Source organism: Pinus tabuliformis, chromosome 3_1, assembly GCF_031772625.1.
Source record: "Pinus tabuliformis cultivar Carrire ecotype Pingquan chromosome 3_1, CPIR1, whole genome shotgun sequence".
In the NCBI taxonomy this organism is placed as follows: Eukaryota; Viridiplantae; Streptophyta; class Pinopsida; order Pinales; family Pinaceae; genus Pinus; species Pinus tabuliformis.
Window position 1 is genome coordinate 415,369,360 of NC_142301.1, and position 72,089 is coordinate 415,441,448.

A 72,089-nucleotide genomic window follows, 5' to 3' on the forward strand; every position below is an offset into this window, starting at 1 on the left:
TTATGCTAGAAGAATTCATGTTTCTTAGGTGGCTCATCATGATCTTGGAAGAACCATAATTATGAAAGCTTCTTGGGAAAAGCACTATGACAAGGTTAGTAGACATTCCATGTAATGTGGAATGAATACTAGTAAAGGGATGAAACAATGCAATAGGTCAGGATACAGGCTCTTTGTGAGACATATGATGATTAGATGAAAGCATAGGAATGCATGCTAGATATAAAACTTTGGATAATATTCATATGTACAAGAATATTGTGGAAGAAAGTTTGTTATAAAATCACGCTTGAGTATTTATGATGCTGGAAAAATATTAAAATTTGACTTACTTAAGTATGTATAAGAGATTAAGACTTTCTCTAGAATATAGACAATGATGATTAACATCTAGTATAGTCTCCGGAAGAAAATTTGTAACTTGGTAATCAAGTTTGATCCTTGGGCACTCTGATGCATGAAGGAAAATTCATATGGAGATGGACCATGAGGATGTTGATGGAACGAGAAGGTCATCATGATGAGGTAAGTCTGATTTTTCATTATTGTTGGTTATCTGGTTAACATAGTATTTTTCTACCTAGAAGAATGTTGTAGGAATATATGATGGTAGTTGAATCATGTTCAGTTTTATGAATGAATATTATTGAGGGAAGCTCAATATCTAGTACCTAGCAATTGTAAAAGACAAGATATGAACATCTTGGGATTAAAAGGTAGTAGTGCGAGAATATAACTTGAAGGTAAAAGGAATATCACTTTCAAGAAGAAGCTATGATCAACTTGAAGTTTGGAAATGATCAATTTAATACCTTCAAATCGAGCAAGAAAGTGATGAGCAAGAAGATTGGCCTGGAACCTGTCACAAGATTGAAAAGAGAAGGTGGCTTCATGATACCTTGAAAGAAAGAAAGCTCGATGATGCAGAGAAAAGAGGGAGCCAGGCAGTTATGAAGAACTAGTAGCTGGTACTCTTATGAAGATAAGTTGTAAGGCTTGTGATAATAACTTCCCAAATAGAAAGGAAGTATAGATCTCCTCTGATTTTGAGAGGGAGTAAAAGGAGTTTCCTTAAATAGGAGCAAGGTTCTATTCTCAAGATTAAAGGAGAATAAATATGTCCTCTTTGGTTGAGAGGGAGTGATGTTGGACATCCCATGTACATTCTCTTCTTCAGGTGATGAAGAGAGAATGACAGGGGATTAGATAAGCATATGTGGTTTCCTTGAGGATAAAACATCTAAGAAAGGAAAGGTACCGACACTCTTTGAGGATGTGATAGGTATCCAAGAGAAGAGTGGTTGAAGAGGACCGATATTCTTTGAGGACTTAGGATTGGAGATCCAAGATAAGAATAGTCTTAAAAGGACATACCTTGTAGACATCCATATGGGGTATGAAACTTGTAGAGGTAGTACGGTATCACACATAAAGCCTCCCAACACAATGCTCCTAATTAAAGAATAACTTGTCTAATTAGGCCTCAGAGACAATGTTGGTCATGATGATGATGCTTACAGTATGGCTGGTCAATTTGACTCTTCTTGTGAGAGCTCTTTAGTTTGAGATATGATGTTGTATTGGTTGTACAATTATGAATACCTCCCTAGTTAAGAGGTATTGTTGAGAAAGGTAACTAGTTTTGGTCTTCATAATCATTGCACTGATTTCAATATGTATCCTATGTAACAAACAAGAAAAGGAAAAGGAAAAGTTATTATTATTAAGGCATGTGTTTCATGTTCATTATTGATGTTCTTATAGGTAAAAGCATGTTCTTCGTGCTTCTAGGGTTTGTTAGGTCTTAGGATTTATTATCATGAGTCAAATAAGTCAACATCATGTTTATAAGACCCTTCCAGGAAGAATATATTTATAAAACTAAATATTTTTTAGTCTAGAAAGTCTTGGAAACTCCAAAAGTACAAATTGGCCTTGAGAACATCAAGTCAACCTAAAGGAGGTAATTCAACCCCTTGAAAAGGCTATATAAAGGAGTAGTTCGACTTCATTTGGGACACATTCACTCCACAAGTTCGATCTGTAGTTGGGAGAAGAAGAAAAGGATAGCGAAGGTCTAGGAGAAGGAAGATGGACAAAATATATTATTTCTGGGCTCTATCTCTCTCACATGTGCATAGATCTAGGGTTTTTGGTGTTTGCAGAAGGAGGCCAAAATTGCAGGTCCAATTTGCAGTAGGACGAAGTGCATAATATTTTAGCTAGAAGGGAGAAAACCCTATATTGAACTCATTGACCTTGGGAGAGTTGTCTTGCTCTAGGAAGGTCTTAGGAGGAGGCTTGATTAGGATTTCTAGAGAGGCCAAAATTGCAGGGTCAAAGTTGTAGGACGAGCTGCGGTATTGAAGCTCATAGATCGAAGTTGCAATATTGATGCTGGTTGATGCAGAATCAAGGAAGGGATAGAAGAAGGGCCGACTTGGTACTAGGAGAAGGACTTGGTCTAGGGTTTGGGTCTTTGTATCTCATTTGAAGTAGACTCTAAGAAGAGAAGAGTTTTTGTTTTTTCCCCTTGGGGGGGTTTTGCCCTGGATGAGAGCCTAATATCTTTGTCATCTATTGTTGGTGTCACTGTTCTTGATATTGTTTGATGAAAAGTTCTAACTAAAGAACATAAAAAAGATAATTAAGATTCACATGCAAATATCAAGGTTAAGGAAAATAAGATTAATCACTGCCACTATCCATTTTCCAACACCCCTTACCCTCCCACGTGCAGAACCTAGCTGAGGAAAAAAATCATAAAAAATAGCTAAATTATAACTTTATTTTAAATTATTATTTTCATTATTAATTACAAAAATAATTAATATATATATTAAACATATATGCATTTAAAAAAACATGTAACAAGATTCTTAAGCATGGGGATTCATCTTCACTTTACCATAGAGATTCTTCCTCTATAAATAAGCATTGTTATAATACCATGGGTCATGCCATGGCTTATTAATGCCACATGTTTTAATGACTAGCTAGGGGGGCATGTTGCCACATCCCTCGGTCAAATGACTAGGTGGGACAATGGCAACTTGGCCCCCACCCTCTTGTGTGTAAAACATCTCATTTAGGAAAAAAAAAAACATAAAAATGAACTAAATTATGACTTTATTTTAAATTATCATTTATTTATTAATTACAAAAATAATTAATATATGAATTAAATATTATACATTTAAAAAAACATATAACAAGATTCTTAAGCACGGGGAATCATCTTCACATTACCATAAAGATTCTTAAGTTATGATGATGATGATGATGATGGTTACCGTCCACTGAGACCAAATTGGTCTATCGGACCTATAATTTTGTCTGGCTCCTCGTCTTTCTTGGCGAGATTGGTGTTGTAGCTTTCTTTTTTTTCTCTACGGTCTTCCAACTTTCTTTATCTTGCATCTCCTTCATCTCTTCTGATTCTTGGGACATTGGTGTCTTAGCTTCACGATCTATTGTGTTTGTCCTTTTGAAGATAGTCGGAGAAGAAGTTTGGTCTAGGAGATCTGCTTTGCCGTTAAATGGAGATTTATTTTGTGCGGTATTCGAACCCTCATAACTTGAGGGGTTGTCGAGTTCACTCTTTTGTTGTTGGGTGGGGCTTTCCCTTCCTTGTCTTGAGAGTTGTTTATTTCTTGTCTTTATATGTTATAAATAGACTTTGTTATAATACCATGAGTCATACTCTAGCTTATTAATACTATATACTAAAAAAACATAACTCATATTTATATGATTTTTTTAATTAATCAATTTAATTAAAATAACAAAAATAACATAATTATTTTTAAAATAAATCTCAAACTTTAATTTATAACTATATTAAAATATTCTAAAATATTTAAAAATAAATAAATTTATATAACTATATTAAAATATTCTAAAATATTTAAAAATAAATAAATTTATATCATTCATATAGTATAACTATTATTAAAAATATTCTTTGAAAATTAAATTTATAACTTTTACTTAAAATAAAATTCTTAAATTCTAAAAAGGCGTAAATTTTAAAAACCCTCCTATGAAATAATGACAAAGACGTAATTAAGTTTTTAATTTATTTAGATTTTTTAATACATAATATGCATACTCAATTAATAGTTGACCACGCAATATTTAAAATTGAAGTCTCATTTGTAAATAAAATTTATTTATTTACACATGTAAGAATTATGGTTAATGTGTATATTAAATTAAGATGTTAAGTTGTTGTTATGTAGGGATCTTTTGTGGGCGTGTAAGATTGAATCCCGTTTTTAAATAAAATTCGTTTGTTAGATACATTTGCTGTGCATATTAAATTAAGATGTTAAGTTTGTTGGATTATGTAGGGATTTTTAGTGGGCGTTTAAGGTTGAATCCCATTTTTAAATATAATTAGTTTATATATATATATATATATATATATATATATTTTTTTTTTTTTTTTAAATTTTTAAATTATATTATTTAAATATATTTTATTTTATTTAAGTTAAGTATGAATATATAATGTAAGTATAGTATAATTTTAAAAATAAATTATATCAAAATTGTTATGAAAGAAATATATAAAAAAGATATTAAAAAAATATTCATAAATTAATTAAAAATGATGTAACTTAATTAATAGTAGAATTGGGCAATATAATTTATAGTAAATTATGATTTTTTGTTGTTTAAAATGCATTTTTAAATGCACAATGGATTCATCGTCCTAAAATACCCTCAAGGTTCTCAAACTTTGCAAATTAAATTTAAAGTTATGATTCTTAAAAATCTCTACTGGATTTTGGACAAATTTGTTGGAAATACTAAGGGGCAGAGGGGGGGGGGGGGGGTGGTGGGTGAATCAATATTTCATTATTTTTAACTATTTTTATCTTTTAAAACATTTGATGCACATAAATCATGAAACACAGATCTTTACATAAGAAACACTTATACAATTTTTCTTTGTAAATATTTTGTAAACTTCCTTGTACAAAGTAAGCACCAACTTACAACTTTCGTAGGCACCAACCTACAGGAGATTTCATTCCCCTAGTTGAGCACCAACTTAGAAAATGTAGGCACCAACCTATAGGAGACACCAATCCCCCAACTAAGCACCAACTCAACAAACTGTAGGCACCAACCTATGTCTTCAAGTTGTTCCTTGGATTTGTCATCAATAATTCTTGGTCGTCAAAAGATTCTTTAGTGAGTTTCATCTAACCATGCAACCCTTGGGTTTGTGCCTTCAAGATTGATCACAGACACATGACCTATACAACTTCTCTTCAACTAGGTTTCTTAACTTGGCTCTTTAGACTTGATCTCCTACATGTCAATTCTTTGTATTTGATCAAAAAGAGGTTTGCCCATCTCACACTTTAACTTTCTTAATTCTTGTTATTCTTAGTTCAACTATCACTACTTAGGTTTATTATATATTCAAGGAGAAGGTCTGCCCACTTGGAAACTTGTACTCATCATTATAGATTATTTCTACTACATAGGACTTTTCAACACAATGGGAACCAAAAATGCCTTTACAACCTTGAAGACTTGCTTCATTTGGCCTATCAACCTTTGCACTAAACACTCATCTTATGTAACCCACGGGCCTACCACAAAAATTGTCCACAGTAGTTGTATTCTCACCACACCTCTGTCCATAATAGTGCTTGTCCCTATCATCATCCTAGCATCACAAGTACTTCAACTAATAACTCCGTTAACACTGCCTTAGCTAACTAGGATCACCCTCTAAATATACTTACAAGAATTATCTAATAGAGCTCGACCACCTCAAAAAATAGGTTAGAACTTGGTCTATAATAGGACCCCATCTTTAGCCACAAACTGGACTTGAACTTAGCCTTCAAAACACCAAAAAAAAACCTTCAAACCAGACCTAAACTCGACCTTCAATGCACCAAAACTTGGCCCTCAAATTAGACCTGAATTCGGCCTTCAAAACTCCAGTGCTCAACCTTCAAACTAGGCCTGAACTCAACCTTCAAACTAGGCTTGAACTCGACCTTCAAACACGAAAAAATTTGACCCCCAGGGAAAGACATGAAACTCGACCTCAACATGATTGAAGTTTGATCCTCAATAGGGCTAAAAATTGCCTTCAACAGGGCTAAAACTCAACTTATAACTCTACAACTCGTCTTCTAACCAGGACCAAAAACCTTCCCAAAGAGTGCCAAAAAACCTTCCCATAGAAAACCTCTTCAACTCAACTTCACTTCACTTGGTTCATGAAGTATGAACCTCATAATTGCTCCTTCGCTTGCTTAGACATATCCAAATTGGCATGATCGAGTGAGTCCTAGGTTCTTCCACATAATGCCTATATATAGTGCAATTGAACCCTAAAAGTAGGGCCAACTTTGCCACTAGTTGGGTTGACTCTGCATACTGTATAATGAATATTCAAAAATTCATTTCTCCTCAACCGTGAGGAGTTAGAGGGAGTGTTATACACCATTGGAAAAGTCTCGGAATAAGCTTTCCAACCATGTATATTATGCTCCCATTTGAGCTACGTAATTATAATACATACAAATATAGGGTATCTAAATGTGGCATTAAAAATACAAAAATAATATTTCTAGAAGGCATGCCATATACTCTTGGAAAGGTCTTGAAATATGTTATTTGACTATGTAACTTTTTCTTTCATTTGGACAACCTTTGACATCAATAACAACCATTTTCAATAATCACCCCCTTTGTTATTGATGGAAACACTTTGATATAAACTTCTTATGGTTGCTCCCCCTATCTACATTCTCTTTATACTTCTTGTTAGTTACCCCCCTGTTTGCATCCTCTTCCCCTTTGACATCAGTAACAAAGGGTGCTCCCTCCATTTGCATTTTTCAACACCTCCTGACAAATGTTCCTCTTTTTCTGTCACTAAGGACTGCTCCCCCTTAGTTTGTGCTCCAATCTTCATTTTTTTTCAAGAATTTTCAACCAAAGTCAAATATGGACATCTTGCTCCATAGCTACGAACATTATGTGTATATAAATTATGTCTATTGTAGTTGTGCTCAATCTAGTCAACCGTTATATGTATCTTTAGAGTGTCTTCAAGATCTCACAAGCCTAACTCCACCACGTAGAAAGTATGATATCCCTTCAAATCTACAAAGAAAAATATACTGAGGTGGAACATTTTCTGTAAAGTGGAACCTTGTAAGCATGTCTAACTTCGAAAGTGAGTAAAGCCTAATACTATAGTCTTTCCATAGTTCAACAACTACAAATTCACTTTGATTATGATTATCACTAGCAAGATTTAAGTCAAGGCAAGATACATAAAACTCAATTTCCAAATGTTTCATCTGTACCAGTGATTCCTCTCCAATTTCTAAGTAGACTAGATGACCCCCTCCAGTGATTAATAATATCTAAACGGTTTGGTCATGTACATAATAGTGAAAAATCATGTGTGAATATACATGGAAAAACCTTATAATTATGTTTCTTCTAGCTCATTCTTTGGGTTCATTGAAAATACACGTATCTCAACAAGGCTCACAAAGAAGAATCTTATTTATGAGATATTCCTTTTTGAACTAGCAGAAAAAAACTTGACTTTGCTTATAAATTTACTGACTTGGTCCTCTTCCATATCATATTCAAGAGGATCAAAATGGATTAATCTTCTGTGGTCATTGGTAGTAGCATATTCTCATCATTTTGGTTTCTCTCCTCAATTGTCTCCTCATCATATTTATATAGAACCTTTATTCTCTACTTCATATCAACATCATCCCCATCATAGTCTATATACTTCTGACTTTTCATTTACACAATCTCTTTCCTGCTTGCATCCCATGATCCACAAATTCATTATTAAATCCATTTGTTATTTTCTTTACTTCCATGAAAGGGGAAATTGAACCAATCTTTCCATGAGGTTGTTTGCTCCCAAATGATTTAAAAACATTACCAGTTGCCATTTTAGTCTTGATAGGTTGTATGGTTGCAAATGAGTTCATAGGTTTCTCAACAATATACCTGCTCTCAATGTTGAAGTCTTTTTCTAGATTGTTAAGACTATGGTTTATATCCTCCAATAACCCATCATGAGGGTCATTCAATCCCATCAAAATATGGTTCTTAAGCCATTTATTCTCTTAAATATAAGTTTTAAGTCCAATTGTCCTTTAGAAAACATCATGGAGTGTTTGAATAGAAAGATTATCCAAACAAATCTCACCAATAATAATATTTGAAACGGGCTTTGTAATGATTTTTGTTTGAAGGTTATTTTGAGGAGCTATTTTTTTTTTAATTCTTCATTATTATGTTTCACTCCCACTACTTCATTGTCAATATTGTGGGGATTCTGTTGCTTTTACCTATTCCAGTCACTATTCCAGTCACTTTTCAAAGTCTTCATAACTATACACATCGAGCTTCTCTTTTTGATAACATGACCTCATCCTGCATATAGTTCACTAATAGAATTGACAACTTCATCTTCTTTAGAGTTGCAACAATAGGATTCAACCAATTCATTGCCTCTTGTACAAGTCACATAACCCTATTTATTCAACTCAATATCTTCACTTGCATGTGTGCCTTGGATTTCCAGCCTCAATGGTTGTAACTTCTTTCTTTTGCAACTTAATGTTGCCTCACTATTATTTCTTTTGAATTTTTAGCTATAACTTGGTTGCATGATAGAGTGCAATACCCTTGAGTTGTGAAAAATAATCTTTTGTAAGCCAAAGTGGAGTTCCAAATGTAGAGGGTAGCATATCCATATATTTGTCAACATCTCCTTCTTCAAATGGATTTTCATATTCTAGCCCTAAATAAGGATCTTATTGTGCTCTCATTAGAGTGATAGCCAAACTAAATGGAGCCATAATAAGTATAACTCTACAACCATCAATTTTGAAATATAAACCAAAATAAGTTACATGATATAATTTTGCAACCTCGTAGTTGGACTCCATTAACATGCAACCATTATACAAAATTTGTCCAAACTTCCATTTTTTCAACTACCTCACAACATTCAACCTTGCATGTGCTTGAAGAAGCTTTCATCAACAATTCAGACCAATGTCTTGAGCATTCAGATCCATCTTTGGCACTTCTTGTTTCTTATCCTCTTTTGTTTCATCAATTTTATGACTCTTTCTCTTCAAGGATTTGCAACTACTCTTTAAGCCTTATATTTTGTTTTCTGAGCCTGACTATTTGCTCTTGAGAAGCCACAAATTATGCTTTAAAATCAATGGTGTAAAATTCTTCTAGATCTAAATATATCTTTTAATTGTCTTCATCTTAGTTAAAATATTTTGTATTCATGACTTTGGAGGAGACTTCTTCTAGGAGTTTATAGTCACGCCTTCTTGACTTTGCCATCTGTTAGTGTCAGTGTCTTCACACTGCCATCAGTGATCAAAATTTACTCTTTTGCATTTCATACTAGGAGTCCCATTCTGATGAGTTGCATTCCATTAGGTCATGGATCTACTGATGGTAGGGTTCATTTCAGTTTTTCCCTCATGATATGTACTTGCTGACCTCCTTTCATACCTTTTTGTCATGATTCATGCTCATTTTCAGTTCATTTCATCAATTACATAGGGTTTCAGTCTCATTAGGTCTTAGGGTTTTCACCATGGTCAAATTTCAGTGATTATTGTTAATAATGGTTAGCAGAGAACATGAGGAGGTCAAATAATCATCAGAAGGTCATAATTTCTTAATTTGTAAGCTTAATGAAATTCTCACCTCAAAACTAGTTTTGAGGTGAAAACAGAGCATTTGTATTTCATATTTAAATTTGATGTAATTTTATTGTTCTCATATGTAATAAATGGTTCCATGCTGCTTCTGGTCACCCGGTGATGTTGCCAAAGTACTGCCACTGCAAAAAGTCAAAGAGTTTGAGCATCAGTCCACCTATCAAAGCAAGAAGACCAAGCATAAAAAACAGAGTATTTGGAAAAAGCAAATAGACATTATGAAAGTGGGTTTTCTACATCAAAAATAAAAAAGTTGAAAAGCTATATAAAGACCATCCCTCTATTAATCATTTCATTGTTAGAGTTGAAGTTCAAGTGCTAAAAGGAGAGCCAAGAAGCGATTTTTAAGTGTCATTGAGCAAAGGAGTGCAGTTGCTACGTTTTTGAAGAAATTTTGATTGGCGATGCACATCTGGGAGGTGCTGCGCATCTGGGAGGCACTGCGCACCTGGCAAGGTTTTCCAGTGTAAAATTGCACATGCGCTGTGCATCTGGGAGGCGTTGCGCACCTGTGTGAGGCGCTGCGCATCTGCCCAACCAAGCTCCAGATCGCTCAAAACTCTCTACACTTGCCAAATTTACCTCAAAGTCATCAATTCACTTTCTTGCAAGTAAGTAAAATCATCATATCATATGATCTAGGATTTTGATTGCTAAGCTTGGTATTTAGCATTTTTTAAAATTAAAACCCTAGCTTCTAGGGTGAAACCCTAGTTTTCCTCATCTCTCCATTGTTACCCCATTCTTTCCATTATTCCCTAAACTAAACCCCATTCCCATTTATATATTTCCTAAATCTCACTCCCCTCCTACATTTTCCACATTCCCACTTACACTCTCCCCAAACCCTACAAACCCTATTCACATCACCAAACCCTACCCATTCTCCCTAAAACCCTACTCATCCCTAAAAATCTCTTCATACTCATCTTCATTCCATTCCTCCACCTTGTTTCACTATATTATTCACTAATATAACCACAAGGGTTCATAGCCACAAAAAGCAATGGAAAGAGACAGTGAGTATGAGTTTGAAGAAGACACCCTTAGTGATAGTTCCAGGGAGAGAAACATACAACAAAGGAAGCCTCATAAAGGAGGAAGGATTATCAGAGAGGAGCCCACTAGTTTGAGGGAGTTGCAAGCCTATCCACTTGCCATTTCTTGCTTTAAACACTAGGCATGTTTTGATTTTTGTGAGATGATAGAAAGAGTCAAATTTCATCATGAGTTGGCTAGGCTATTTCTAACACATTTGTAGAATAATGAAGTAACCCTTGTCAGAATAACATTCACCATATCACCAGCTGTCATCTTAGAGGCTACAGGTATTCTAGATGTGGGTGAAAATTGGAACAAAGGTCAAGATATTGATGAGGAGTACTATGAGCCTTACATCAAGGCTAGATACAAAGACAAAATGAAGAGAGTATTCCCCTTCAAGTTTTTGGAAGACAGGTTTGCTCCATTGATGAAAATCATTATCAAGTACTTCACTTGTGAAGGTAGGTTCTCTCGGTTGTATGCCTACCACATTAGACTTCTCATGCATTTCACTAGAGTAAAGATGATGAATATCCCTTACTTCATGTTCAGAAACATTGAGAAGATGGCACATATTGTAAAGAGGAAGCCATACCCCCAACAGTTGAATAGCATTTACCATTACTCTTTGATTAAAATCATTGTTCTACATCAGCTGAACCTTCTTAACATGCCATGGGAGACTTTCATTTCTCATGAGATGTTCAAAGGCCCACAAATATTTTCATCAGTACATCATGAAGAAGGTGGACCTTCAAGCCATGAAAAAGTCAAGGAGACTGAAACTATTGGAGTGCCAGTGTTTGTGACATATAAGAGGGGTACTAGGAAACTTTTTGCAATTGCTAGGCGAGTATTATCTCCACAAGGTGTGGAAGGGGTCTCGCTTTCATCATTAGGCCACAGGAAAATACTATCTCCACAAGGTGTGGAAGGGGCTTTGCCTTCTTCTTCAGCAAAACGGCTACCAGGTTAAGCATGGTTTGTGGTTACCCTGGAATTGCCTCCCTTCAACTTGAGGTCAATCTAGGTGATAACATAGTGGTGACCATACTGGGGAACGTAGTTTTATGTTCCTCAGCAAAATGTATCAAGTTTAGATCTGATTGTTGATGGTGGAAAATGATCAGACACCGGAAGGCTGAAATCATTCACTGGGTGACTCCAAATCAGTTTCGAGATCAGATCCAAGGACTCCACTGGAGGATGAACCTGACCAGCAGAAACATGAAAGGACAATATGGAAAGATCAGGTATTCAAGTTGCAATTTCATCCAAGACATTATGTTCTTTGTTATAAATTATTTCTTCTCTTTTCCCGAGAATGTCAAGAAGGCTTTACGAAATATACTGTATTTGAGACAAGATCCTAGACCTGTATTTGATTCTTTCCCTTTTGCGAATACCAAATATTCACATGCCTTTGATCTTGATCAAGACCCTTCTTTTGAATCTTATGATGACCGTCTTCAAACTGATGAGCCTCAAGAGATGAAGACTGATTCTACACCTTCTGTATATACTCCTATACCTTGTAAAATTCCGGATAGATATAAGCCTCTAATTTTACCTCCTATATCCCATGCTTTCCCTAAAAATCATTACCTATATCTACCAAGATTTGATGATGAATGTGACAACATCACCGCTGAGAGACATGTACTGAATTTTGAGTCTTTTCTTGACCTTTATGAGGTTGATGAAGAAGATGTCAGTGTTAGGCTTTTTGCTCTTTCTTTGCAAGGCAAAGTCAAGAGTTGGTTCAAAACCCTGCCTGATGTGAGCATCTCAGATTTCCAGCAGTTCGTCAAAGTGTTCCTTGACAAGTGGGTGGTCAGACAGAACCCTTTCTTGATTTTAGAAGAGTATAACCAGCTGAAAAGACTGCTAGGGGAGACAGTGCAACAATTTTCTACCAGGTTTAACCAAGTCTATTTTTTGATGCCTGTTAATATAAGACCTCCTCCTGGATCTGTTCTCTTACACTACTCGGATGCCTTTGATCCGGAAATGGAGTTTCAGCTGAGAGAAAGGAACCTTGCAACACTTGAAGAGATGCAAAATAGTGCAGTAGATGTAGAGGCTAATCTGTTGATCAGAAGGGCAAAGTTGAAGGAAGAAGAGATGAAGAACATAGATCTAGAGGAATCGACATATTTAGAGGTAAAGCTCGACATTTTGGTAAGTGTAGTGGAAGAGATGATGCAAAATATCACCACAAGGAATGAGTATGATGTTCAAGACCATGGCTCGCTGATTGAAGAAGAACAAGTGGCTAATCCAAAACATTTTCTTTCTTATCCCAGTTGTCATAGATCTGATAATGATTGTTTTATAGATCGGCTTGTAGAAGAGAGATCTGTTGATATGACATGTATGCTTGATGATGTGTTTTATACTGATGATTTGCCTCAGTTTGATCAATATGATGATGATTATGTTCTCCAAACAGAAGCTAGTCTTGCAGACAAATCAACAGCTGGTTTGTGGAAGGAGGAAGTTCACTTTCAACAGCTCGAATATAGTGATCAACCATTACATATCAGCTATGGAAGTGAGGAGGAAAGTGTAGAAAATTTTGAAGTAAGTGAAGGATCTTTGCCTTTTTGTTTTACTTCGTTTCAGTTCATCAGAGACAACTTTCATGCAATTAGAAATCAACCGTCGATAAGTTTTGATCTTGACCATCTAGAGGGAAATGAAATCCTTGTTCAAGACTTCTCATATATAGATTTGCAGCTCTCGAATGCCATTGATTGTCAAGTTGCAAATCAAGACTTGGAAGCTAGAACATATGATCAAATGATGCAAGATGATTTCGTACCATTCTGTTTTGAATCATTTCAGTTTTTGAAGGGAAATTTGCATAGTACATCTTCAAATGAGCAGCGTGTCGAAAATCATGCAATCTCATCGGAACCAATAGAAAGTGGGTTGCAACAGTATTTTCAAGTTTTTCATGATCCAATAGCTAATGTGTTGGATGATATCTGCAGTCAAAGTCCTTCTCCATTAGCTAACTATGAGCTTGGAAAAAGTATTGATACAAAATTCATCCAGCAGCCGGTTTCTTTGTCATTATCAGCAAGAGTCTCGTCATAAAGCTCAGATGAAAGTTTGCATTCATGGTACGAGGAGAAGAAAAGTAATCCATTGGATGAGCTAAGCCCCAGTGTACATGAATTTCAAGATCCTTATGCAGTGTTTTGGAGTTAGATAGAGCATCCATATTATTCAGTGGACCTGTTTACAAGTTTTCATGGGAGTTGCCTTTCAGTAGTTCTCTCTTGTTGTTCATAAGAAATCACTTGCGAAGGATTCAAATAGAAGCCAACATGCTTACTTGGTTTCATTTCACTTGATTAGGTGATGAATGGAACAATTAGAGTAGGTTTTATTGAATAAGCTCCATTTTGAGTATCTTTTCTAGTTTGTTAGTTGTGTTTTAGTATCGAGTCAGTTTTTAGTTGAGTAAAAGTCAGTTTGTGTCATCAAGTCGTCAGTTTTCAGTCATGCATTTCAGTTTGAGTTTTTGACTCCATGCCCAATGGATAAGGCTACTAGGTCTACGGTGTTCTTGGCACCTCCAAGGAGCTACCATCCCCATTGGAGCCAATGTTAGTGTCAGTGTCTTCACACTGCCATCAGTGATCAAAATCTGCTCTTTTGCATTTCATAGTAGGAGTCCCATACTGATGAGTTTGTATTCCATTAGGTCATGGATTCACTGATGGTAGGGTTTTCTTCAAATTTTTCCTTCATGATCTGTACTTTCTAATCCTCTTTCATATATTTCAGTCATGCCTCATGTTCACTTTGCAATTCGTTTCATTAGGTCTTAGGGTTTGGTCTCATTAGGTTTTAGGGTCCCACCATGGTCAAATCCAATAATTACATGCCAATAACGACCAGCAAGGACATGAGGAGGCCAATAATGATTAGCAAAGCCATAATTTATCATTTTGAAAGCATAATGTAGTTCTCACCTCAAAACTTGTCTTGAGGTGAAAACAGGGTATTTTGTTTTTATCTCCATTAATGATGTAATTTTATGTTTTCATATGTAATATTGGTTCCCAGCTACTCCTAAACATAATGTGATGTTGCCAAGCACCTGCCACTGCAAAAATCAAGTCATCATGAGCACCAATTCACCTACAAAAGCAAAAGAGAAACAAGCACTAAAACCCTAATTTCCTCTCCCACTGAGCTAGGGTTCGCTATGGGATCAGAGATATCTAATCAGAGGAGGCATAAGGGATATTAGAAGGTATAAGGCCATTTCATATCATCAAACATCAGGTCTCCATCATTTTTCGAGAAGTCATTGCAAGGAACAAGCCATTCACCATAGATAAGGGACGATTTTTCTTCAAACTATGTTTCTGAGCAAGAAAAGATGAATTTGACAAAAGTGAGAGAGGTTTTTGTCCATCATATACCCAATAATAAAAACCTCCTTCAGTTTGTACACGGTGTCATGGTTGTAGAGAAATGTCAAATATACAGTTGCCTCAAGAGAGTTGATGCACTTCTAGAGTGACCTTCGGGAAATCAATATTTCTCCTAGAGAGGGTGAAAAAATGACTTGCTTGATGAGTCAAATGATAACTAGACACAAAGAGATTTCAAGTAAGCTATCATGAGCTCAATTTGGAGTTCAGGAAGACCTCCAAACATTGACTAAAACAACACTTTTCATTTTGGCAGCCTCATTCTGCACATTTTAACCAGTCTTGGGAGATTGGATGTTTGACACAGAAAAATGAAGTCCAAATTGAAAAATGCAAGATGTTATGGAAACTAGACTCGACAAGCTTTCCAACAAGCTATCCCACACTCAATTTGGACATTGGGAAGGCCTCCAAAAGTGGTCTGAAAAAAGGCGCTGCGCTTTGAGAGGGTGGCACTGCGCTTTTGGCAGGAGAGCCAGAAAGGCCTCAAAACTTCAAGAAACCTCAAGATTGTCCTCTCTTCCCTTCAATGCAAGTAAGTTAACATCCCTTACTACATTTTTGGTTTGCATTTCAAACTTTTTAGCATCATTCCCCATGGCAAGTGTGAAACCCTAAAAATCTCCCTTGGTTATGCCTAAACCCTAAAACCCCCATTGTTCCTCCTATCACCTATCACTACAGCTCTAAACTTTTTCCCTATCCCTTTATCCCTTTATCCCTATTCCATATCATCCCTATCCCTTTATCCCTCTTCCCAAAGGGCAATTTCTCAAACAAGCCAAGCCCTCCCTCTCATTTTATGATTCCTACTCCCTCATTCATTTTCTAGCCCATAAGCTCATCTCCCATCCCCTCATTCCTAAAAAAACTTTCACTCATTCCCTTAATACACCTCAACCTTGCAAACATGGACCAAGAAGACCGAGACTATAAGGAGGAGGAAAACACAGGTAGTGACACCTCAACAGGCAGAGCTAGGCAACAAAGAAAACCACACAAGGGAGGAAGATAGACTCAAAATATTGGCTGAAGCTTCTTTGGCCAACCAAAGCACTTGATGGTGGTGCTCCATGCCAAATTTGGGCAAATTTTGAGAACTTTTTGCATTTTTGAAATTTTGAAATTCACAACGCAGAAAATTTGCCCAGAAGCGCAGTGCCACCGGCGCTGTGCTTTTTCCTGGGGCATCCAATGGAGAAAAGGTTGAAATTTTTGGATTCAAAATGATGAGGACATGCACCCTAGAAATTTTCAGAATTTTTGGAGCAGATCTGGTCCACCAAAAGGTCCAAAAACTACCAAAAAATGACCTTTCTGCCTCTTTTTGGACACATAGAAGCAGTCTTGGGAGATTCAAGTTTTGATGGGGCAAATGACCTCCAAATTCAAAAATTTTAGGTGTTCTAGAAACTAGACTTGAATACCTTTCCAATGAGCTATCATGGGCTCAATTTTTCTAAGGGGAAGGCCTCCAAAAGTGTGTTGAAAGTGGTGCTGCGCTTTGAGCCATTTTGCTTAGGAAAATTGAAATTCTCCTGTTTTGACTGTGAATTTGATTTCTCTCTACTCATGGATGATTTCATTGATGTAAGTGATGACATGGAATGTAAATGTAATGGTAAAACAATGTTAGAGGGTATATTCATTAGTTAGAGGTGGTTTTGAGTCAAATGAATCAGTTTCCCCTCTTTTAGAGGCAAGTTGTTTAACTGCCTATATTCCAGTTCTTTGTTGGGAAATGGTTGAAACAACCCCTCTTCTCATGGATTCGACCCCTGAAGGTCAGGATGAGTTGTTTGATGCCTATATTATGTATTTTCTTAGTCATTTGTAGGGGTTGGATTCACCTGGATGCTCTGAACAATATTGTACATCATTGTAAGCAGTTTGGCAAATAAATTAATAGGAGTTGCAACTATTTTTATGGGATACCTGTAGTATGGTGCTTTTGCATAGTTTATTATTTTTTTATCAGTTGTTTACATGTTTTATGTGTGACATCATCTATTTCACTGCTTCTAACTAAATGATATCAAGATAGATAGGTAGAATTCATTGTTTGCAGTGCTCTACCTTGGGAAACCATTCAATATTCTATGTTTTCTGCTGTTTGAGAAGGATACATGATCTTTACATGCCCTCCTCAGCTCCTCATCAGTCTTAGACATCTTACCTCACTCAATTTCAAGTGCCAAAGCCTATACCTACCTTGCCCCATAGAACACCCTGCATTCTGACCTAATTTCCGAGACCCAAATTGCCCAGCTCCATCTGATCCAGAAAACACCAACAAATTCAATCAAAACCCCTGAGCTACTATACCTAGCATAAAATATTGTCCCTGATTCAGTCATTTTGATTGAGATCCATAAAGAAAGAGCCCTCTCTCGACCCGGTAGGGCTAGCTACTAGATTAAGCATGGTTTGTGGTTACCCTGAAATTTCCTCCCTTCAGCCTGAGGTCATTCTAGGTGATAACACCATCTATGTTTTTGAGGTCTATCTTCCAGCTGTTAAGTTGTGTCTGAAGGAACTCACTTTAATAATAATTGTTGAAAAAATTGAGGGTGGGGGGGAAGGTGAATCAGTATTTCAATATTTTCAACTATTTTTATCTTTTAAAACATTTGATGCACAAAAATCATGAAACATAGATATTTACATAAGAAACACTTACACATATTTTCTTTGTAAATATTTTGTAAACTTCCTTGTACAAAGTAAGCACCAACTTACAAATTTTGTAGGCATCAATCTACAAAATATTTCATTCCCCTAACTAAGCACCAACTCATCGAATGTAGGCACCAACCTACAAGAGACAACAATCACCCAACCGAGCACCAACTCAACAAATTGTGGTCACCAACCTTCGTCTTCAAGTTGTTCCTTATATTTATCATCAATAAATTCTATTCCTCAACAAATTCTTCAGTGAGTTGTCATATAACCATGCACCCCTTAGGTTTTCGTCTTCAATATTGATCACATCCACGTGAACTATACACTTTAATTTTCTGGTCTTCAACTGGGCTTCTTGAATTGGCTCTTTAGACTTGATCTCCTATATGCCAATTCTCTATATTTGAACATAAATGGGTATGCCCATTTGGCACTTCAACTTCCTCAACTCTTGTTGTTCATTATTCAACTATCACTGCTTAGGCTTATTATATGTTCAAAGAGAAGGTCTACCGACTTGACAACTTGTACTCATCATTGTAGATTTATTTTTGCTACATAGGGATTTTCAATACATTTGGAACCAAACATGGATTCCCAAACTAGAAGGTTTTCTTCTTTCATCTTGTCAACCTTTGCACTAAACACTGACCTTATGTATCCCATAGGCCTATGACAAAAAATTTCCATGATAGCTTTGTTCTTACTGCACCTCTGTCCAAATTAGGGCTCAACCTTATCGTCACCTTAACATCGCAACAACTTTAGCTAACAACTCCCTTAACATTATCTTAGCTAACCAAACTTGGCCTCCAAATATCCCTCCAAGATTTCTCCAACAGAGCTCGACCACCTTAAAAATCATACCAAAACTTGGTCTATACTAAGACTGCAACTTCAACCATAAACCAAACTTGAAATTGACCTTCAAAACAATGGAAACTTGCCTTCAAACCAAACCTGAAATTGGTCTTCAATGCACCAAAACTTGGCCCTCAAACCAAACCTTAAATCAACCTTCAATGCACCAAAACTTGGCCCTCAAACCAGACTTGAATTTGTCCCTAAAAACTCTAGGACTCGGTCTTCAAACTAGGCTTAAACTCTGCCTTCAAACACTAGAATTTGGCCCTCGAGACAAATCTGAAACTTAGCCTCAACGGGACTGAAGTTAAATCTTCAACAAGGTTAAAAATCACCTTCAATAGGGCTTAAAACCAACCTCTAGAAGTTAAATCTTCAACAAGGTTAAAAATCACCTTCAATAAGGCTTAAAACCAACCTCTAGAAAAACTATGCATCTTGCCTTCTAACCAGGTCCAAAAACCTTCCCAAAAGGTGCCAGAAACCCTTCCCATAGAAAACCTCCCGAAATCTATTTCACTTCACTTGGTTCATGAGCTATGAACCTCAAATTTATCTTTTGCTTGCTTAGACAACCCAAATTGGCTTGAGTGAGTGAGTCGTAGGTCCTCCACATAATTCCTATATATAACATGGTTGACCCCCAAAAGCAGGGCCAACTTGCCCATTTGATAGGTTTACTTGTGCATTGGTTGTGTTGATTTAGTAGATTGTATAATGCATATTCAAAAAAGAATTTCTTCTCTACCATGAGCAGTTACTGAGTGCCATATATTGCTGGAAAGGTCTCAAAATAAGCTTTCCAAACATATATATTATGCTCCCATTTGAGCTAGATAATTGGATTAAATATGCATTCAAAGATAGGGTATCTAAATGGGACATAAAAAATAAAAAAACTATATTTCTAGAAGGCGTGCCATATATTGTTGGAAAGGTCTCAAAATATGGTATTTGACTATGTAAATTTCCCTCTCATTTGGACAACCACTAACATCAATAACAACCATTTTCAACAAAATTGACCAAAACAAATGCTAGAAAAAGGCCATTTCATCTATTACTTAGACTACGTTATTAAAAAAAAAAAAAGATAACACATTAAATCCCTTGTGTCCATAACATAAAATCATAATCTATGCAAACATGTCTTATGGGAGAAGGCGTCACAAGAAGTCTTTGGATTTAACCAAAGTTATTATTTCTAGTATAGATGTGTTTCTAGTTAACTTTTTGCTTATGTTTTGTAACATTACCGAGAATGATGTTTGCAAAAAAATAGAGTGTTATTGAAAGAGCTATATCAAAATGTTAAAAAATTTAATGTGAATTTCCTCATTCTCATCCCATATGAAAAATAAACCTTGAAGGCAGATAAGTATCATGCAATTTCTCTTCTTAATACATTTTCAAGATGGTAGTTTTTAGATGTAGTCAGTATATCTTGAAAATGTATTTATTCCTCTTGTATGAAAACACAAAGAGGTGCGATCATGAAAGTTGAGATGTCTAAGGCATATGGTCAATTGAATTGGGCTTTGAAAGCTTTCAAGTTTAATGGCTCTTGGATTTCTTTGGTGGCAACCCACTTTGTAATGCATTTTTCTTCCCCCCTATAAAATTGTCCTCCTTTGGATATCTTTCACCTATCTAAAAGGATTTGACAAGGGTGTAATCCCCCATCCCACCCCCCACCCCAAATTTACACGCTTTTAAAAGCTCCTCATGGCAATTGTGGATGATAAGGCCAATACCTAATAAGGCTGCATGTACCCGCTTTTACAAGCTCTTCAGGCCAATCTACAACATGGTGTCAGGCCAATATTGACATGCATGCATAACAATCACACCTAGCCCATCCAACTTAAGTGTTTAAACTTGGAAGTTCTGATACCACGCTGTAACCACCCACCCCACATTTACCCACTTTGACAATATCTTAAGGGTAAATGTGAGTTGGGTGCTGCTATAACATGAGCCGATCTCCAAGTTCCAGTGATGGAAGTGGGGCCTACAAATTGTAATCTTCTTGATATCCCTTAGGGACCAAAAACCACTCAGGAGCTAGATAACCACCCCAAGTGATCAATCCCTAAGCTAGAACCCTTTTTCACTGACCTAACTCCATAACCACACCCTTAACACACCCTGCATGTAGTTATGAGGCTATAACCACACTCATAAGCCTCCTTTCATGCGGTTATGACCTAAATACCTCAGTTTTGTGCCAGCAGTTCCGAGATCTAAGCCACTTTTCTAGGCTAGCCTCTCGACCATTGCCCATAATTGCTTGAAACTTTCCAGAATCATGATTAAGGTGATAACAATGCCAAACTTGAATCAAGAACTTGACCTAGACTGCCTAGTACACATTAGATATTTCATCAAACATATGGTAAACATATAAGTTATAGGTCATGAATGCATATCTGATCATAAATATCTGAACTTCATCTGAGAATCACCAAGAAGGTCTAATTCCCTCTCAAGTAGTTGAAATAAAACTTGTTAGCCCATGCATTCATTAACCATTCAAATACTTATCAAATCATGAATAAGAGCCATAACTAGAGCACATCATAGAACCATGCTTATAACCAACATATAACCAGAATATTAACCATGACAAATCAGCCATCAAATCAACATAATAATAAGTGCAAATTTTCATAGATTACAATAGGAAATAAATCTTATTAACTTATGCAAAATCCAACCAAGTCAGGGACTTCCACGTACTACCCAACCATAGATTGGGATGAACTAAATTTTTCTTTCAACCGATCACCTCCGTGCCATATTCCAAGCATGAATGTGGGATCTCATGGGAATAACCAAGGCAAAATCAAATAAGGAATCCAGAGGTCAAACCACCTCGACCCTCAAGCTACCATGATCTCACATAAACCAGTCCCGAGATCACAAAGCCAAACCAAGCTTGGATGCCTCAGAATTCTTTCACCATACCTTAAGGAATTTTCTTGTCTCCACCCACCTGTCAAGGGCTTCCAAGAGAAACCATCTCAATCCCCAACCCTTGGGGAATTTTCCTGAGACCACCTCACTCGGTTCTAAAACCTTGCATCAATCTAAAGCTCAACCAAGAATGAATCCCATCACACCATGGCTATCCAGGAAATGACATGGAAAGGCTGAAACCACTATCAAACTAGGAAAAACCCATGCCAATGACAACAAATGAACCAAATAAAAAAATTCATGTACCATGCATTCATACCTTAGCTAGGAAATCATACATGCAACCTGTTACCTGCAAAATCCTCCTACTGAAGTTACCAATCCAACATTTCCTTGTGCTCCCTTGCTTTCATTTTCTTTCCTTTGCTTTTCTTTGCTTTCCTTCTCCAAATCTAAGTGAGTGTTAGAGTGATCTAAGAATTATCTATGAACTATTTCTCTTAAGCATTTTTATTATGGATGTCTCTTTTTTCTTCATTTTCCCTCTAATTTCCTTAGCATGCAAATCTGTGTCTCTTCACCTTCCTTTTCTCCTATTTCCCTTTATTTATCATAATTAAATACCAATTAATGCTTATTTTCCTTTTCTAATGCCTTTGCCAATTTCCATAGCCATAAATAAATCAAAAGTGATGCCCACTATAATATTTTGTCAACATTCAGTTTGGAATACGTGTGCCATGACCTTGGTCTTATTTTGCATTTATTATCCTTTATTACATGTAACTTTAACCTAGGGATGTTACAAAGGGGATCCTTTAATGTCATATATTGTCATAACTATGGATAAAAAATGCATTCCTACAAGACAACACTACAACCATAACCCTTAGTTTCAACCCTGGTTTCAATACAAATAGAAAACACAATATTGTTTTATTACATATATGTTATTAATTAGGTTAAAAATGGTGTTAAGGATTCATTAAGTAATATAGGTTAAAATTTTTATTGAACACAAAACAAAAAAGGTAAATCTTAGTCTTTAGCTCAAGGAAGATATTAGTCCTATTCATAGATAAAATCTTGATTCCAAGCTTAGTTCCTATTATTGAGCTTGCAAGGTCCTAATCATAGGTTTGTTGGGTTGTGTTATATTATTTCCATGACTAACCCACGTGCGGGGGGGGTTTGTAAGCCCCCCTGCACGGGGTTCGGGGTAGCGCCCCAAGAATTTTTTCCTTGGACCATATATTAAGTGGGTGGACCTACCTATGGTTTTGTGCATGGATTTCGCACATGGTTTTGGGCATGATGGTGTTCAGTCCATGGTATTTTTTAGATCTGTTCAAGGGAACTACGATTATGTTCTAATCCAGGGTTAATTAATTGGGGTTTATGGATGCTTCGACATGTATATGTATGTATTGTAACATTGAAATGAATATAATGAAAAATCAATCTCGTAGTCCCAGTTTTGGGATCCAGGGGGAAATCTCTGTGTATATCTATTTTATGTTTTATTCTCTTGCCATTATTTATTTTCCGTGTTTAGAACTCATATGCAAGTAATTTCTGTATGGGGTTAAAACCTACAAGGTTTGATCCTAGTATTGATATTAGGTCTTTCTCTTGAGCTTAGTTGATCTTGATCTTGAGCTCAAGTCCCAATATTGAAATCAAAACTTGTTGTACAAATAAAAAAGGAACATGAACTCTATTGAATGATTATCAAGATGAAGTATATATCTAGAGAGGGGTTGGAGTTTTCTTGGGTCATAGGTGTGTGAATTTTGGTCCTGACATCAAGTTTTCCTTTTGAGGGTTATGTAGTGTCTGACTCTCAATTCTAGGCTTAGGTATGTTTTCCCAAGTGGTGTTCGAAAATATTTTGTTAGCTCCTGTTAATCCATGTTTGATCCATGGTTGCTAGAAGGTGACACATCACAAATGGATGGCGTGGAGGTCAATTTGGTATATTTTGCATTAATTCCTAATAAAAGGAAAGATTTTTGGGCCCAAACAGATTACTTCCATGAAAAGTTTCTAAATGGAACTTAGGATTTCGTACAAGCATATGGTGCTCCATATTTCAATGACAAGTTCAAGGTCCTTGGCTCCCCTATGATGGTTTTTCAGTGGCATTCAGTGATGGTGGTTTGTTCGAGCCCCCAACCACATAAGTCCCTCTTCCTCTTCCCTCTCCATCCACACCAATACATCCTTTTCCTCCTCTCTAATCCATTTCTTTGGATCATTTGGGAGCTGAAGGAGGGTTTTCTTCCTAATTCCAAGTCTATACCAATTGGTGTAGTGGGAGCAAGGGTAAAGATTCAAAAGAAGTGTGTGCAACTTCACCCTAGTTTTGTTCACATGTTGGTGGGTAAAGATATAATGATGTATGATGTCATAAATTGCAATGGAAAAATGCTTGTTGGATGCTTTTGTGACAAGTCGATAAAAGAATCATCCCTAGCCTGTTGGTTAAAACAAATGTGGAAGCTAGTGACAGGTTATGTGCATGTTTTTCATGTTCTAGTAAGATGTTGGATTTGTATTAATTTTCAGCTGGGGGATGATTATAATGTAATTATTGGGAAAATATAGAGTTTGGCACCTACAGGGTTGGTTCTCTATGTGTGGTTTGTTAATTTTGATATGGCACATGAGTTAGTGGCAATGGTAAAAGTGTGGGAAATTCTTCCAGGCATCCCACTAATCTTCTGGAATAAGGATGTCCTGGTTGCAATTGCGAAAAAAATTAACATTTTTGTTGATATTGAGTCAAATTAGGATTCCAAAGCTAACAAAAGGTGGGATTGGATTCAAATTGAAGTAGATATGGGATTTTGGATGGTTGGTAATTTAGATATTGTTTTTAGTGAGTGTAAATGGCATCATAAGGTGTATTACCGAAGGTTACCCTTTCGTTGCTATCCTTTTCATGAGATAGTCATTTGTAGGCTTATTGTAGTTGATCCTGTTATCACTCGGGTTGTCCTTAAAGCTCCTTAAAGGATACGGCCGAGGTAACCACAAACCAATCTTTGGACTGCAGGTCCTAGCCAACCTGCAATCAGAGAGGGCTCTCTCTTTATAATTTAGCTTTGTTTTGGGTTGATTTTAGGCTAGCTATGATTTTCTTGGGTTTTGTTTTGATTTTGGTGGGATGGAGGGTTCTTTCAAACAGAGTTGGGATGCATAGTGTGAGAAGTTCAAACCATTGGGCATGGAGTCGTGGATTAGGCTTGCTGTTGCGTTTTCTTGGTCACAAGAGGAATACAGAGCAGGATAGCTACACATAAAACAATATCAAGCTAGAATAAATATGGAACGAAGGTCAGTGAATGAAAGGCAACTAAGTAGCTCTCATTATGCTAATAGAGGGAAGGTGAATGAACATCATATAGGAGCAATCAAGGATTCCTAAACAACATTCATATATGAAGGAACTAGTGTAAATATGAGCAAATCAGTATTCATATTTAGGACTAATTCAGAGGAAAACATAGATAAATCACAGAAATTGAGAACAGAATACAACTAAGTGAGCTCTTAACTATTCTTTCTTTCTGCTATTTAGATATTGAAACAATGATGGCATAAACACATATAAACTGTAAATAGAGATAAGAAACACTTATTGGGCTATGTAGAAGCGTTAGGATTCCATAGTCACTCTTCAGTCATTAAAACACAACAGTCAGTTCATCTCCCAAACATTCCAACGATCTTTGATTATAGAGACTCTCAGAAAATACAGTGCAAGTCTAGAGAGGAAGTTATCGACCAACCAACCCTTTTTTCATAATAGAGGGTGGTTTAAATAGAACAAATATCTACAAACAACAGATCTGAGACAGATCTCATCAAATAAATGCCTTTAACCTAATTTGTACAGAAGTAAATGGCAGAAATATCTATCTAACAGCTGCGCTAGGGCAACTGGCATCTCAAAAATATCTATTACAGCAGATCTTAGGCAAATCTGAGGAAAATGAGTGCCTTAATCTATTTTATCTTGAAGTAAATGCTTAAAACATTTATCTAAGTGCTGCGCTGGGGCAGCTGCCTCAAAAATGGATCAAAATCTGTCCTTATGGCTCTGTGCTGGCTCTTTTAGCCATAAGTGTGCTTTAAATTCATTCATCTGCGCCTGCAAGTGGTTCTGCTGCCTTAAATGGCCAAAACTGTGAGTCGGTGAGCCTTTATGGCTCAGAGCTGCTTTATTGACTTTGCTGGGAGGCTCTTTAATGATTTCCTACTTCGGGTTCAAAGTTTCCATTGAACACCTTCACTGATACACTTTGCCGCATCCTGATACACTTTGGCACTGAATCTGGGCCTTTTCTCACCGCTGATACTCTTTAAACTGTCCCATCGCCCCCTTCTGCCTTTTAATGCAAAATAACTGCTGCAAATGCTTCCGTGGCCTTTGGGATGTCATCGGCGCTAGCTGATTCCAAACTGACTTCAAACTGATAAAATTGCTGTAGAAAACGCTGAAAAAGGGGCGCCAGCAGACCGCCGAGGAGAAACCATGCATTTCGGATGTATTATGGGCCTGAAGCGATTTCAAAATAGCCAAGGAAAGCATCATTCCTTTGCAGTTGTGGCGGGTGGGAGCGCTGTACACAAAACTTAAAAAATTGCCCTTTTATTACAATACAAAAATGCTTTCAAAACTGTGCAAATTCATGAAATTTGGGCGCTTTAGCGGACACTGTAGCAAACATTAAATCCTGGCCGTTGGATCCAGCGCGGGCCAATCCAACGGCTGGCGCTAAATCACATATCGGCGGATCCCAAACATAAAACCTCCGAATAGCGATGAACCTGGCGGACCCGAAATGCTTATAGGCCCTTTCTTTGTGGAGATCGGGTCCGGCCCATCGGCGAACCCAACTCGGCGGATTTTAATAAAAATGATAAGCGGACCCGAAATGCTTATAGGCTCTTTCTTTATGGAGATCGGGTCCAGCCCATCGGCGAACCCAACTCGGCGGATTTGGTAAAAATGGGTAAGCGGACCCGATATACTATATGCTGCACTTTAATTTATTTCGGCTCCGTCAGTAGGACATGGGGAGAGCCGCGAACAAATCATGACCGTTGATCTGGGAGGGCGATGGATGGCAGAGATTACGTCGGCAATTCGCTATTGGCGGGGTCATGGGGTTGCCACATAGAAACGCCGAAACCCATCGGACCCGATATGCCTTTATGCCGCGCTTTATTACTTTTCGGCTCCGCTGGTCGGAGCCATATAGGAGTGATGCGATTAAATATGGGCCGTTGATCTCTGGGCCTGAATGGGCGGCTGAGATTAACTCGGCGTTTCGCGTCGGAGGAGAGCATGGGGTGTGCTTTATTATTGTGCGATCGCCGAAATGGGGCGATCGCCGACAAGATCTGGGCCGTCGGATGGGCGGGGCGATCAGACGGCAGCGATTTAATCGCTATATCGCAATCGGGGAAACCCGGGGGCGGGGCCTTATATGTATAATGTGATGCGATATGAGATAAAGCGGGGTTTATGTTATAACTAAGTTTTATGAAAAACTTTAGTTTAATACGATAAAGCGGGTTTTTTACAAAAATGCGGAGATATATATATATATATATATATATATATATATATATATATATATATATATATATATATAAGGGAAATATGATGGGGGCACCTCCCGACAGCGATATTGCTTTGGAGGGGGATCCAAAGGGATCGGAAGAATGTATATGTAATCGGACAAGGGACATTGCGATCGGGGGAAAGCCTCTCCGATCGGAGGAGGGTTTTTGCCTTGAAAAAGGTAACAACAAGGTTAATGAAGGGATTTTTACATCGGAGGAAGGGTTTTTATGCAATGGAAGAAGTCCAAATGCATTTAGAAGATGGTTTGGGGGGGCAATGAGGGTTCTTGCTAAGTTTCAGGTAAACTTAGCAATTCCCAAGCGAACTTATGGTTATTTTTCAACCAGAGGGAGGGGATAAGTATATAGGGGAGTTATATACATAGTTTTAGTAGGGGAGGGGTAAAGAGATAGGGAGTTACATAATAAAGTTAGTAGTTAATATGATAATGATGAGAAAAAGCGCTAAGAATGATGTCTTAGGCTATCAATGGGGGAAATGACTGATAGAAGAAGTGTGAACATTCCTTGAGTGAAGCAGATCTTCACCAAGGCAAATGATATGGAGAATGATGAAATTAAGAGGTATCAAGCAGATCTTGACCTCTTTTAGGGGAAATTAATGAGTGATTTGGGGAAAGAGGAAGAAGGGGAAGTTAGACATGCCTCACTTGAAGTCCTCCAACTGAACAACTGCCTTCAACTTGTGATATGATAGATATAACACTTGACAATATGAAATGGATCACAAGCCATGATTCTGCAACCACAAAGCTACCTACCCGACCTACTTGCCTAGCATTTTCTCTTCTTTTTGGTTTGGGTGCACTTGAACTAGCATACCCAACTTTTTGTTCTTTTCTTCTTGCTGTCCTCCTATCTACAACTACACTTATTGCATCCAGGGGCTCAGATTAAGCTGTTGAGCACCCTTGTTTCTCTACCTATCTACAAATCTGCCAAGATTAAGCTGTTTGGACAGATATTCATTCTCTATATTCTACAACAGGAAATTGAAACCTAGGGAAGCCAAGATTAAGCTGTTTGGCCCTCCCTTAACTGAAAACTCATCAAAATGGATCAACTCATCAAAAATGGAACACAACAGTGGCACTTAGACTAGCACACTCTCATGGACACTTCTTTGGCCTCTGTAGCAAATATGGAGCATTGCAGCAAGCAAAGTATGACATATTTGGCATGTAAAAATGTCGATCATGAAAGATGATTAACCTGCTGTAGCAGGAGGCTAACAGATCCTTCCCCACTTTTAGAAGGAATCCAAATGCCTATGTCAAAAGAGGATGTTCAATTCTCTCGGTGGGAGGAATAATGCCTTCTACTAAGAAGTTGGGGATAAAATTGATTGCAGAAGCAACTGAGGAGGACTCCAACGTGATCTAGTCTTTGAAGGAACATGCTATGATTATAGATTCTACTAGTATGGTTTCTCTATTTGCCCCTTCTTATTTCTCTCCTTCCTTATCTATATATGCTCCTCATGTTAAGAATTTTTCTACTCCCTCTTTTCTTTTCTCGAAATAAGTTGTGTTTCTCCTAACCCTTTTGGCCCTTCCCCAAAGCCCACTAAGGAATTTTCTATGGTTGAGGGAGGGTTAGCATCAACCCCTTTATTTGGGGAGGATGTTTGTTTATGTACTTCTTCTACCATATCCTCATTATCCCTCTCTCACAAGAAAGAGTACACCCTTTTTCCTTAGGGTAAGCATAATGAGGTCATCCCCTCGAGTGGAGGGTTTAATATGGATCCTATTCAACCTAACCCCATCAGATGCAAGTATTTCTTGCTCAAAACACAAGAAAAGTTAGTTGTTGAAATCTGGAAGGGTAAGGAAGCTTCATTTCAAGGGCCCTTAGAGAAGGGAAAGCCATGAAAAAGCTTCCACCATGATATTTGTCTCCTTTAACACGAGAGGACTTGGGCCTATAAAAAGCTAGCCCTCAAGCCACTCATTATAAGTAATAAGTTAGATGTAATTTTAATTCAAGAAACCATGTGTGAAGGCTGATAATCTAGGGGAATCTTAGAACCTTGGTTGAAAATTTGGTTCTTCTACTCAGTTGGTGCGGTTGAGTTGTTTGGTGGTGTAATTATTGGGTGGAGTCCTACATGTAAATTTATCTCCTATTCCTCTAAATCAACCATTTTATTCAAATTAGAGGTTAAGGATGTGGGAGTTTCATTATCAATTTTGAATGTTTATGGACCCTATGCTGAAAAAATTCCTTTTTGTGAAGATTTGGTAGTTGTAAGCATTATGGGTGACCCCTTCACTCTAGTAGGTGGAGTCATGAATTTTACACTTTCTCTAAGAGATATTTGGGGTGAAAACCTTAGAAGATATGTAATAGAGTGGATTATTTTCATCATTCATGTAGAAGAATCACCTAGTTGATATAGATCCAATTAAATTGGTTCCTACATGGAAGAATTTCCATACCAATGGGGAATGATGTATCAAAATAGTTGGACATTATTTTTGGTGTCCAAGGAGTTGATGAGCAATGGTTTTTCTTTGAATCAAAGGTATTTGAAGGTTGACTCTTTGATCACAGGCCCACTATTTTCAAAATGATTCCTAGAGGTGATTCCCATTCTATGCCATTCAAATTTAATCATGTTTGGGTTGAATAAGAGGATTATAGAGTTGTAGTTTCTAATGCATGGGATCATCTGTCTTCCTCTTCATTATCCTCTTCATGTCCTAATTTTCCAAGAACTTATCCTCAGTCAAACCAATGACAAAGAACTAGATAAAATATCATTCTATAAGGTCTTAGACAATTAAAATAAAGCGCATAGCCATTTGGATTAAGGCACTTGAGAACAATAATAAATATGTTTATCAATTTAAAAACCTCATGAAAACCAACAACACAATCTGAGAGATTAAAACAAAGTAGGGCATAAATGATGAGCTCTTTTGTTGATAAGATGGAGGAAGGAACTCATTTATTTGAATCTATTTTTCAAGGTCCGAGTGGGTGCCCCATTCAGGGTGTTACAGGCCATTTTGTCACATCATCCCAAAAGGCCTTCAAACTGGATCAATCAACATCCATGAGCATTTTGTCATCATTCCTTCACAAAACCCTAAGCATCGCTTCTCCAAAAATTCAAAATTCTAGGAAAAATTGCTCAAAAACATTGTTTTTAGTCCCAATGCTCATTGCATGACTAGTCACCTGTGTTCAACACCTGTTGCATGCTTGTTCACTAGCACTGGTCAACACCTGTTGCTCCTTTTTACAGGTGCGCTGATTCTAGAAATTTGGGAAAAATAAAAAATATTTCCAAAGCTTCCTCTTCCAGAAGCTTCCAAGGTAGTTTTAACTATTTACCATGGATAGAGAGCTTGAATCCTATCTTGGAGACCTTATATCTTATCCCTTGAGCTCATCTTCCCCTCTTAAGTGGATCTCAAGCCTAGATTGGTAATTGGATAAAAATTCCTAAACTACCACACTCCTATAAATTTACTACCTCCCATAAGGTCTGGGTTGGCTTTTGGAGATTGATAGTGCCCTCATGTTGCTGCTTTGAACCTAAAGGAGTCATCACATTCATGCATTAGGGTTGGTGTTGAGGTGTGCTTTGTGACAAGGAAGGACAAGTCAACTTGGGGAGACATCTACAAGATCAACTTCTATTTATGGTTGTAAACTCTCTCCTATATTTATCAATATAAAGAGCATCTTATTTTCCTATATTTGTTTTCTTATGTTTTCACTCATGTATTTCAATGCCATGATGATTCATTGAATAGAGATTTTAGATTATGCTACATGGATTGTGGTTCCTTTTCTTGTTTTAGTCATGTGTGCAGGTTCTAATTATAGCACTTGGAGCTAGAGTTGGAGCTTACAAGCAAGGAGGAAAAGAAGGCTTGCTACAAATTCTAGGTAGGATTTTTTTTCCCATTCTCTAATTTCTCTAAGGAAAACTTGAATCTTTTTTTCTTTTGTTGTTCTGGATCATGCCACTAGATCTCGGGAATTCACCTTTGTTCGCAATCATGAAAATTTCGTATAAAAAATTGGCAACTCCACTGGGTATGATTCTTCCCTTACTTGTTTCCTTGACCTTAACATATTTTTCACCTCTTAAAGTGACCTTAATTGACTCATTCAGACATTGATTTACCTTAGGAAAACACATTTTTGAGCTTTATTTGGTTTCTTGTGTCGTTTTTTGACCGAAATAACCCCAACACATTCCCTGTTATGAGATAGAGCGCTTCAGCGCACATGTTTCTTCTTTGTACCTGCGCTGATCTTGTAGAAGCAAAAAATTGCATTCCTTTTCCTTGCTCCTCATCTTGCTTTGGTCCAGAAAGTTTCCTTGAGTCTCTGAATTTGTATATGTCTCTGCAAAGCCAATGCCTTGTGTGAAATTGTGTGTTTTTGCTTGTATTTTTGCAAAAACAAATTCCCCCTCAATCACGGGGGGGGGGGGAGGGGTGTCAAAACTATATATGAGTGTTAATCACCTTTGAATGTCATCACCTTTCTGATAATATTTTGTTTCGTTCTTTCTTTCTTCTTGTCAATTATGGTTTGTATACGTAGATTTCTTGTTGAATTTGAAAAATAAATTTTACATTACAATTAAAGTCCATGTGGTTTCTTTTTGTCAGCGATCAAGTTGCATTCATATGTTTCTTTGCATTTGAAACATTAAAAGAAAAGAAAAACAATTATTTGCATTGCATATAGGCTTTGATTTTGATTGGAATAGTGAAGTTGAGGAGATCAATTGTTGCATCACTTATTTGTTGCATTGTTGATTGATTTCTTCTTCCCCTACTTAGTTAGGCCTTTCATTGTTAAAAGGAAAATGAAAATAATTCTTTTTGTCATATTAGTTGCATCATAGGTGTGTTCAGGTGACATCGAGTTTTGAGCATTGAAATCAAAAAATAATTCAAGATAAACTGTAAAATTCACTCAATTAACCTAAGAATCATTTGGAACATTAACACAAATATTTAGATGTTTAGGCTAGAGACATGTTCCAACGTCTTTACGTAGGAGATATCATTCTTTTCCAAAGTTACATTTTAGGGGTGATATCCCATTCCACGTACATAAGTGTATAGGCTCGTTCTCTACGTAACTTTAGGTATTTTGGATGGTGCTCCATGCATGATAAGTATATGTGAATGCTCTCATCAAACAGTTACACATTAGACATCACTACTATGGGCTATGCTTCCACGTACTTCTGGTTATATTTTGGAAGTTCCCACTAGGTTGGTATCCTTCCATAGGTAATTGAGTCGGTCACCTTGTACACTATGTTACACCAAACACAACATTTGGGGATATTTCCTTCCCATACGTAAATCCTTGGCTTTCCAAAGTGGTATATTGCAGTTCACAGTTGCTTGGTAAACCATTTTGCCTAGTTACCCCTCTTTATTTTATTTTGTGTCTTTAATTTCTAAAATCAATTAATTGACCAGATAACAACATCCTAACTATGGAACAAATCCTTAATGGATCTTAGGTTGAGAATAATGGCAATAGTTTGAGATTTTGGATATATTTTTAACTTGATTCATCACCAATATCAATAGCTTGTTGGTTCTCTCTTTTACACTTTCAAATGGCAAGTTCCTTTTGGCACAATACAAGGAAAGTAAGCATATCTTTTGTAGGCATTATTTCACTTCTTACACCATCCTTGACTCTTAAGGAGTTAGTGAGCCTCCCTCAACTTATAATGTAAAAAGTGGAAATAAGATAAATCATTCTCAAAGAGGATAGGAGGTCTCATTACGATTCGACCTACCATGATCATAAGGACTTAACACAAGTGGCATTCCCATTATAGATACCACACCAGGGTAATCGCCTTTCAGACATTATATATGTCTAAGAACATGAGGTCTCATCAAGAGTCGACATGTTCACTTTGTTCTGCCCTGGTGAATGGAATTGTGGTTATCTAGTTACCATGCCAACACAATGGTCTCTTTGCAGAAATATGTAAATAATAATAACAAAAAGTCATAAGTTGAGGATACTGGCTCATTTTTTTGGGTTTAAGTGGCAACCCTGTCGAGGCTATAGATGCCTGCTAGCAGCAGTGGCTTTGCCCGTGGTATTGGAGTAGTATTCTATATTTCCAATTCTTCAGTATGCTAGTACTTCCTATTTAATTAATCCAAGAGGAGAAACTACCATCGAATAGTGTTTTTACTTCTAAAAACCAACATAACCATTGAAAATCCATTCAATGAATCACTTCAACACCGTCCAATCAGTTGATGCCAGCAGTCATTATTCTTTTCATGCCATGTTAGATTTCACTTTATCAATCACAAAAGGTAAAATTAATGTTCATAATGAATATTTACATGCTTTATTCTTTTCTCGATCATCTCTAACCGCTCGTATGACTGTTAATTACTTCGCTTTACTCCACCTATCGGACTCTGCCACTAACTTCATGCCATATTAATGTTGTCGTGCATACTTTTCATTTTCCCGTACTCCGAGGATGAGGACACCCTTTCTTATTGGAGGGGGAAGGTTATGTGCTATAATGATTTGACAAGATATAATTATCCAACTCCACCATGACTTGCTGATTGGACCGATTAATTAGTGTTGCATTTATAAAATCTTTTTCCGATTGACCGATCATTATTATCACATATATCTCTCTCTCTCTCTCTCTCTCTCTCTCTCTCTCTCTCTCTCTCTCGCTATATATATATATATAATAATAATAATAATAATAATAATAATAAAAACTTTCTCTGATAGAAACTCTTGCATGCGGCGTATTCGTTGTTGTTCAACACTAAAACCATAGAAGTAAGGAGCAACACTGAGATGGTTCATGGGAATGGGCTCTGCTACTATTCGAACATGGGTAGAAATGAAAACCACATTTCTATCAAAATATCAGGACTATTGTCAAACTAGGGACTTGAGGGAATAAATATTTAGGATGACACAAAAGGGAGGAGAAATCCTGGAGGATTATGTGGAATGATTCCACTATAATCTATAGAGATCTAAACATAGTGATTTGGATCTAGAAATCTTGAAAACTATATTCATACAGGGAATGAGAGATGATTGCCTCGATACGTTGAATCTACTGGGGAAAGGAGATATATCCTAGGAATCATTTGAATATACGATAAAACTTCGCTTAAGATTTTCAAGCGGATCATCACGAGGAAGAAGTATGTTACGGGATGCCTCCATTAGAATACAAAAATCTACAAATGGAGGTGTGACCAAATCCGAGATTGGAAATATGTTTGAAAATCTTAAGACTGATCTCCTCAGTACCTTATCTTCCCAACTAACAATAGTGCAAGTGAAAAAGTCACAGGATGAAGCCGATAAAGCTTTGGTTGTGTTATGCCCTGAAATGTAAAGAGAAACATTCCTTGAGGGAATGTAGAGTTGAGAGCATCAGTTTGTGCAGTATTTGTGATCTGGAACATTCTACAAGCTACTGTCCAAAGCTTCCTAGACTAAAAGCAGTGCTCAAGGGATCAAGTGAGGAATTTTAGTCTTCCTACTTCATTGGGTCTAGGAAGCCTTGGAAGTCACGACCAACAGGTATGTCTCAAGATTTTTCTTTTAATCCATGGAATAATGTATATAATGCTCAACAATTTCCATGGCAGTACTCCTCTCCCCCTCCAGCTCAATTTCCTTCACCATGGAACCAATGGTCTCCCTCTCCACCTTTCCAATACCCTCCATCTCAACCATATCCTTGGCCCCAAAATTGGAGAGGAAATTCCTTAGGTCCAACCCCTCCTGCATTATCAATGCAACAACAATTGCAATATTCATCTCTCTCGACACATGCTGCTACATTTCCCATATGACCCCAATTACTTGTACAACCTAATCCTAACCCAAATAACAAGGCAGATCAGGCTTTAGAAGCTCTCGCTTCCTTCCAATTCTACTACATTACTCCCATTGAATGCAATGAAATCAATCTATGATCGGGAAAAGTAGTAAAAACCTCTCCTGTTATTACTGAAGAAGGATGTGAATCTCCTAAGGATGGTCCTGTAGATTCTAATAGAACTACTACAACAGGTCAAGGTGATGTTGCTACACCTATAACAACTAACCCAAATAATGTTGGTACATTTGTATCAGCCAACCCAACTGTTATAGTAACTAAGGACCCCCCATATCCGCAAAGATTATCAGAAAATAGGATGATTTCACAACCTGAATCTGATTTTCTTAGAGAATTGAAAAATATACACATAAGGATTCCCTTGCTGCAAGCTATCAAGGATGTTCCCATTTATGCAAAAACAGTAAGGGACCTATGTGTTAGAAAACCTAGAAGAAATCCTAAGGACCTTGTCACTATCCATGTGATGGGGAAATTATCAGAGTTAATGATTGGTCAGTCTCCATTGACTAAATATAACAACCCAAGGAATCCTATAGTTACTGTTTATATTGATGAGACACCCATCCCAAATACACTAATTGATTTAGGGGCAATAATCAACATAATGACTAAAGAAATCTTTACCACCCTAGGATTGCACGGGCTGAGACAAACACCTATAGTACTAGAATTGTTAAACCAGAAGGGGTGTTAGAAGACGTAGTTATTACAGTGGATTCTTGGAGGTATCCAACAAACTTTCTTATTTTATAGACCAAATCAAACCTGGGGGGCATCCCTTGATTTTAGGAAGGCCTTGGTTGGCTACTGTGAATGCATTTATAGGTTGTAGGTCAGGCTTTATGACAATTTCAGATGGCCAGGCTACGAAGAACCTCAACCTTTATCCCCCTGCAAAACCAAGTAAGGATTTGGGAAATCCCTTGTGGGATGAATTCGAACCCGAATAAGAAAAATCCCAGCCACTTCTTACCCTCGGTAAAGCCCAATACTTTAAGGATGAGACAGAAGATGATATTATAAATGGTTTTATCAGTAATCCTCTTTCTATTACTTCTATTGAGGACTCAAGGGAGGAAGATGTTGTGGAAGACTTGAGCTTTGAACATATGAAGACCACTCTGAACATCAAGAGTAGCTTGGTCGAAATAGAACTAGGTAAAAATTTGAATGTTAATCCAAACTTGACTTCTAAACAAAACAAAATGTTATTATTATTGTTATAGAAGTATAAAAAGGTGTTTGTGTGGGATTACATAGACATGAAAGGAATCCATCCTAGCTTGTGCACTCACCATATCTATTTAAAAGAGGGTTGCAATCCAGTAAGGTAGCTGCAGTGACGTATGAACCAAACACTTAAGAAGGTAGTAAAAGAAGAATTGTAGAAAATTCTAAATGTCAATTTCATATATCCAATTTCTAATAGTTAGTGGGTATCCCCACTTGTCATCATTCCTAAAAAGAATGGAAAGTGGAGAGTTTGTGTAGACTATAGAGAACTTAACAAGGCCACCCAAAAGGACCATTTTCCTTTTCCATTCATAGATTAGGTCCTTGATACCTTGTCTGGAAATAAATTCTTTTCATTTCTAGATTGATTTAGTGGTTACAATCATATATAGATTGCCCCAGAAGATCAAGATAAAACCACCTTTACCTGCCCTTGGGGAAGCTTTGTATACAAAGTTCTTCCTTTTGGACTCTATAATTCGTCAAATTTCCAAAGGGCAATATTGGGGATATTCTCAGATCTGTTAAATGGCTGTTTATAAGTATTCATGAATGACTTTACACCTTATGGTGATGCCTTTGAAACATCATTAGTTCTTGAAAAGGTACTAGAACGATGTGTACAAACAAATTTTTCTTTAAGTATTGAAAATGTCACATGATGATGAATGAAGGAATTGTGCTGGGACATTTTATCTATGTTGATGGAATTAAAGTGGATCCTACTAAGATAGAGGTGATTTTTAAAATTCCAGTTCCCAAAACACAAAAAGAGGTATGTAGTTTTTTGGGACATGCAGGGTATTATAGAAGGTTTATAGAAAAAAATTCAAGAATTGCATCCCCTTTATTTTCTCTACTTATTAAAGATATGGAATTTGTTTGGATAGGGAAATGTGAGCAGGCCTTTACAAAATTAAAAAAATGTGTATCAGCAGCCCCTATCTTGCGAGGACCAAATTGGATTCTTCTGTTTCATATAGCCACAGATGCATCTGATACTGCTGTGGGAGTTGTGTTGGGTCAGCTAGAGGACATAAAACCATATGTTATCTACTACATAAGCAAGAATTTGACTCTAGCTGAACTGAACTACACGGTGAAAAAAAAAGAATTTCTTGCAGTAGTGCATTCCATCAACAAATTTCGACACTACATTACAAGATATCAAGTGTTTGTGCATACTGACCACTCTGCCATTAATTTTTTAATGAATAAACCAGTCACTAATGGTAGGGTTACACATTGGTTATTGTTGTTACAGGAATTTGATATAACAATCCTAGATAAACATGGGAAAGATAATGTAGTGGTTGATTTTCTTTCTAGGTTGACTATTGATAATGAATGCATGTTTGTCGAAGATTCTTTTCCCGATGGATATCTCTTTTCTATTTCAACTCACTCACCGTGGTATGTAGACATAGCTAATTATCTTGCTGCAGGAAGATTCCCACAACACCTATCCTCAAAATAAAAGAAAAGAGTTGTTCAACAAAGTGCAAGATATTCTTGGATCAAAGGAAATCTCTATCACACTGGGTCAGATCATCAGATCAGGTGTTGTGTGAGGGAGGACAAGATCTTTGATATCCATAAAGCTTGCCTTGAAGAACCTTGTGGGAGGCACTTTGCAGATAAAAAGACAAGGTATAAGGTGCTTTCAACAGGGTACTATTTGGCCAATAAATTTCAGGACACAAAGAAGTTTGTTAAGGGACGTGATAGTTATCAGAGAATGGGTCAACCACTTGAGTCAGATGAGATGTCGTTACACCCTCGGATAGTTTTAGATCCATTTGAGAAGTGAGCCTTGGACTTTGTAGGGCTAATTAATCCTTCATCTCAGCAAAATTCCTACATCCTGGTCTACACAGATTATGTCACAAAGTGGGTTGAAGCAAAGGCACTAACTAGAGCCACAGAACAGGCTGTTTCAGACTTTTTGTTTGAAGACATTTTTGTTTCAAGACATTTTTATTCACTTTGTTATACCTTGGAAAATAGTGACAGATGGAGGACCGCAATTCACATCTCATTTGATCCAGAAGCTAGTTGAGAAATACAAAATATATCATAGGATCACTTCACCTTATCATCCACAGGAAAATGGCCAAGTGGAAAGCACCAATAAGGTCATTGAGGGAATTCTTACCAAGATTGTGGCCAGCCACCAGAGGAACTGGGCTGATAAACTTCCAGAGGCACTGTGGGCATACAGGACTACATGGAGGAACACTACAGGATTCTCACCATACGAATTAGTGTATGGTAAAAATCCTTTATTTCCCATAAAGTTTGAAATAAAGTGATCCAGGTGTATCTCAAGACACCATGGGCATGAAAAAGGCTCAAAATTCAAAGTGGCAGAAAGTTGATTAACTTGATATCAGATTGAAGTGCTTGTCACCTTGATTCCAACGGTGTGAATGACACTCCAATCTGAGTCCGTATGGAAAAGATAGAATCAGTCGAAGTTGTGGGTTGACTTACCCATGTGGCAGGCTTAAGGAGGGCACAATTTGGCAAGCATCTGGCATCGAAATCCGGCTAGTTTCCTGGGAGAAATTGTGGGTCTGTTAATTTTTCTTCTACCACCTAAGGTTCTGGAAAATTCCAAAGGAGCGGTGGTTATTTATTTAACAATATATATCTATATATATCTATATATATATATATATATATACGGGGCAAGTGACCATGACCCCGCTGCCCCCGGAACCACCAAAACAAAATGAATTTAAAAAAAGGGGCGAGCGGCCATGACACCGCCGCCCCCGGAACCATAACCAAAAGTCAAAAATGGGGTGGGCGGCCATGACCTTGCCACCCCCCGAGCCTACATAACCATAACATATTAAATATGGTGGGGGTGCGAGCTGTCAACCCCGTCGCCCCTCCACCTCACCTAAGTACTACGGGTGTCAGCGGAATATGGGGGGTGCGAACCACTAGGACCAATGGACCCGCATCCCAAAATTAACATGCAACGACTATGTGGTAAAAATAAGGAGGGGCGGGATTTGATCCCCCGACCCCTCCTCAACTATTTTTAATTTTAACCAATGCGCCCAACCACCTCGTTGGGTAATCCGCCCACCAAAGAGGTATATCAGCCTTTTTGCACAGTGCGTCGAGAAGGAGGCCATGAGCGGGCACACATTTCTATGTAGGTGGAACCATGAGCAGTGTAGAGAGGGGGCCATAACCATGATCTGAGCAATTTCTCTAGGGTAGTAGATTTTCACTTTGTTAGTTTTCGATAAATTTTATATGGTTTCAGCATTTCTCGATGCCACGAACTCAACAGTGTTGTCTGTTTCTCCATCAGAGATCTGCAATTTTCAGGCTTCTTCAATTTTGGAGGTATAAGGTCATCATTTTGACTTTTGATGTACTTTCATTATTTTGCCATCTAATGAAAACAGGGGCTCCCCACTAATTTGAGTAGGGCCCAGAGACGTAGTCCCACCTGGACGAACTTCGATATCAATCCCATGTCTTCTATGCATGACTTGCTATTCTTCTTTTCATCTTCTTTATGCACTTGCAATTTCATGGTTAAATGCAAGCTTAATATTTAATTCTTTAATGCATCACAAGGAAAATATTTTTTTTGGGATCATAAAGACACTCACAATAAAACTACAATTGAACCTAAATTTGGCTATAGCACAGAAACAATGGTTAAATTAGCTAAATAAACTTGATGAGAAGAGGTTTCCTGCCATTCATCAAACATATATCATCCAGCAACAGAGGGCTAAGTGGCACGACAAATTCATCAAAAAGGTGTTTCAAAAAGGAGATTGGGCTCTACTATACGATTCATGATTCAAGGACTTCAAGGGGAAGCTCTGCACCAGATGGATAGGTCCTTATGAAGTTGATACAGTCTTTGACAATGGGACTGTGAATTTAGTCACCATTGATAGTGCCAGGACACCATTACTTGCTAATGGGCATCGTCTTCAGTTATATCATAAACCAACTTCAAGGGATTCATTTTTCAACATTGTCTCGAATCTGACCTTCAAATTACAGGGGCAGGGGAAAATTATCCTACAGTGCATTTTAAATCTTCAATAAGTGTAATAGCTAAAAACCAACTTTTGTTGGCGGCTGATACACCCAAAAAAAATGAAAAAATTAATAGAGAAAATATATATATATATATATATATATATATATATATATATATATATATATATATATATATATATCTATCTTCCTATGAAAACCTCTTATGGGGGCATAGGAAGATAATGGTAACAGTTGAAAACCACTATGTGGTAGTTGTTACATGCTTTTTCCCTGTAACATCATAATCTATTTCATATATTTTATCCTATGTTGTTACAAGCTTAAGTTTTTTTTCTTCTTCTTTTAAAAGTTTTTAAAGTACTTTCAAAAGTATTGTAAATAAGAGTTCTATTGTAAAGAGTAGTATTAGAAATTACATTTGTTGTTACACTTGTAACAACTAACAATTTGCAGTAGAAAATTGGGCACAATTGTCTGCTTCAATAAATGATATCACCAATATGTTGCCACCAGAATAAATGACATAATCAGTACAATGTCGTCGGAATCGATCACATCACCAATACTTTTCCACCACATCATCGTCGGTAACTCATTTCAAAAGGTATATTGATTTTTATTTATTTAATGATTATGGCAATTAATATGATGTTTTGTTTGATGGTCATCGCACTAAAACTTGGGGGAGGGTGAATCATTTCGTGATCCGTAATTTAACTAGTGACAGACCTTGTAATCATTAGAAAATCTTGCAATCATTATCATATTTTTATGTCAATCGTGCCATTGGTTTAAATTACATTTAAGATAGATTTCCACGACCCTGGATTAATAATGAGACAATAACGCATATCATATGACCCCTAGATCCGACACCTTTTCCTTTACTTCCCCGATATCTATGCCAACGAAGCATTGAATATTCATTTCACAAAATTCTCAGAGAGCAAGTAGAGAGAGCACAAAGAGTATTGTTTGAAGCAGAGATGGGGGGAGCAGCGATAAGGCACGAGCCTAATTCCACAGAGGCATTGGAGAATTTCCCAGAGGCATGTCAGATTTTCAAAGAGGTAGGGTGGTTCGAATTCTTCGAACGACTCAAAGGGTTGGAAGAAACTATTTCCCTGGAGTTTGCTAAGAATTTGAGCAGGAATCATACAAAATTTAGAGGGTTGAAGTTAGAAGTCACCGAGGAGGTAATTTCCAGAGTATCAGCATTGAAACCTAAAGGAAAGCGATGGTTTAACCAAAAAATCAACGACCCTTCCCTCAAAGTTGAATTTTTGCAAGGGGAGGAGCAATTGGTTAAGAAGGGTAGGGGAATTGACCGACTATCGCTTCCTCAACCATGGGGAGATGTTGATTTATTCATCATTAAGTATATTACATGTGAAGGATGGGCATCGTAGTGTTTAACTATCATTTTCCACTGTTAAATCATCTCTAACAAAGACAATTGATTAACCTTCCGTACTTCCTGTTAGAAGAATTTGAAGCATATTTCTTCTGCTGTGAAGGTTGCTTCACATCTAAAAAGATATGTCACCAATCACAACCTTATAAAATTAATCATAATGGAGGCCCTGGAGTTCCAAGGCCGAAGCTAGGAATATTTCATGAGAAAAAAGACAAGGACTTCACGTCAGAAACAAGTCAAAACCCTAGCTAACGCTCTGAAAGGAGCTAGGGTAGCTGAGGAGCGAGGGCATACCTCTATAAGAAAAATCAAGAAAAGATCGGTAAAAAATCCAATAGATGGCAGAGCACCAAAAAGGAGGGTCAAAGTTAGCACCCAACCAGAACCCCTGCCTCCATCCAAAAAGAGGTCAAGCAAGCATGAGGATGCAAGGAAGCAAGAAGAGGTTCCTTAGCCAGGTAAGAACAAGACCCAAACCCTACTGCGTAAAATTAAAGAGTTAGAAAAAGAAAATCAAGAATTAAGGCAACAAATAGAGGATAATAAAGTGGAAGCAAGGGTTCCAGGTCTTGATACTTTGGCGGAGGTTGTTGACAAGATGAGAACAAAAACTACACCAGGTTTTGTATGTACAACATGTGCTAAGAATTTAGCAACAACCGAGTATAAAGTTTTTTATGTAGGTACCATCTGAGAAGAAACCCAAACAAACCCTGGGAGGTTGTTACACAAGAACCCGTTGACGACGTTGTTGTTACATAAGAACCAACAGTTGAAACAGAGCATCCCACGGTGTTTGACCTAGAAACTGAAACACAAGAACCTGTCGACGATGTTGTTGGTACACATAGGTTCCCTAGGAAGAAGAGGTAAGAGTTCATCCACAAGAACTTGTTGATGAAGCTGTTGTTACATAATAACTAGCAATCTAAGCAGGATAGCTTGAATCATGAGATGTTGTTACACCCCCTACTGATGTTTCATGCGAGATATTACGAGATTCTGAAGAAGGGTGGTTTTCAGAGAAGCTTTTGCTAACACCAGGGTTACAAAAATGGAGGTAGTTGGCACTCTTTTTTCAAAAGGGAGTGATTTCTCCAGAGGAACATAAAAAAGTCATATATAATCTCAAAGAACAGTGGGCCAAGACGAGGTTGAAGGAAGAATGGACAAAGTGGGAAAGAAATAAAACTGAGAAGGAGAAGGAAGAACAGATGCAACAATTACAACAAAAGGTTGAGGAATTAACAAATGACAAAGATAAACTGTATAGACTCGCCCTGAACCTTTTAGGGTGCAGAAGGCCTTCCCCATCTTATCCAATCTTTCTATGGGAGATATTTTATCTTTTTCAGTTAAAAGTTGTCTATGAGAATAAACCCTATTTGGGTAATTCTACCCAAACTTTCTTAAATGTTTTTCGTGCATGTGATTTTGACGAGCAGAGCTTGTTGTGTGAGCTTTTTCTACATAACATGATTTGTGAATATGCTAGCCTGAATATGATTGTACACATATTCTCCTATATGGGGGACTTGCAGTTGCACGCCTTCATCTCCTTCATGAGAAATCAAGTGGAGTGGCATCTTTCCATGAAGTCATGTGACACAAATGAGGAGAAGGTAGCCTTGTGGATAAGAGCAGAACCGAGCATGGCCACTGAAATGAGGTGTGAGTTTAGAAGGTTTCTTAGTACTCCTAATATGGTGGAACAATCAGCCCTCTACAAAAGGAGGATTGTCGGATTTTTCCTCAACATCTTTACACAATTGAAAAGTCGAGCATTGACTGGATGCCTAAAATGTATAGAGGTTGGTAGTGCAAGTCTGCAGGAGTGTGATCCTTTTGGGTTTCCTAATTTTGTGGTTGTTGTTACACGAGTCCCAGAATATGCCTGAATTGTGAAATCAATGGGAGCTTTCTAGATAGGACTTAAACTTAAGTATCCCTTTATTTATCTTTCAGTTGAAGACTATGAACCCCATTACCAATTGTGTGATTATGAAGATGAATCACGACCGCATCAGTTGATGGCTACTAAGGGTTACTAATTAGTTGACAAAGATAATATTGGTGCTTATAGTTTGACAGATTTACATTAGCGATACAATAGCGATACCTGAATATTCTGCATGAGGACATGCAATGGCTTCAGTTGGGGGAGATGTTGGGTGCAGTTTTTGAGCATATCTTAGACACCTCTTTCCCTATTTTTGATCATTTTCTCTTTAAACCTATGAACTTTATGTCACAAATACCACTTTCCCTGGTTATAAGAGAAATCCTCTCTCCAACATATTATTTTTCCATTTTCTGTTAAATATCGAATGAAGTGATGTCTTTTTGGGATGACTAACCAGGGTAATTGTGGAAGAGGTCTTCTGGTTATTTTTCTTTTAGGTGTTGCCCATATACTAAGGACTAAGGGATGAACAATTGTTGTTGTTACTTGTTGTTACACTCTGAAGATTTGTTGTTACATTCTGAAGTTTTGTTGTTACACCTTGAGGATGTTGTTACACCACAACTGCCAAAGACCATGGTTGTTGTCTTAAAAGACAGCTGTTGAGAATCATGAAATTATCTAAGCAATTATGATTGTAGAAGATGGTGTAATTTTGATTTGTCTTTTATTTGGAAATTGTTTTTAACGATTTCTATTTTACTCTTAATATTGATCAGCATGAGAATTGTGAGATTCTCATGACTGATTTGTTCCCTAATTTTTGGGGCTTGTAAAACTTTATAAAAAGGGTTTGGTTCCATGAAAAGGGACGACAACAAAGGAATAGTATCGACATTTTGATCTTGTAACTTTCAGTCATTTTTAATAGAGAACATATCTTGTGATGTTTATACAAATCTCGTGTTGAGTTTTTAACTAGTTTTCGTTCTATCCCTGCACCCTGCTAGGGAGGAAGGGCCCTCCTCTTTAGTAGGGATCACAACAGTAGTAGATTAATTGCTTTTCTTTCTTTTAAGTGTGGATTTATTACTATTGTTGTATAAATTGTGGCACAAATGCACTTCTGTTTTCGGATTCATTATATGTTGTTACATAGGATTGGTTAGAACAACAATATTTAATCAATTGATACATTTTCATTAATAATGTGTGGTGCACCTGTTCTTTGAGAAAAACATGAAGTGTGATGAGTGGATTTCATTCCTGTAGAATGTATTTTTAATTTTTGCATGAGTGCTTTAAGTTCTGCAATTGTGTTCAACAACATTTCTTTCATTTCTTTCCCTGGTTGTTATGTATCGGCACAGACAGTGCAGACACCTTTGAAATAAAGAGACTTACCCTGGTTGACAATTAAATGATTGTGGTTCAGTCAAATTAAAAATTGATTAAACCGTCTCAATAGTGGCTTCTACCTCTTTCTTTGTCTAGCTTGAGGAGGTTTGTGATTGCAAATTGGTGGGTATTATCTTCCCTTGCTCATAAAATTTGTAATAAGACCCAAGGTCTGGTTCAGGATCATGTTCATACAATTCTTGTGCCCCCCTTCTTCCTATAACGATTCAACACTTTCCTATAGCAATGCTTTGTTTTCTTGTAGCATTTATGTGCCTTCCTGTAGTAGAGAAGATTCTTCTCTCGGTTGTTTGGCCTTGGATCCCGTGGTGCTTGGCTTCTTCTGAGAGGCTTGGGGCTACTTTCCCTTGGCCTGGAGGGAGGTTGTTTCTTCAGTTTTCTTCTTATTCTCCTCTAATTCTTCTTCTCAGTGACTGGTTGACCCCTCAATTGTGATTAAGGTTGTTGAGGGAGGTTGAGGTATCCCTATTGAATCCTAGTGCTCTTCATTTTTTTGAAATATATAGAGCCTTGCCTTGGATATATTTCTTTATTCTTGACAAGGGTGCCCAAATTTTATAAGTTGGAAACCACCTCTTCTTCAATATTCCCTCTGAAACAATGGCTTGCTACTATTTCCATCTTCTTTTTTGAGGTCAGGGCATTTCTTCAATGATCTTTGAGGATCCCTATTCTCTTTTTCTTCTCCTTTTATACTCTCTTCTTATTTATCCTCTGGCAATTTTTCTTCTGTTTCAACCTCTTGTTTTTCTTTTCCATGCTCTTCTTCTTCTGTAGAGCCGTCCCTGACTATCCCTTCAAGTTCCAATAAGATTTTTCCTTGTGTTTCTAGAAAATATTCTCTATCCATGTCTACAAAATATATCCATGCCACAAGGTGTTGAACATGTTCTAGGGCATCCATGATAATCAGTTTGATGATCCCATGATGGGATATGTACTGAGGTTTTCCTCCCCTAACCCTCTAGCTCATTTCTATCATAGATTGGAAAAGGAAATAGAGGATGTTCAATCTTTGTGGAATATGCAAGTGCATCTTGAATCTCAGCTGATACAATAGTCTAAATTGGTAGGAATAAACAATAGTGAGCCTTCCCTCACAAGAAATATATTTTAGAATGTGATAGGCTACTTCATCCCAAGGGTAGGGTAGGCTCTCCCTCCTAATCCCATTCTTTTCTTCATCAAGTTGCTCCTCAGGGAGAAATAATTTTTTCTGTCTATAATTGCCTCGATTCTTTCCTCCTTAGTCCATCTCACTCCCATGGGTAATGTGGTCACTCTGCTAACAACTTATTCATTTATATGGATAATTATTCCCCTCACAATGGTGGTAGCATTGTCTTCTCCTTGAGGCTGAAGGCCTACTACAAACTCATGGGTAATTTCATCATCAAACCCTTTGAATTTCTCAAAGAATTCCAACCACTGGTGGTTTGCAAAGATTTCTCTAACAGGAGGGTGTTGGTGGATCCTCGAGGAGTCTGTGGGATCTCTCCTATTAAAACCACCCCCCATGACTTCCTACTATAGCTTCTCAAAATTTTTGCAAGGGAATTCTACTGCCAATTATCAGTTTTAGATCAACTTAGGGTTTTAGAACAAGAACAAAAGGAGAAATGTTCTTGGTTGGTTAGTGGGAGGAAAAATTGCATGCCAATCTCAAGAAAAGTTCATCTTCCTATTATAATGCTCAAATTCACAAGAGAAAAACTTCACACTTCAATTTATTTTGTTTTCAAGGTTCTGTTATAGGATGTTCTATGGAGGAATTCTGGAAAAATTGCATAGGATTTTTTTTTACAAAAGGTGAGGAGAATCAAGTACTTACCCCTCCCTGGGTGATTCCTTCATAATTCTAGGGTTTCGTGGCCAATATTTCTCAAGACAGGGATCCTTTACACCTCTCAGGACAATCCTGTAGCACACAGTCTGTCTCCTGTAAAACCTAGTCTGTATCTTGTAGCACTCAACCCGACTCTTGTAGTAGCTATCCTATAGTCTTGTAGCCTCTTTATGGAAGCCTATGAGACTCTTGGTGTAGCTAGCTTGACTCTTGACAATTGTACTAGGTCTCCTTACCTTTTTGAGAATTAAGCTTTGGTACAAATGAGGCTCGGGCTTACTTTTATGTCCTTAGTGGTTTGGTGGTGGGCTCAATGCATTGTATGAGTTGGCCCCCACCTACCACCTTCGCACTTCCATCATAGGCCCAATGGCCCACCCTCATAGTCATCACTCTTTTTTATTTTTTCTTTTTATCCACATGTGATGAGATAGAAAGTTAACTACATATTCTCCGTTTGAGGGTGGCCGAGACTTTTGAGCCACTTCGAGCCTACAAAACCTTGTCTCTCGTGCATTGACAACAAATTTTTAACCATAATACGCTCAAGAGGATAGGTGAAGAATAGTGCATACCTGTGCCTACCTAGTGGTTGCTTACTGATGTGATGATCACTTGATGTTTGCATGGCATTTCTGGACATGGGTGAGGCTTCTTTTGAGTGTCTTTTGAGAGGTCATTTCTTTGTCTCCCTTGCTTCCTGCAATTTCTTGAGAAATATATATTTTTTATGTTCTTTTTCTAACTGAAGCTTGATGATGTAGGTCCTTTATTCATGCAGGTGCTCTTTGGATCAGATGCTACTGCTTTTTGGGTGATCAAGAATCTTGTAGTAGTTGAAAATTTTTCATGTAGCTACTTTAGGATCATAGTTGTAATCTTCAAATGCTCCATGGTGACTAAAATATGGATTTGGTTCTCTTGCTATGGTCTAGCATGGGATGTGAAAACTACTACAGGACTATGTGTCTTCTTCTAGCAGTCACACAAACTCTACTAAATCCTCTGATTTCTCCAAATACCACTTCAGAAAATTTTGATAATTTATAGAAAAGCTAAGGATGGGTGTCAGAGAGCTATGTGGTGGTAAGAAAGGTGGATGAAGGGGTAAAAGGATGGTTTTTTATGAACATAGAGGGGAACTAAAGTGGATAAAAGGAAAAATGATGTGGTGAGTCATTGATAATATCATTGTGGACCTTCTCCCTTGTTCTTGAGAAGAAAACACACAGACTGCATTTTCTCCTTGTATCGATCAACATCATGTAACAATCTAGGAAAATCATGTAACAATTTAGGAGTCTGGCACAACCAAGTGATAAAGGTCGTCTTATGATGGAAATTATTTGGGAGAATTAATGGAGAGATGGAGGAAATTAAAAGAGTTAACTTGGAGGTTGTGAAGGTGGGGTAAGTGATAAAGGTCGTCTTATGATGGAAATTATTTGGGAGAATTAATGGAGAGATGGAGGAAATTCAAAGAGTTAACTTGGAGGTTGTGAAGGTGGGGTAAATGCTTACATATCTGCTATTCTCCTTTGACTATGATTGGAACCCTACAAAAATAAATGTTAGCAAAATGATGTAAGGTTTCCCTTGCTTTTTTTTTTTTTTCCTTCTTTTTTTTTAGGCCTATAGGCTGCCTCATAGGAGGATTTCAACCTAGAGGACTTGCCTAGGTGCCTCAAAGGAGGTTTTCACCCGGGGACCTTTTATTTCTCTTTTTTCATTTTTCAAACTCTTGGGTTGCCTCATGGAGGTTTTCAGTCCCAGAGCTTTCCTTAGGTGCCTTAGGGAGTTTTTCACCTAGGATTTTTATCCCCCTTTTCTCTTTTTTTTGTGTTTTTTTTTTTCCTTTCTTCTTTTTCTTCTGATCAGAGGCTATATGGATTAGGATATTTGAGGCTTCAAATAAAATTTAGATATTTTCTTATGGAATTGGTAATGTCCTCTTTTGAAAGAGGTATTTTGTAAAGCTTTAGTCGGTAACCATTGACTAACAGTGGAACTTTTTCCTCATCAATTGTTCTGATTTAGACAGAGCCATGTAGGGACCTATCAATCTTGTCATCAACTTTCCCTTGAAATCCTTGAATCTAGAGTCATAAAAAAGGGCCCAATCACCCTCTTGAAAGGTCATTTCTCTAATTTTCTTGTCATTCCAAATCTTCCTCTGCATTTGGACCACCTCAGTATGCATAAGAGCTTGCAATCTAAGTTCATATAGAGAATTGAGTTGTTGCAACCTCTCTTGCTAACTTTGGTGATGTATAGGTCCAATTTTATGGCCATTCTTAGGGTGTTGTACTCAAACACAATTGGAAATAGTGCCTTTTTTCCATAAACCATCTCAAAGGGAGTGAACCTAGTGATGGTTTTTCATGTGGTATTATAGGCCCAAGTGGCTTCCACAAGTCTGGATGCCCAATCCTTTTTGCTGTTGTTGACAAATTTGGTTAAGATATTCTCCAAAGCTTTATTTTTCACCTCCACCTACCCATTTTCTTGAGGATGATAGGGGGTGGATTTTATGTGCCTGATGTGATGTTTCTCCATGATTTCCTCAATCAAATTAGATGTGAACTGAGATCCTTGATTAGTGAAAATCTCCCTTGGGAAGCCAAACTTGTAGAAGATGTTCTCCCTTAAGAACCCTGTCACCTTTTGCTCGGTTTCTTCCTTAACTACCTTCACTTCAGCCCACTTTTTCAAATAATCAATGCATACAATGGTTCATCACTTTTTTCCTAATGGGGGATCAATTGGTCCAATGAAATCCATGCCCCACTTATCAAATGGCTCAAGAGTCACTTGGGGATGTAGTGGAATTTCATCCTTTGGTGTAGGCTTACCCATCCTTTGGCATTCATCACATATAACAATGTATCTCCTAACATCTTGGTGTAGGGTAGGCCAATAGTATCCTACTTGGAGAATTTTGAAGGTTGTCCTCTTGGAAGAAAAATGGCCCCCACTGAGTCCATCATGGCATGCTGAGAGGATGTCAAAGGCCTCATCTTCCCTTACACACATCCTCAAAATCTAGTTTAGTCTAATATGAAAAGATTCCCCCTATCTAAGCGTAAAGGGCACTTTTTATGACAAGTATGATCTTTTCTTTGGAGGAGAGGTTAAGGTTAAATCTCCTGGCAACCAAGAAGTTTTCTATGTCAGCGAAACAAGGAGATAACTATGAAATGGTGAATCTATGTTGATTAGGGAGATGATCATCTATCATCTCTTCATTTTCTGTAGGCAATGTTAGTTTAGAAAAAAAAATCTGCAACCACATTTTCTTTTCTTGGCTTGTCAACCATTGTTAGATCAAAATACTATAACAAAAACGGCCATCTAATGATCCTAACATTGAAATCAAGTTTGTTCATTAAATATTTAATGGTTTCATGATTAATATGTACAAAAATTTGGTACCCTATGATGTAATGTCTAAACTTGTTCAAGGAGTGTACAAAAGATAATAACTCTTTTCTAGTAACAATGTTGTTGAGTTCAAATTTGGATAGATTCTTACTAATAAAATATATGGCATAGGGAAACTTACCGCTCACTTGTCCCAAGGATGCTCCTACAACCTTGTCGGATATGTATCGCCCTCCTCCCACATTTACCCAAGCTAACCGGTCCATTGGGGTAAATATGTGACAAAGAGTTACTATGATGTGATTCAACTCCCCATGTATAGTTAAGGAAGTGGATCTGACAAAACAAAACCAATATGACCTTTCTCAGGAGCTACAAAACCTTTAGGAGACAACAAACCCTTCCAGGAGCCCAACCCCTGAGACAACTTGTAATTTTTCTGAGATAGACCCCCAATCTCTCCCATGACAAGCCATGCATGATATTGAGACCCTCCTGTCACTCCCACAGCAAGGCATGCATGTGACTTGGGCCTCCTTCAGGCAGTTCTAAGCCAATGACCCCAGATTTTGTGCAACTTTTTCAGGGCTAGGTATCATGCCCCTACCCAGAACTTCATGAAACTTCCATAAATGATAATTAACAATGAATCAAAGTTACTAATGCAAACATTGGTATAATTAATTGAATTCACCCCTACTAGCCATGACAGGAATTTCATCAAACATATCACAAACATGTAATCTATAGGTCATAACAACATATCTGAGCATAGGGGTCTCATACTTATCTGAGATTTGTCAAGAAGAATTGATGCCTTATCACAATAACTGCATTATAATCTATTAGGTAATATGTTCATTCATATTTCATGTACTAATCAAATCATGATGAGAGCCATAACCAAAGTTTGTCATGAACCATGCTTATAACCATCATATATCCACCAAAATAACAAGAGTAGAACAACCATAAAAACCACATATTAATAAACACATTTACACATAAAATACCAAAGGAAAAGGAGTTCATATTAATTTATGCATAATCCAACCAATTAAGGGACTTCCACGAACCACCCAACCATAGATTGGGTTGAACCAAATATTTCTTTCAGCTAATCACCCTCGTGCCATATTCCAAGCATGAATGTGGGACTCACAACAGAACTAATGATGGCTTCCTTGGGATTTACTGTATATCCACCAGGGGATTCCTAGGCATGAAACCCTCATCAATACAACCAAGATTTATTGCAATCCCACTGAATCACTAGGACCTAAAAAAGGATGGTTCCCTCTAGATCTCTCCACCTAAAATGAGGAATTTGTTTATCTCCACCTATAGGCTTTACGATATATCTCGCCATTCATCGGTTAAGGATTCCTAGGCCTAGCGATGGCATAAAAAATCAGGTTTTACCATAATCCCACCTTCATCAGTCCAATGATTCTTATGCCTTGTGTTTCTCCCCTAAGACCATGCCACTCAGTTACAAAACCATCTAGAAATCTAGCTCAACCAAACAAGAGAACCCCATCACACCATGGTTATCTGAAAATGGCAAGGTAAAGTTGAATACCACTGGCATACTTGGAAAATACCATGCCAAAGACAACAAGAGAACCAAAAACACACATGCATGCCAAAACTAGCAAGGAAATCATACATGCAACTTGATACCTACAAGTAATCCTGTTGTAGCCGCTTGAATCCTGCTCTTCCTTGCTTGATCCTTGCTTCCTCTTGCTATATTTTCCTTCCTTTTCCTTCTTTCCTCCAATGCTAGAGAGCTCCAACAATAAACCGAAAAAAGGTTGTGAACTGATCCTCAGAAGACTTTTTATTAATGAGGCCTCTATTTTCTTCATTTTCCATTATTTTCCTTCATTTTCCTTCTCACATGAAACTTGTGACCTTTCACCTTAATTTTCTCCTAATCTCCATTATTTTGATAAATAAAATGCCAATTAATGCCTCTTTCCTTTCCAATTCCTTTTCCAATTTCCTTATCCATAATAAACCAAATGAAAAACCACATTAGGATGTTTTTCCCAACATTCATCTTGGAATACGTGTCCCACAACCTTAGTTATTATTTTTCCTTTATTAACTTTATTACTTGGAATTTTTTTTACTAGGATTGTTACAAAACCCTCCCCCTTGGGGGAACACTGTCCTCGATGTTCAACGACACCTACAACCAACAAGACCGCTGAAAAGAAAAACATACTACCCATGGAGATTTATAACTTAGCTCATTACAGTATTTACAATTGACAACTTGCTTAAACGCAAGACAACATGAAAACCATACCACTTATTTGATCCAGGTGGATATTGGTGGCCACCAGCTAATTCCACTTGGACCCCCACCATTTCTTCTTTCAGTTTTTCAGTTTCCTTAATTGTAGCACAACTTACTATTTTTAGCAGTTTTTCGGGTCCTAAACTTCCGGAGCCGTTTTGAGGCCCTAAACAACATTTTCTTGGAAATCTACCGCCAACAATTTTCTATCTAAAATCATCTTTTCTGTTGTAGTCCTTGGAGAGATGTTTCCAATGAGTTATCATGCACGTCAAACATAGATAATATGACCAAGTCACGACCTGGGGAAGTTGGTTGTCCAACTCACCGCAACGGGGCCGATAAACTCTTAGTGTTACATCTCCTTGGGTTAGGGTTTTGGTTGTTTAGGGTTTGCTCTTATTGTTCAATAATAAAAAGGCCCTTGAGCCTCATTGTAAGGCAGTTCAGAGGCATGTAGTCGCCACATCTCTTCTCAGAGATAAGCTATCATCACCCTCGCTGATTTGTTTCCATTTTTGTTTGTAAGCATATTTCAGTATTTTATATTAATGAAATGAAGTATTATTTCCACTGCATCTCTTTGTTTATGGTTATCTTTGTAATTTGTTGCGTTCCTGTTTAAATCTGGATCAGTGGTATCTAAGGGGTCTGCTTTTTTTCTCTGTTTTTCTTTGCATGTCCCCAATGAGGTCGGGATATAAGGAGTTAGGGCTTGAACTGGTCGAACCTTTGCAAGACCAGCCTCGCAAATCCCGACAGCCTCCCATGGCGGATGAAAAGAAAGATGAGGGGATAGGAGATCCTATCAAAATCTTTCTCGAAGAAGCCCTCGAGCGACAAAGGAATGCGATGATGGACAACTTTGCCCAGATCCTTTAGCGGCTACCCAAGGGCGACGCATCAGCTTCCAACAGCTACTCTGGAAATGCCACACCATTTAAGGTACAAGTTAATTTTGAAATCCCCATATTCAAGGGTCAGATAGATGCAGATGCTGTCGATAAATGGTTAAATCTGCTAGAGGGTTATTTTTCTGTTCATGATTTTTCCAGTCAGGAAAATATTATTTTCTCTCTTCTCAAAGCAGCCCCCCACGTCAAGGACTGGTGGGAAACCTACTGCGAGTAGAAGGATGAAAGTACATGCTCACTATTTTCAGCTGCACCCTCTTGGAATTAATTCCGGGATGCCATCAAGGAGTAGTACTACCCTATCAGAAGCTATGAGGATCAATACATAAAGTGGACCACACTGCGGTAGGGAAGGGACCAAGACGTGCCAGAGTTTACCAATATTTTCCATACTCTTCACACAAAGTTGGGTACCAAGGATTCAGAGCAGAATTTGGTACTCAAATATCGTGACTGTCTGCACAAGTACATCCAGAAAGAAATAGAATTCTTGAACATCTCCTTGCTCGGTACGACATACCGATATGTTGTCAAGGTCGAGCAAAAATTTAAATAGAAGAAGAGAGACTTTGGATTTGCGAATCTGAAGCAAGGGAAAGATGCCCCCAAACCGTAGAACAAAGGACAAATCCAAGGCGGGGTAGCCCAAGACAACCCGCCAAAGCTGCAAGCAAAGAATAGAGCCGCAAAGCAGAAAAAGGACACGGGAAAGTGGTGTGAGTTCCATAAGAGCTCCACTCACAACACAAGTGAGTGTCGGGCCAAGCAGTCATTGGTGGCCGAGCTAAAGGTTTCAGAATCAAATGCATGTTTCGACTTTGAGTCAGAACCTGAAAAGGGGAATGACAAAGGGAAGCAGATTATCGATGCGGAGCCCAATGCCACCGTTGCCACCATGAAGATCTAGAATGAGGAACCTGAAGATACAGAGGAGAAGGAGCATCTCTTCCACTTCTAGATATGGGTAAAGGGCTCCTCGCTATAGTTCATTGTTGACAACGGTAGCCAAAAGAACCTCATTTCGACAGAGGTCGTGAAGCGGCTGGGCTTACCGACCACAACACATCCACAACCGTACACCATCAGGTGGCTTCACCAAGGATGAGATCTTCGCGTGAGCCAGTAGTGTCACCTTTCATACAACATCAAGCCCTTCATGTTGAAAATGACAACAAGAAATGCTAAAAATAGAAGTGCAAAAAATAACACTGCTAAAAATAGCAGTTTGGGTACCAGTGCTGGATTGGGAAACAGGGAATGAAAAATGTAAGTGCTAAAAATAGCATTTTATTTTTAGCAGTTCAGGATGGATTCCTATTTTAGTTAGTCCCCCGACTAAAAATAGGAAGTAAAATTCGAATTTGATATTAACAGCAGTTTGTAAATTAATTAATTAATTCATCTTGAGTTAATTAGTTAAGGAAAATCAAACTTGAAGTCTATGTGAGGACATGCAACAATTTATCTATTAATTGAGGAATTTATCCATCAGTTAAAGAGATAAGGATGAGTTGTAATTAGTTGGCTCAGTTAACTGAGTCAAGTCCAGTTAGATTAATTTAACAGTTTGTTAAATTAATGAGAGTTCAGTTAGTTAATGCTTGCATGCATGTAACTATTGTATTTCAGATAACTGAGTATTCACTCATGGATAACTCATGCATGTCAGTTCAGACAGAGACCCAGTTGAGATCAGAGAAGGGACAGTGTACTATCAGTTGGATGAATATTTTTCCTATAAAGGAAGCTCATCCATGATGAGGATTTATCTCCTTCAGGATTGCACAGTTGGATCAGAGGTTAGTGAGTGTGTGAAGAGGCCAATTCACACAAGTGGCTACACTGGACCCCAATCAAAATTGCACAAATAAATAGGAGGCTTAAAGGGTAGACCAAAGGTTGGAGAGATGCCTTTGACTGTCTATGAGCAGCAGAGGTATTGCAGAGAGAGCAGGATAGCTTTTGAGCTGATTCTTTTTGTAATACTAGTTATATTTCCACTTGTATGATAATACAGAGATGGGGTTTTAGGCTGGTGCTTTCCCCTGGATATTTCTTCTGTGTTATGTGTGATTGATTCCTTCTTATCAGTTATATGTGTTCAAATTGATGTTGCTCATGTTCGATTAAGCTCTCGCTTAATTGGTTGTAGAAGTAGATCAAGTATTTTGCTTTAGTATATTGCATTATCAAGTGATCTACAGGTGGAAATTTCTACATGGTATCAAAGCACAGGTGGTCAAGGAAAAACAATATACAAGAAGGGAGAAGTTGAAGTTTGTGGTTTTTGAATACTGAATTGAGTTCTTATCACATCTATTTCACCGATGGTGTTCAGTGGTTTGAGACTCAAATATGCCCTTGATGGAAGTTCGAATTATATAGCCTGGAAGGATCGCATGGAGGCAGTATTAGAAGATAACGGTCTAAAGGAATTCATTGATCAAGAAGTCTAGAAGCTGACTGATGCTACTCAACTGGAGGAATGGAAAAAGTGTGTGGCTAGAGCAAGGAGAATCCTCCTGGAGGGAGTTGGAGATCACATTGTCTCGAGCCTCCATGGGAAGGAGACTCCGTTTTTGATGTGGAAAACATTGAAATATATTTATCAGAATAGCAGTGATAAGAGGAAGTTGGCACTGAAGGACAAACTTCAAAAGATCAAGTGTGAAAAGGGTGACACGATCTCTATGTATTTGAACAAGCTCACCTCATGAAGGGATGAGCTTAGAAGTGTAGGGATCGTGACAGCTGATGATGACATGGTGAGTCTTTCACTCCTCGGTCTTCCTAAGAGTTGGCATAGCTACCAGGACTCGGTTAATGGAAGGAAGAAACTACTAGATTGGGAAAGACTTTGGTCAGATTTGATGCAGGAGGAGATAAGAAGAAGCACCAAAGATGGTTCTTCATCCATGGAGGATGAAGAAAACTGTGCCTTAGCGAGTAAGGCAAAGAAGGGGAAGGAGAAGGTTTCTCATTCTGAATCCAGTTCTTCCCATAGTGGGAAGAAGTTTGACAAATCGAAAGTGCGATGCTTTCGTTGTCATGAGGTGGGCCATTTTGCTACAGATTATCCACAGAGGAAATCAAAGAAGGGATTCGAGGAAGGATCTAAAGGTGAGGCACTTGCTTCATAGTTCGAGTTGCATTTCACACTCTTCACATGCATGGTTTCATCCATGGTGGGAAGTGGTTGGTTTCTTCACAGTGGAGCTTCTTTCCAAATGACTGGTGGCAAGAGTTTGTTTAGTACTTTAGAGGAGAAAGATATCTAGATACTCATAGCGATGGGTAATGATGAAAAGTATAGTGTCTCAGGTGTAGGCACAGTTATTTTTCAGAGGGAGCATGGAGCTCTCCTTACCTTGACCGATGTCAAGTATGTACTAGTACTGAAGAGAAACTTGGTGTCGATCGTGATGCTGGAAGACAAAGGCTATGATGTAGTCTTCAGTAAGGGAAAGGTTTTCCTTAGACACATCATCACTAGACAGGTGAAGCAAATCGGTTCACGGGTCAAGAACTTGTATGCTCTTGAGGTTCAAGATGCATGCAAAGCCTTGAGCAGCAAGGCAACTGATGGAGACTTGGTGGTTGAGAGGGAGAGTATATTACCTCTCAACATGCAGCACCAGAAGAAGTCTCAGACGATTGTGGAGGAGCCACGATTGGTGCAGCAACTTCAGGAGGTTGTGGAGTAGCCACAATAGGGGAAGCTGAGAGGAGATAGAATAGAGACAACTACTCATGTAGAGACCTCTAGTAGGGGGAAACTTTGAGCCAGGTGGGGGTAGGGATCACATGCAGCCATACCTCCAGGTAGGAGGTGGGGTGATGTGGAGTGATCATCCTAAGGAGGAGGGGCAGGATCCTTGAGGTACCCAACCTCTTTGATTCGACTTTTCTATAGGAGCCCCGATGAGGAGTAGCAGGACTAACTAATTGGGTAGAGACAGATGCGGATGGAGTGGCAGAGAGAGTTACAACGTAGGAGTCCCAGGACTGTGTAGAGCTAGTAGGCTACAACAATGCGAGAGGCACAAGAGTGTTGCACCAGTGCAGGATGGCATAGAGAGGTGTGCAACGGTGAGAGATGCATGGAGTGTTGCAGCAGCTTAGAGGTCAGAGAGGGAGCACTTGTCAGCATAAGGTATAGCTTCAGCATCAGAGTATGTTTCTAGCCCAACAAAGAGGTTAGTTGGGAGTTTTTTTGTTCCGAGAGTTGTTGGAGCAACCACACTTGGTAGATGTGTTGCATGCAGAACATTCCAGAGGTACAGGATTGGGTTCAAGTTGAAGCCTTTCTTGTTGAGAGGGAGTGTTGAAAATGGCAACAAGAAATGCTAAAAATAGAAGTGCTAAAAATAGCAGTTTGGGTACCAGTGCTGGATTGGGAAACAAGGAATGAAAAATGGAAGTGCTAAAAATAGCATTCTATTTTTAGCAGTTCAGGATGGATTCCTATTTTAGTCAGTCCCTGGACTAAAAATAGGAATTAAAATTCGAATTTGATATTAACAGCAGTTTGTAAATTAATTAATTAATTCATCTTGAGTTAATTAATTAAGGAAAATCAAACTTGAAGTCTATGTGAGGACATGCAACAATTTATCTATCAATTAAGGAATTTATCCATCAGTTAAAGAGATAAGGATGAGTTGTAATTAGTTGGCTCAGTTAACTGAGTCAAGTCCAGTTAGATTAATTTAATAGTTTGTTAAATTAATGAGAGTTCAATTAGTTAATGCTTGCATGCATGTAACCACTGTATTTCAGATAACTGAGTATTCACTCATGGATAACTCATGCATGTCAGTTCAGACAGAGACCCAGTTGAGATCAGAGAAGGGACAGTGTACTATCATTTGGATGAATATTTTTCCTATAAAGGAAGCTCATCCATGATGAGGATTTATCTCCTTCAGGATTACGCAGTTGGATCAGAGGTTAGTGAGTGTGTGAAGAGGCCAATTCACACAAGTGGCTGCATTGGATCCCAATCAAAATTGCACAAAAAAATAGGAGGCTTGGAGGGTAGACCAGAGTTTGGAGAGAGGCCTTTGCTTGTCTATGAGTAGCAGAGATATTGCAGAGAGAGCATGATAGATTTTGAGCTGATTCTTTTTGTAATATTGTTTATATTTCCACTTGTATGATAATACAGAGATGGGGTTTTAGGCTGGTGCTTTCCCTTGGATATTTCTTCTATGTTATGTGTGATTGATTCCTTATTATTAGTTATATGTGTTCAAATTGATGTTGCTCATGTTCGATTAAGCTTCTGCTAAATTGGATGTAGAAGTAGATCAAGTATCTTTCTTTAGTATATTACATTATCAGGTGATCTACAGGTGGAAATTTCTACACTTCACGGATGAGGTATTGTGTGACATTTCTCCCCTTGAAGTTTGTGATGTATTATTAGGACAACCATACTTGTGGAAGTAACATGATGTGTATGAATCAAGGCCCCGTGCTGTTATTGTTACTTTTTGAAATAAGTTGTACAGGATATCGAAGGTAGCACCACCTACCACCATCTCTTTGGTTACTGCAAAACAATGCAATAAGCTCATTTCCAAAACCGGGAATTTTTTTTCCTGATGATACACCCTTAAGGAAAGAAGAAGATGGTGGCCATGACCTCTAGACAGGGCCCCTCCGCACGAAAACTACAGATGGACAAGGTCATGGAGGAGTACAAGGACATCTTCACCTCCCTCACAAGGGTTCCTCTGCACTGTCAGGTCAAGTACCCCATCGAGCTAACCCCAGGTGCGCCACTGCCCAATGGACCAATATATCGACGCTCCGTTCTAGAGAAAGATAAAATCAAGAGGCAGATTCAGGAGTTGCTGCAGAAAGGTCACATCCGTCTGAGTTAATCGCCCTGTGGGAGCCCGATCATGTTGGTACAAAAGAAGGATGGGACTTGGAGACTCTATATTGACTATCGAGCGCTGAACAAGATCACTGTCTGTAATAGGTACCCGATCCCACGGATTGATGACCTCCTGGACCAACTGAAGGGGGAAAAATATTTCAGCAAGATCGATTTGAAGTCAAGATATCACTAGGTACCAATCGAACCCTCCAATGTGTGGAAGACTGCCTTCAAAGCCAAGGAGGGCCTTTTCGAATGGTTGGTTATGCCTTTCGAATTGAAGAATTCTCCTGCAACCTTCATGAGGCTAATGGATGACATCTTGCGGCCATTCACTAACTCATTTGTAGTGGTATACTTGGATGACATCCTGATCTTTAGCCAGAGTTGGGAAGAGCACCTCCACCACATCCGACAGGTTCTCCAAACACTACGGCAACACAAGTTATGTGCTAATTTGGAGAAATGCACTTTTGGCATGACCCAGGTTCAGTATCTGGGATACATTATTGATGAATAGGGGGTGCATGTGGATCCAACCAAGATCCAAGTCATTCAGGATTGGCCATCTCCAACCATTATGACAGAGCTCCGTAGATTTCTAGGTCTTGCCAACATCTACTACAAGTTCGTGTTGGGATTTTCTCATATCACTTGGCCCTTGAGTCAAGTCACCAAGGGAGGAGTGAAAGAAAAATTATTTTGGTCTGAATCTCAATAGAAGGCATTCACAGAGTTGAAAGATCGCCTTTGCTTAGCACCAGTGCTCGCATTACCAGACTTGCAACAAACATTTGAGGTTGAGATAGATGCCTCTAACTATGCTATTGGGGCAATCCTTACTCAACACAAGCATCCAGTGGAAAATTGTAGTGAGACACTTTCAGACACAGTCTGGAAGTATCCCACTTATGACAAAGAGATGTATTCCATTGTCCAGGCCTGCCGACAATGGAAGCATTACATTTTGGGGAAGGAAACGATCATCCACATAGACCATCGACCCCTGCATTTCATACAGGCCTAAGGGAAATTGCAGAATGATCGCCATAAGAAGTGGTCCACATACCTGTAACAGTTCCATTTGAACATCAAGTATAAGAAGGGCAACACCAATAATGTTACAGATTGCCTCAGTCAACCACCGATCATGGCATTAACCACCGTGCTCAACTCTTGTGGGCATGAGACTTCTGATTGGCCACTTCTCTACAAAAGTGACCCAGAATTTGGCCACACATACCAGACACTCTTGGAGGGTCAGCATGTTCCAGATTTTCACCTCCAGGATGCCCTGTTATGCCATTTGGGTCACCTTTGTGTTCCTTCAAGCGAGCGTGCCAAGATGATTTGGGAAGCACACTATAGTTGGGCTGTTGGGCATTTCAGGGTCGAGAAAACGGTGGTAGTACTGTAGAAGTATTTCTATTGGCCGAATCTTCAACAGGATGTTGGGAAGTACATCAGATCATGCACTGCCTGCGCCATTTCCAAACCGACCATCAAGAAGCAAGGCCTCTATACCCTACTGCCTACCCCTAGTCGACCTTGGGAATCCATCTCCATGGATTACATGTTAGGCCTTCCTTCCACTAAGCATGGAAACGACTGTATTTTTGTGGTCGTCGACAGGTTCTCAAAGATGACCATTATGGCGGCCTGCAAGAAGAATATCACAGCCGAAGCCATTGCTAAACTCTTCTTTGAACGAGTGTGGGTACACTTTGGGATCCCATAGTCTATCATCTCAGATCGGGACAACAGGTTCCTCAGTACATTTTGGTCCAGTCTCTAGTCGATGCTGGACACCAAACTCACTAAGTCCACAGCCTTCCATCCTCAAACTGATGGCCAGACAGAGTTTGTCAATAGGATGATCGTACACATTCTACGCATGTACAACTCAAAGCATCCACGCACATGGGACGAGAGCCTCCCCTATGTTCAGCACAGCTACAACCAGGCTCTCCACAGCTTGACTGGCCACAACCCTTTTTAGGTGGGCTTGGGATTCCAGCCACTATGTCCCATTGATGTGGCCATGCCATTTGTAGCTACTCACACAGATTCGGCTCATGTCCAGTCCGAAACAGATAAGGCAAACAGATTCATTGAGCACATCCAACATATTCACTAGTAGGTCCATGACATTCTAGATAAATCAAATGCCAAGTACAAGCAGCGACATGATCAACATCGGGTGCCACACAAGTTTCAGGTGGGCGACAAAGTCTAGTTGCATTTGCAAAAGGAACGCCTTACCGGAGCCTATCGGAAACTCAGACCACTCCGATATGGTCCTTACACCATTAATAAGGCTGTGGGAGATAATGTATTTGAGCTCAGCATTCCCCCATTCCTTGTCCTGTACCTAGTGTTCAATGTGGACTGCCTTCGGCCATACTTTCCACCATTACTAGACACATTCGACATTGCAGAACAACTCACACCCACAGAGTTAAATCCAGATTACATGGAATAAGATGCAACTGATTGAATCATGGACACATAGATCAAGCACACTCACCAATAGAATATCAAACGATATCGAGTTGTCAAAGCAGGCCAACTCCTTCACCAGGGCAAGTGGCTCACCAGGGACCAAGTTCAGCAGAAGTTTCCTCATCTCATGGAGGAACTCAACGCAATGTGGACCATTGCTTCCTAAGGGGGGAGGAATGATCTAGGTGGATATTGGTGGCCACCCACCCTTTCTACGTGGACCCCCACCATTTCTTCTTTCAGTTTTTTAGTTTCCTTAATTGTAGCACAATTTACTATTTTAGTAGTTTTTTGGGTCCTAAACTTCCGGAGTTGTTTTGAGGCCCTAAATGACGTTTTTTTGGAAATATACCGCCAATGATTTTCTGCCTAAAATCATCATTTCTATCATAGTCCTTGGAGAGATGTTTCCAACGAGTTATCATGCGTGTCAAACAGAGATAATATGACCAAGTCACGACCCTGGGAAGTTGGTTGTCCAACTCACCCCAATGGGGCCCATAAACTCTTGGTGTTACATCTCCTCGGGTTAGGGTTTTGGTTGTTTAGGGTTTGCTCTTATTGTTCAATAATAAAAAGGCCCTTGAACCTCATTGTAAGGCAGTTTAGAGGCATGTAGTCGCCACATATCTTCTCAGAGATAAGCTACTATCGCCCTAGCTGATTTGTTTCCATTTCTGTTTGTAAGCATATTTCAGTATTTTACATTAATGAAATGAAGTATTATTTCCGCTACATCTCTATGTTTATGGTTATCTCTGTAATTTGTTGCATTCCCATTTAAATCTGGATCATTATTGGAGCTTTATAACACAACTCATGACAATATTACATCCATTTAAATATATACATATGCCGAATGCCATACCAAAACATATGCCAAAAGAAACATCCACTCAACTAGTGAATAGAGAAGGATACATAGCCCACATATGATCAGCCATCTCCCATGTAGATTCATCATGCCCAAAGTGCTTCCACTGCACTTTAACCTACTTGATTTCTCGGTTCCATAGCTTGAGCATCTTTCTCTACAAAATACACTAAGTTTTCGATTGGAATTATCCATCTGGCTCCACCTGCAATACATACCAATCAATCACATGATCAACATCTTTAACAAACTTCTTAAGCAATGACACATGGAAAAAATCATGAAATTTCACTATCAGGGGCAGTGCAAGTCAATAGGCTACTAGTCCAATCCTTTCAAGAATCTTGAAAGGTCCACAAAACTGAGGTGCCAGCTTGGCACATGATCCAATCCTTAAGGATCTCTTCTTGGGCTTAATGTGCAAGTACACTTGTTCCCCAACCTGAAACTCCTTAAACATCTTGTTCTGATATGCATAACTTTGATGTATGTCATGTGATGCCTTCATATTCTTCTTGATTACCTATATTTCATGTTCCATCTCTTCCAACATGTCCAATTCTATCAACACCCTATTCATTGGATCACTCCAGTTGATGGGAGTATTGCAACTCTGCCCATATAGTGCCTTGAACGAACTCATACTCAATGACTCCTGATACCCATTGTTGTAAGAAAACTCAACCAATGGAAGTTACTCCTTACATCTCCTCTTATAATGCATCACATACTTCCTCAACATGTCCTCCAATATCATGTTGACCCTCTATGTTTGTCCATCTGTCTGTGGATGATAAGTTGTGTTGAAGGTCAAATTTTTTCCCAAACCTACAAATAACTCCTTCCATAATATAGAAGTGAACTTAGCATCCCTGCCTGACACAATCTTACTTGGAAGACCATGCAACCTCACTACATCTTTGATGAAGACCTGTGCTACATCACTAACTGAATAGGTAGACTTCACTGGAATGAAGTGTGCTACCTTTGTCAACATGTCCACTGCAACCATGATGGATTCATTTTGTCTAGATGTCCTCAACAAACCTAAAATTGTAACAACCTTGGTGAAAATTCCATGTAATAAAAGTTAATAAAGGAAAAATAATAACCACGGTTGATGGGAAACTTATTCCAATATGAATGTTGGGAAAAATCCTATTGATGGGGATCACTTGTGATTGATTAATGGTTAAGGAAATTGGAAAAGGAAATGGCTAAGGCTTTAGAAAGGCAAAATGGAATTTTTGGCACATTTATTTATGAAAATAATGGAAATTAGGAGAAAAAGGGAGGTGAAAGGTCACAGGTTGCATGTGAGGAAAATTAAGGAAAATAATGGAAAATGAAGGAAATACAAGCCTCATTCATAAAAAGTCTTCCAAGGATTAGTTGGTGACCTTTGGTTAGTTCAGTTTTGGAGCTCTCTCATTATTCTCTCTCTCTCTCTCATACTCTTGGATACTTCGAGTTTTCTTGGAGCACTCTTGGAGGGTGTGGCATACTTGGGATTTTAGAGCAAGAAGGAAAAGGAAGAGTAGGAAAGTACAAGAGGACATCAGGATTAGTAGCTACAATGGATTTGGCTTGCAGGTACCGAGTTGCATGTATGTTTTCCTCACTAGTTTTGGCATGCATGGAATATGCATGTGGATTATTGGTCATGATCTGTGACTGACATGTAGGATTGCTTGGATTGATAGTGGATTCCCTAGCCTTGCTATTTCCTGGATAGCCATGAAGATTGTGGGTTTATTTCCTTGTTTTGTTTTGGTTGGTTCTCATGTTTCCTTAGCTTGGGTTGAGTTATTAGACACTGGAATCCCTGGTTGAACAAACACTCTAGAAGCCCTGTAACAGCTTGGGTTGAGTTACTAGTCATAGAATCCATGGTTGGAAAAATGCTCTAGAAGCCCTTGGTGGGTTGAGTTTCTATTCCTGGATGTCAGGTAAAATTGACTTAGGGTTTGAGTCAAGGTTGACTTGGTTAAACAATAGTGGTTTTGGGCACATGGTATAGTGTACCCATGGTATTGCATGTAATGAAGCCTATAAAAGGACGGAAGACTTCATTGTAATGTAGGCTAGGGAGGTGAGTGTTGAAGGCTCACTTGGCCATCTTGGCCAGGATTTTGGCCAAGGATAATGAGATCTCATTAGGTTGGTTTTTCCCCAGATTTGGGGTTTTCCCAGATTAACTTGTGTGTTTATGTGTTTATGATTGTTGTCATGTTTAGCTCCTCTCAGTAAATCTACATAATTAATTTATGTTCACTTGTAAATTTCCTAACAAGTGGAATCAGAGCCAAGAGTTGGCTTCAGAGCGACGCTTTTGTCACCAAAGGTTTACGGTCTAATGAATAAAGCTTGGAAGATCTGCTATATCGATATAGATATAGGATCATTTGATATCGATCTATGATCAAGAAGGGATTTACTGGATCCTTTTACATGGATCATAAAAGGATCATAGTAGCAAGTGAGGTTGGTTGAAGAGCTGGTGGAAGAAAATGAGTGGTAGGTTTGAAGTTGTGAACGATGTACAATAGTGAGAGAGGTTGGCATAGGAATCCATGCAACCGTGTAGAAGTAGATTTAGATCAGTGATGGTCTAAGAAAATTGGTGGTAAGTGGACGTGGTTGGGACCTGCACTCAAGCTCTAGCATGGTTGTCTGATCATGAAGTAAGAAGCTCTATATTAATAGCCTGAGAAATATTTCTTTCATGCACGAAGAAGAAGGGAGTGTGATCTGCAAAACCTTCGGATCAGATCGTTGGTGTTTCGTAGAAATAAAGAGAATTCGTGGCATATGGCACTATAGTGCAAGTTGTCATTCTTAGCAACAATGGGATTTCGTGTCTAGTTTTGTTGATGACTACAATGATCAAGGTGGAAGATCGGGCTGAGGGTTCGAGCCAAGCGAAAATGCAGGGTGCTTGTTCTGCAGAAGTGAGTAGCGGAAGGAAGTGGCGATCCCGTTGGGGTCCTCAGACGGAAGGCAAAGGATTTGGGTCAAAAAATATATCTGCCACAACCAGGTCAGACAACAACATGACCTTAGACAACGAGTCAATAGTTCCAACAAAGAAGAAAGATGTGCGGCTTGCGTAGGAGGTGATGTGGGCTAGTGGATTCATCTAGCTGTACAAATATGTGTGAGGGAATTGAGCTTCAGTCTCTACCCTTAGGCACATGTAATCCAAAGCTTATCCAACCATGGTCGATGGATGGTTGGATGATGATAAGTCAGGAAATGTGAGGCACTGTGGCACAAGTTTGATGATAAAAAATGGCTTATGCAGAAAGAGAGCAGAAGGAGCCATCTCTTTGTGTCGTGAATAGAGGAGGGCACCCGATGATTATTGGACAGAGTGATTTGTTATTCAAGGGTGTAGAGGATAACTATGGTGGTAGTGAACGAAATACAAATGGATGTATTGGATGTGGCCAACAAGAGAGTTGAGGTCTGCACTCCCATACAAAAGTTGATGGATGTAGAAAACCCTAGATCCACGTAGAGACCACAAGGAAAAACAACGACTGTGAGTTAATCAGCTAAGGAGATATGGGTTTTGTCGGTGATCTGCGATCGTCGAAGGCCGCAGTGCTAGATATGGTGGATCGAGCAGTGGAAATTAGAGGATTCTTCGTAAAGGAGGAACATTTTTTGAATTCTGGCGAATATATATGATTTAAAGGTTGTGATGGGTGATTTTGTGCACTACGATTGGTATTTTACAAATTGAGGTTTTTCAATAAGTGTTGTACGCAGCCTGTGGACGATGTGAATGGCCTGGAGGGTTGGGATAACGAGATCATTAAGAGAGGAGAGGATACTCAAAGACAACAACAACAAAAACAAAAAATAAAATTAATGGAGTTAATTATTGCATGTAAATGGGCATACTGCTGTAAGACCTGGTAAGGCATGCATACCCTGAGTAATTACCAGTAAAGTCTGGGTTAGACCTAGGTGATAGGGGGATGTCAGGTTAACAATACTCCGGGTAAAAACTTTGAGGGGGGTAAGGGCTAGAGTGAGCGGGGTTGTCTCACTTAGCAGTTTTGGTTGGATTTAGTCAAGGAACCCCAAATCAAGTTCAAGGGGGCGATTTTTAGGTAAAATTGACTTGGGGTTTATAGTCAAGGTTGACCTGGTTAAACAATAGTGGTTTTGGGCACATGGTATAGTGTACCCATGGTATTTCATGTAATTGAGCCTATAAAAGGCAGGAAGACTTCATTGTAATGTAGGTTAGGAAGGTGAGCAGTGAAGGCTCACTTGGCCATCTTGGCCAGGAATTTGGCCAAGGATAATGAGATCTCATTGGGTTGGGTTTTTCCCCGGATTTGGTGTTTTCCCGAATAAACTTATGCTTTTATGTGTTTATGATTGTTGTCGTGTTTAGTTCCTCTCAGTAAATCTCCATAATTAATTTATGTTCTCTTATAAATTTCCTAACACTGGAGCCTTGGTTGGACAAATGCTCTGGAAGCCCAGCGACAGTTGTAGGTTGAGTAACTAGTCCTAGAAGCCTTTGTTGGAACAAATTCTCTGGAAGCCCTGGAAGGCTTGGATAGAGACCAATCTGATGATGGTTATGTGATGTCTAGCCGTGAGGTGGAATCACTGTTTGATGGGTTGAGGTGGATGGCCTCTGCAAGCCTTGGATGGTTTTTTATTGATTTGTTCTATGAGATCCCACATTCATGCTTGGAATATGGAACGGGGGTGAATGACTGAAGAGAGATTTGGCTCAGTCATTCTATGATTGGGTGGAACATGGAAGTCCCATCTCGAGTTTGGATTTTGCATCATCAATGAGAGGTTATTTCTCCTTATATTTCTATGAGTATTATACTGGTTTATATGTGCTTTATATGGTTGTGATTTCATTAGCATTTTGTTGCTATTATGTTTGTTATATATCTGCTTTATGACAGTAGTTATGTATGGATCTCATCATGTTTTTACTTTTAAATGAATGAACAATGTATCAATGACATAATGGATGAAATGGAAGTCAATGTGTTGAGGCATCAATGTCTCTTAGCGATTCTCAGCGAAGTATGAGACCCTTATGCTCAGATATGTTATTTACACCTGTAGATTACATATTTGTGATATGTTTGATGAAATTCCTGTCATGGCTAGTAGGGGTCCAATCAAGGTCTTATTCATGTAACTGATTTTGCACTGTCATTTCCCCATTATCTTACTGTTCTGAAGATTTCATTCTATTTTGGGTAGTGACTTGGGCTCCAGGCCTGAAAAAGTCGCTCAAATCCTAGGGATGTTGGAACAACATTGTGCAAAAATTCCATGGGCACTAGCTTGCAGGCTTATGAGAGCATCTAGAGGTCCCTGGACGCTGGCATGCCCATAGCATGAGAGCCTCCATAGGTCAAGTGGTCCAAAATCTTAGTGGGACCTAGGGGATGGTTGGTAGCAAGGTTGGATTGGTTCCTGAGGTCCTAATGCTGATGTTGAATGTTTGCATGGCATGTTTCTGTTGGCTCCACTTCCTTAATGTGACTTAGGAGGTAAAATCATATCATAGTGGCCTCTCGTTGCATGTTTACGCCAACTGGCCAGTTGATGTAGAAATTTCTCAAATTCTCTACAAATATCGCTCTGAGACCTATGTAGAAAATCTCACTGTAGGTTAACTCGATAATGCAATATAACCAAAGAAAAATACTATAAATTACTCCTACTATTAATTTGTGGAAGCTTAAAGATTGAGTTGAACACATATAACCAGAAGAAGAAGAATCAATGCACAATACACATGAAAATACTTTGGGGAAAGACTCAACTAAAAACCCCACTATCTATATTATCATACAAGGTGGAAATACATAGAGATTATACAAAGCCTTAGCTCTCACAACTATCCATCTCTCAGTACAATCCTCACAGATGCTCATAGGCAATCCTGGCTTCTCTCAAGCCTTCCTCTCTATCGTCCAAGCTCCTATTTCCTTGCATTGTTCCTAGTGGATGATTCTCACCTCACCAAGTGGATGATCACCTGATCTCACACCCTGTTAGAACTACGCAATCCTCAAGGAATTATTCCCTCTGCATGCATGAGTTTTATTTATAAGAAAACACATGCAACTGATAGTATATTGTCCTTGTCTTTAATCTCAACTAGGTCTTTCTCAGAATAGACATGCATGAGTTTCTTATGAGGGAATCTTCAGTTAACTGGAGTACACTAGTTGAGTGCATGCATGTATCAACTGTCTGTTAACTCTCTATTAGTTCCTCAAATAGTTTGGAGCTAATTTAACTAGACTTAACTCAGTAAACTGAGTTAACTAATTACAACTCAAATATAACTCAATCTTATCTCCTTAATTTAAGGGATAAATCTTGCATGACTTTGGAAAGAATTCTAACTTGAATTTCTCCAACTAATTAAGTCAAAATAACTTAATTAATTATTTCCAAGTAGCTGTTAAGACTAAATTCAAATTTAATTCACAATTTAATTCAAGGACAAATTAAATTGGAATATTCTTGTTGCCACATTTCAATAGTTGCCTAGGTAGATGTACGAGGAGGGTGTTACCGAGTGTTATGAGAGCATGGTTCACCCCTTGGACTGGATGGGATGTGTGTTGGTCATGCATGCATGTTAGTTGTATATGTATCTCTCACACTTGCATTCCATGTGCTTGTTTCATTTTCATGATGTTGATCATGGTTGTACTGATGTCGTCATGTGGAATTTGATGTTTTCATTGTGGAATGCATCGTCGTGAGTGAATTATTGGTTAAATGTTGTTGTATGTCACTTACATGTATCATTTTTCATGCTTGGTTACATTCTTGTATGTTTGGTTACATTCTTGTATGCTTGGTTGCATGTATCTTTTTGTAGGCTTGGTTACAAGTATTGTTCATTTATACATGATCATATGTGTTATGCATGTGTGTGGTTGTTTACACATTGTTTATGTATGTTAATGTTTGCATGTGGTCAAGTGTACAATGATGTAGTGTCTGTTGTCATGCATGAGGTCGTGGTATGCATTGTTAATAAGGTCATGCATTGATGACGGGGCCCTAGCTAGAATGATGGTGGCATAGTTATATGCTTATGTGTTATGTTTATATATGTTGTCATGATTATGTTATACATGTATCACGTTGATTTTTTGATCTTGCAGACAAGGTATCCTCCCTGAGCTATACTAAGGTACGTTGTTTTATTGTGATTTGGTTTAGATGATGTGATATACCTTGCAAGAAGAAATATCAAATGGCTAGCAAGATGGTAGACTATAAAGACTCTCCCTATGAATCAAATGAGAAGTATGGTGTTGGGAACTATTCCACTTTGGTAGATACACTAAGAAGCTTAAAGGAAGAAATAGGGAGTTGTAAGGCAGATAATGACAAAATCATGCAGGCTCGGGAGAAACAAGCAGAGGTAAATGTAGTGATACTTCAGATTTTGTCAAGATCGCAACAACAGGGACCATGTCAGATCATCTATGAGCAGGAGGACAAAACTAATGGGGCATATGGTAGTAGATCACATGATGGTCACTGGTCAGATAGAGATGACACGGTTATAAATGGCAGAATTTTGGACACCTTAGAAAGGAGGAGGTATAGACATAGGTACTATTCTAGTTCTGATTTAGATAGGAACTATGATCGTCATCATTATCATCCTTACAGGATCCGTGATAGGGGATACTTTCTAGATGAGTTTAAGAAAGAAAATTCACCTAATTTTGATGGAGAGATGAAGAAACCACATGATTCAGAGGCATGGTTTCTTGGCATGAGGAAGTTCTTCGGGTTACATGATTATTCATAGAACATGAAAGCCATAGTAGCTACATTCAGTCTCAAAGGTGAAGCAGACATTTGGTGGGAAGATGTGAAGAATGTAAGGTGTATTCATGAGGAATACTTGACTTGGATTGAGTTTTTCAATTCAAGAAGAAGTATTTGTCGGAGAGGTAATTTGATGACAGGGTAAAAGAATTCTATGAGATAAAGATGGGATCGATGACAGATGAGGAGTGCACTAGAAGGTTCTTGGAACTACTAAAGTATGTGCCTTACCTTACAAAGGAAAAGGCCAAGATTCAGAGGTTCACTAGTGGATTACAAGTTGCATTCAAAGATAGGATTGAGTTCGATGAGACTAAATTAGTGGAGGAAACCATATGAAAGATAAGGCATTTCTATGAGCAATCAAAATGCAGATTTGAGACTAAGCTAGATTGGAAAGGTAATGCAAAGAACAAAGGAAAATGGGACAAAAATTGAGAAATACCTCAAGGTATAGGTAATAAATAGAATGCGACGCCATCTAATAATTTCAATGCATCACATTGAGAACATGGACATTGATCTAAGGAGCAGAATAAGGATGTACGCTGAAAGCCTATAAAGTGTTGGAATTGTGGAAAATATCATCGCAGGAGATATTGCCCGCATAATCAGGATGGTAGACCTCAGATATAAGTGCACAAGACACACAAACTATTGGGGATGTTGGTCAGAGCATTCCTCATATCTATGTAGCATTGGATAACAAATAGGTAGACCATCATACATCTATCATTGAGATGGACGGTAAGCTTTATGATCAAGTTATTTCTATTTTGATTTACCTTGGATCTAATTATGGTTATGTTAGTCCTAACTTGGTGGATAAGTGTGATTTGAGTAAGGAATTGCATGCAGAATCTTGGTTAGTGTAGTTGGCTACAGGTACAAAGAAGTGAGTTCACCATTGGGTAAGTGTGGTGAAGTAAAATTATAAGTGTAGACACAAACAAATTCCTCTAGCCCAATAATGGGTCTAGCCACAACACATACATTCTATGGAAGATTTCCTTAGGTTAGAACTAATTAAGAGGGCCTACCTCTTAGTAGACTTATCCTATTTGATGATGTCCTTGCTTGCTCGCTCCATTTATCTCTTGCTTCCTTCTTCAAGCACTTGAAACAAGTAGGAAATCAATCGATAGTTGCATATATTAATATCAAAGAGAGATTACAACCATTGTCTTGACAT